Source organism: Homalodisca vitripennis, unplaced genomic scaffold, assembly GCF_021130785.1.
Source record: "Homalodisca vitripennis isolate AUS2020 unplaced genomic scaffold, UT_GWSS_2.1 ScUCBcl_5045;HRSCAF=11567, whole genome shotgun sequence".
In the NCBI taxonomy this organism is placed as follows: Eukaryota; Metazoa; Arthropoda; class Insecta; order Hemiptera; family Cicadellidae; genus Homalodisca; species Homalodisca vitripennis.
In genome coordinates, this window is record NW_025781173.1 from 1 (window position 1) to 62,132 (window position 62,132).

The following is a 62,132-nucleotide window of genomic DNA, read 5'->3' on the forward strand; positions in this document are numbered from 1 at the left end:
TAAGATTTTTTAAAACTTGCATATTATAAACATCTGTAATTAAAAAACAAAGTACAATAAGTGTCAGACAAGACTAAACGAAACAGCTTTGTGGCCAGTAGTAGAGTGCTTTTGTGTTGGGTTTTTTTGTGGTTCATATGTTATCAGAGACTTATCAGAACAGATAAGCCAAAATTACCTCACAACTACATCATGGTTTAGCCTGCCAAGCAGAGGTTTAATCTTTAGAGTGTAGTGCTTACAGAACAATGGAATCAGCTGTAGGCTTTCTGAAGCGAACACAATCATTAGCACTTTTAAGAGTTAAAAATTTATTGTGATATTTCTTGCCCTGAAGATGAAAATGAGCATATAAGCCTGGGAGTGATTTTAGTATTAAATCCATTTGTTGGGAAAATAGAATGCAATGGTTTGAGTAGTATTTATTTTTGTATAACACAATTACGTCAAATCCACCATGTACTGAATGTATACTACCTACACTAATACATAGCTATAATGCCTTTGTTAAAATTACAGCAATGATTTAATTTTAAAAACTCTACTCTCTACTCTTTGGGTGGGTGGCGGCTGTTAAATGGATTTCCCAGCTGATTTCACAACTAAATATCACATGTTTTACTCATCCACAAACGTGGGCTGCAAAATTAATTGGTACACAAGTATTAGTACTCTGACAACAAGGACGATTTACTGTTAACGCTTATCAACCTGAAAACTATTATTGATGGTTCATTAAATCTAATAACTGCTCATTAGTGTGCCAAATGTTGGGAATCAGCTATTGTGGCTAGATAACGCCACTGTGTATATTTTCCAAACAGTCCACATTCAATTCATACTCTCATTCTTAAATGAAATCAAACCTCAAAATAGTAAAAATATCAGGTTAATTTTTGTATATTTTTTCATCAAGATTTCTGTATTAAAAGTATTTTATATGCATTTTTGTACAATTTTTGTAGTATAAATAATACATACTTGTTCGAATATATATTTTTGACGATTGAAGGATTGTGAAGGTAAAACAGGATTTTTCCTGATAATTGCCATTGTTCAGTGAATACAAAAAATCAGTAACACCAAATAATATTGATCTTACAAGTGATGACATATTTGAAAATGTATTTGCTAGATTTTGTTTTCTTGCAAAATTATAACGTGTAATTATAATTATATATATATATATTCATTAAATTTGTATAAATGGCAATAGCCTTATTTAATTTTTGTAATAAACATTGAATCACAAAAAAAAGTACTTGCTCCGCCGGGACTCAAACCCGGATCTCTCACTTGCCGGGTGAATGTGCTACCATTACACAACAGAGCCTTTACTTTTTACGATTCAATTATGGACCAAACTAAAATATGGTCAGAAGACCAAATACCTGTCAAACGACTTTTTGTTTACATTCATTAAATTTGTATAAATGGCAATAGCCTTTATATATACATATATATCATTGTGAATTGATCAAAATTGTGAACATTTTATTTTTCATTTTGTATACAAATCTAGTTTGGCAATGCAATATGTAAAAATAATACAGGAGAAAATTAAAACACGTTATACGTAAAAATAGTTAATATAAAAAATATTTATATGATTACTTTAATTTTTATTTTGTTTGGAGCACGGAGGTTAAAGATTGAGAACATCACTAAGTCAATGCGTGCAGTTAAGTGGCAGGCCTTAGGGCCCACTCTCTCAAATGTCTTCTTGACTGCCCACTCGTATAACTATTAACATTTAGGATTAACATTATGAAGTGCTGTCACGTGATTATAGTGTGTCAGTACGAGTCTGTGAATCATGACTGTACTTCTTGAAAGCTTCTTCACGTTTCATATCTTCTCATATACATTTTGTTAATCGAAGTGTATTGTGTGGTAAGTGTCTGATGTCCAGAAGAATTAAATTATTTTAAACGTCATCATTGAAAATAAGTATTTTAGATAAAGATTGATGCTGTGGGAAATTTTACAAATTCCTAAAAATCACAAAATACTGAATTTACTTCACATAATATTAAGTTAGCTTAAATGTGTTGTAGTGTTTGTTGAAACATAGTCAATAATTGATTTGTGATTTCAGCCCAAAGTCTCCTCCTAACAGCCCGAATACCGAACTTGCCAATGAGGATGAAATCAAAGGAGTCTACATCAACGATACTTATAAGGTATGCCTTAGAATAATAAGTCAGTGTTATACATCCTCATTAATTTCTTTGGATTGCAAATGAAGTTTTAATATCTGTCCAGGATTTTGATGTTTTGGTAGTATCTGGAGGCTACTATTTTTTGAAGGGTTTTACTTTCCTTTTTTTGTTCTCTTTGGACAAGAAGCTTATAAATTGCACTTAGTCCTATAAGGACCTTAGCGCTACTTCTAGAGTGACAGGATATTCAGGATGGGTAAGATTAGGGGTTAGGGGCCGCCTCCTATCGAGATCCATGAGGAAGAATTATGGCACTAATCTCAAAGTCATGTACCCCGGAAGAAGGGGAGGTCAGCTAATTAACCAGCCCTCTCCAGTCAAAGCAGGCAGGGGGTGGCCTTGTTGAGGTTATCACGAACCCCACCAACTCCAACAGTCATCTCCCGCAGTAAACTAGACTTATCAAATTACCTTTGCACCCCAGAATCTTGACATTTGTGGTTAGTGATGTGCCACTCCTGGACATAAGGTTGCCCAGATTTAAGGGACACATCAGTTTTTGCTGTGCCCAGTGGTAGGTTCAACTGGAAGGTATAAACCAGCCAGAAGTGATCCCTACTGGGTTAAGGGTTTTACTTACTGGGGACCCAAAATCTTCTTTAATATAAAAAACAGACTTTATTTGAATTACTGTGAAAATTACATGTCATTGTGAGTTCTTGTTTTCTGCCTCCCAAAAGGAAGCGATGTCGGCGATAAGATGGCCACTCTATCCCTATATACTACTTGTTAGTACACGATATAAGGAGGTTTAGATTAGGTTGTCATAAATATGCCACTAGTAGTGCAAAAGTTAAAGATAACCTTTACAAGCGCTCACGTGATCTGAGCTTGAATTTGGGTACTATCTCGAGGGATGTTTTTCTATCTTCGCCAGAACCGCGCAGGGTGGTGCCAAAGGTGCCATATACACTGATGGACAGAGGCATTTCCGATTGGTACTTTCCCAACCTCAGATCACATCCCAGATCGTCCAATTTTCTGACTTGACTCTGAGATCAAGTTGGACGATCTGGCACGTGATCTGAGGTCACCAAAGTACCAAAGAACCAAAGTAATAATACCAAAGTACCAGGATTTTTACAGTGTTGTTTTTAATTAATTATTGTAATTTTATTTACTGTCTTGTTGATTTTTAACTTACCTTATTGGGTAATTTTACTGCTTGTTGGCGTAGAAGTTGTCTCACAATAGAGATTCATTATTCTCGCCTTCATTATTTTCATTTTTAGAATGTTTTGTTTTATGACTTTTTATAACCAAATAAATAATTATTTTTACTTAAAAGTTTTGGTTACAAAAGCAGATAGTAATGATTTAAATTACATTTGTGTACAAATGGGGCCCAAAAATTATTCATAATCTTGATCTTGTAAAACTTTCAAATGGATTAGGAATGGCACAATACTATTATTTAGTACGTAAAAGAAGAAATTTTGTATATTATATCACTGGCCTTTTTAATATCAACCTAGCTTTATTATTTGCTGTTGGAAAACAATTACAGGCTTGAATTCGAAGAAAGAAGTAAGTAACTAATTAAAAGAGATTTTACAAGGCTTTAAAAGTTTGGTGAACAATAAGTTTTGCATAAGATTTTTTGGTCACCTTTGTAATAAAACAGATTATATTAAAAAATAAACTTCTGTATCACGTAAATCAATTCTGAGTTATAAAGAAAATACTTGTCGACTTTGAGGGTTTCCTTTGCGTAATAACGCAGTTCTGGGGTTATTTAAAGTGTTGGTTACGTAATTGGACAAGTGAGATGAAAATATTGTGTGATTCATCTTGTTTGTTTTTAGCACTCCTTTCCCAGAATCTACTTTTCATATAGTTTTTTTTTTATTGACGATGTTGATAACTATGGACAGGACCATAGTGAATTTATGATGATGAAATAGTGAATTATTGATGATGAAAATAGTGAATTATTTCCGACTATTATGATTGTACTAAAAACTTATGAATATCACAGGACGTATTTTATATAATAATATTAATAATAATAATTAAAGTTAAATATCAGTGTGTGAGATTCATTGTCATCTAACGTGCTATAAACTTGCCATATAAATATTTGTACTAAAATAAAATTTATAAGTGTAATAGGTATTATATTGTTTTCCAGTTCAGTTAGCACTTTAAAGTGTAATCTATATTTGGTAGATTTTGTAGAAATCAGCATAATTATTTCAGTCAGACATAATTTTTAGAGGCTTTTGCATTTTCTACAATCATGGCTTCCAGAACCCAAAACCACCGTAGTTTTAAAATTATGTTCTAACAAAGACATTAATAGCCAGTAGTAATCAATTAAACGTTTTAAGATGGCGGCCATATTTTACAGGTATTATGCAATGGTAGAAACAAATAATAAGTGTTTTTTAATTCTTGTCATTTACAATGTTTGTTCTTACGTTGTGCGTTTTTAAAATGTAAGATTTCCGTAAGTGACTGTACAAAAATGTTATTATTACATTATGGAAATATTTGTGAACATGATAACTGCCCTAAATTTTAATGGATAAAGAGTAAATTTTGTACAAAGACAAATTTTGGTCATAGCTTGGGATGACTTTGTTAGCCAGTATTAACCAATAAAACGATTCAAACTTGCAGCCGTTTGTAAGTGTCCAAATGTTTTTTCTCTGGTATTTCACAACCTAAATGAAAATAAACACTTTTGATAAAAATGTCAAACAATTTAAAACAAATTTTATTTTTTACTAATTTTGATATAACTCTTAAAGATGGCTATTCCAAATTTTTAGAAGTATACAGAAACATTGAATTGTTCTAATGAGTATGTTTAAAAGATCATTTTGTGTTGATTGTAACTCTTATTAAACCTTCTGAAACTCACAAGGTTCAATAATCAAGGTCATAATTAAATCTGGTCGACGTTTTTACAGACTAAGTCTATACGCTTTATTATAACGATATTTTTCTGAAGGGTTTCTAAATATTTGAAAGTGTTGCGAGTGCATTAATAAGTCAACCTTAAGAGTTATCATCCCATCAGTGTTGTGCAAATTAATGTTTAAGCTGATAATGCATCTTAATTCTTCACTTTAGTATTTTGACATGACAGCCATATGTGAAATTTAACTTTCTTCTAACTAAGCCAAAAGGGATTATATTTTTTATTCTTGTACATTAAAATTTTTACAATTGAGTAAAACATCATATGTACCCTACATATATTATATGTAATTGTACAACAAACCTCGGAGATACATTTTCACTTTGCATTAAAGTAAAAATAATATATATTAATTTAAAATAACTGAATAGTTATGTGGGTCTGAAGATTTTCTCATTGAGTACGAAAGACCTCACAAAAATAAAAAACCTATATTATTGGAGTGTTTGTTTTAAATTAATATCTAATTTCCAATAAGAAAAGAGCTCCAAGAATGTAAAAAAATATAGTTTAATATACTTATTTTTTCTTTTGTAAACTCAACAAAAGAGCTTTCACTTGAAAGAAGAGAAATGAAAATTCTGAACTTGTATGATTCTTGCAAGAAGTGTTTTTCCAAATTTATCTTTATTAATAAACCCAATAGATAGTGGTATGAGAGCCAGTGTTGCAACAGTGTGTTTGCGTCACAGCTAGAGATAACGGAAGTGGAGCTCTGATACGTAGATCAGCGACTATTCGCAGTTCAGAGACTGGCAAGTGGCCCACTTTGAGTGACTTCCCGGTCTACAAGGCTGTTACGACGTAAACACTGCACTAAACATCAGTACATGTCAGACAGCACAACCTTGGTCGTCTAAAACCGTTTTGGTGAATCGTGGTGGAGGCGGAGGGCGTGTTGTTTATTCTGATTTGCTGTTGTCGTGACAAAAAAACAAACATGTTTATTTGTGATTCTATAATAAAACCAACACGTTTCCAAGTAATATGCAGTTATTTTTACATAATTTTTTACTATCTCAAAAAACCGAACGGTTTTTGTGAAAATATTTATACTATTTAAAAAATGTTGGGCAGCTAACTCGAACCTCATTTATGCAAGTTTTTATGGGAATTCATGTTGTTACTTCATACTAGACTGTGCTGCCTACTTTACTACTTTCTCTAAAAATATTTAACAACAATTAAATTTGTTAATGACTACATGCAATACAACTCGGAAAGGTCCTTTAAATATATATTATCATATAGTATGTTTTATTTTATTGAACGTTACTCTTTTAGTGCTATAATGTTGTGTAGCACTATTCGCTTATTTGTTCTATTAATACCGAGAGTCATGCTCCTCAACATCTCATGCACATACTTCAAGTCCTAGAGCCATACGTAGAAACTACATTTTACATAGTATAGTTCTGTTATTCTACTGGCCTGCAATTGGCCAGATGGAAAGATAAAATATAATGGTGCTATTTTTGATCCATTGTACTGATACTTAAAGAACAAAACAGATTGTCTGACTGTTTGTTGTTGTCTGTTATGGTTCTACTAGAACAGAGAGTGTATTTAAATTTTAAAACAGAATCATGTTCATCGGCAAAACATGGCCGCCTGTTAAACATAAAGAATTAGTGAGTGCAGTGAAAAAGTGAGTTTTTAAAGCTAGAAAAAGATGTCTAGGGAAACACAAAATGCTCACCTCAGATTTACATAGAGACTGTGAGTTAAACTAGCAATAAGTTATCACTATATACTCACATAAAGATCACTAAAAAACATAAATCACTGCTACACACTGAGCTGGCATTCCAACTGCCATAACCCACAAACTGTTATTAATACTTCTCTTAAAAACAATTAACAACAATTTCTCTCTTTTCTTCACACTATCTATCAAGACCATTTAAAGAAAAAAAAAAAAATTACTTCAGTGACTCAAGATATAAGACAACTAACCATTTCTCACATACAATGGTTTAATGACGTCATTAGGACAGCCAACTCACAAGAAATAGTGACGTATTAGACTTTGTAATAGCATCCAGCTGTACAGCAGAAGCACACAGTACAGAGCGAGGTCACAGACGGGAGCGGTGACCCAGCATCTGCTGACAGTGCAACCTCAGCACCTGACCACACACACAACTGCTCTGCCTCGACCACCTTGCTAGCTGTGATAATTATTCATTCTAGCAAATCCTACTCAATCCTATACACCTCAATACCAGCCAGCACTTGGTTGGTTGGAGTGTATTAATATTTTAATCTGATTGACTACTTTATTCTGACTGAAGCAATCAGCCAAAGCTCCACCAAAAAACTGTATTAACATTTTAATCTGATTGACTACTTTATTCTGACTGAAGCAATCAGCCAAAGCTCCACCAAAAAACTGTATTAATATTTTAATCTGATTGACTATTCTATTCTGACTGAAGCAACCAGCCAAAGCTTCACCAAAAAACTGTATTAATATTTTGATCTGATTGACTACTTTATTCTGACTGAAGCAATCAGCCAAAGGTCCACCAAAAAACTGTATTAATATTCTAATCTGATTGACAACTTTACCAACATAACCGGAGAAGCCAGTCAAATCTCAACAAAACACTGAAAAATATCTGACCTTGGTGCAGTAATAGACACACCAGCTGAATACACACTCACTGTCCTTAGACATAAACAACACTCTATAATGTGCACTGCATTGTTGACAGGGGAATCGTTAGCCTAATTCAACACCGAATTTAAACTGCTACAATTTTTATCATCTGGCCTCAAGAATTATTCAATGACCTCAAGAAATTTGACATAGTTATATACCAGCTTTATTATATATTTCATTTATACATTTCTATAATTTACATACCATAAAATGCCACCAACTAAATATCCTTGTGGTACATGTACTATTGGGGTCAAGTATTCTGGAATAAAGTGCACGGGCCACTGCCAAATGTGGTACCATGCAGAGTGTGTAAATATTTCTAGAAAGAACCTCACAAAAATGTCAAAGCCAGATGTCGAGCCCTGGATTTGCAGTGACTGCAAAACAGTATATACCCCAGCTAGATCTCCCAACAAAAAAATCTCATCTCCACAAAGTAAATCTTCCCAGGCCCTGAAAGCTTAGCTGTTATTCAAAAGAAAATTCAACTTTTTGATGAACAAGAGGGCTAGGACTTGGAAACCTCCCTGGCACTAGCTGCTGAGGCAGGCAGTCTTCTTGTTCAGGAAAATGAGGAACTTAAACAGGAACTGCACAATAGCAGAACCGAAAACGCTAATCTGCAAACTGAAGTATGCAGATTGAAAACTGCTTTGAAAGATGCCGAAGACCTGGAGGATGTTCTGAAAACTCTCTGAAAATACAAATGCAACTCTACAAGATAGAAATCAAGAACTCCATCTCGAAACCCAACATCTAAACAGAAAATTAAACCAAGAAATGTGTCTAAAAGAAGAAATCATTATCCAAGCGGAGAGCGACAAGCATATGTTAAACAGCACTATTAACGACTTACAGAGACAACTGAAAGAAAACTCTTTTAAGTTCGAACAAGACACTATTTTACTTAAAACTCAAATACAAAGTTCATCTTGTACAGAAGAACACTTAAAAAAGGAAATTGAAACCAAGAATGATAACCTTATGACCTTACAGACGGAGTACGACCTCTTATGCAGGAAACTGAAGGATCAAGAGGAAAAAATCAAATCCTGCATATCAACCTTCCTTACCAATGTGAAAAATAATTTTTCATCTGACATCTCACTACTTGGCATCAGTTCTACAAATGAAAAAACAGGCAGTAGGTGTAAAACAAAAAGGTTATGCTGAAATCATGACCCAAGAAACTACAAGGGAAGTCAGCCAAACTCCTTTCAAAACACAGAACCCGGACATGACCAGGAGAGACAGCCAAACTCCTTCTGAAAAACTGAACCAGGATATGACCAGGAGAGACAGCCAAACTCCTTCTAAAAAACTGAACCAGGAAATGACCAGGAGAGACAGCCAAACTCCTTTTAAAAAACTGAACCAGGATATGACCAGGAGTGACAACAATAGATTAGAACCTGACACGGCCACAAATAAGCAGTCCGCACTTAGGAAAATCACAACACACCATCCCCCCCTAAATGCAAGACTACGATCACACAATGAAACAATAGAGGAGTTCTTCAACAAAAACATAGACCACTACAGGCAAATCATTAATAGTTACCCAAGCAGAGCGACAACCATGGTTCTGGAGAACAGTACACAACCTCGAAGTGATCAAAAGGAATCATCTTTTTTAGACTTGAGCACTTCAAAGCAAGGCAGACAAAAATCTCAAAAAAAGGAAGACTTGCCATCCTGCATCAAAACATAAGAGGACTACAAAGCAAATCCCATCGCCTCCTTCACTTAGCGGAGGTGGAAAAACTCAATGTCATCATCTTAACAGAGCATGGACTCCGACAAAAACCAGATAGAGTCCATTAAATGGTTACCTGGCTTTGAACTAATAGCCCACTACAGCCGCACCCATCACAGACTTGGAGGTGTAGCTATCTTTGTAGAAGATGCTCTACAAGCTTATGTTGAGGAGGTTGATGTGTCACAATATTGCCAAGAACTTTCATGTGAGGTCGCAATGATCAAGATAATTTTTAAGAAAGACATTACTTACATCATAGGCACATATAGATCACCTGATAGTAACTTAGAAGATACAATAGCCACATTAACTCGTATAATAGATTACACTCATGTCGAAAATAAACATCTCATTATCATGGGAGATATAAATGTTGATATACTGGAGCCAGACAGAAACACAGCAAAATTAAACGAAATGCTCGCTTACCATAATATTCAAAGAGTTGATCTGCCAGCCACAAGAATTACTCCTATATCAAAATCATCTATAGACTGGATTGCTTCCAATATGATCACTGAAGCACTTGACATATCAGTCTTTAACACTGGACTCTCTGATCACACAGCCCAGAAGTGCACTATCACCAACTTAGAGGAAATAAAAACACCTAAATCAGTGCACAGAGCAATTGGAGGAAGAAACTTGGATGAGCTGAAATGGTTGTTAATAAATGAAAGGTGGGAAAAAGTGTATACATCTTTAAACTCAGAGGAAGCTTACAACAACTACAGAACCACGGTAACAATAGCTCTGGACACTGCTTGCCCTCTTAAAACTGCCAGGACTAAAAAGACCAAACCTAAACACTTTGCAGATGCAGAAGCATTAATTCTGAAGAATGATTACCTAGCTTACCTCAACCAGTTTGAAACCACAGGAAATCTTGCTGACAGAATCAAAGCGACAGACTTAAAAAAAAAGTATGACCAAAGACTGAAGACCCTAAGAAGTCAAAGAATCGCAGATCAAATTACCAACTCCCAAAATAAGTCAAAAACAATCTGGGAAACGATTAATAGTGTCCGATCAAAAAAACAAGACACCTTACCTCAGCTCAAACTGACCATCAATGGACAACTTATTGAAGACACATATGCTGTAGCTGAACAGTTCAATGATTATTTTGCCAACATTGCAAAATACACCATTGATCGTAATAATGGCACTGCCAGGAGACCAGTTGAACTCCCTGGAGGGACTCACGCCAGTGAACTCAGATCATTAAGACCCGCAACCCAAGAGGAGTTAAGATCAATTATTAAAAGCTTAAAATCCAAAAACTCAGCAGGAATTGACGACATATCCACAAAAGTACTAAAGCACTGTGCAGAAGAACTAATTTGCCCCCTCACTGACATCTTCAATAAATCTTTCAATGAAGGCCACGTTCCCTCCGCTTTAAAAATATCCAAAATATATCCAAAATTTAAGACTGGTAGTAGAACAGAATTAAGCAACTATAGGCCCATATCCTTACTCCCAACGGTCGCAAAACTCTGTGAAAAAGTAGTACTCACCAGGCTTCTAGAACACTGTACACTCAACAACCTGATAACAAGCTCTCAGCATGGGTTTGTCAAAGGTAAATCAACTACCACAGCAATGATTGAATTACTAGAATCAGTAATTGACAGCTTAGAAAATGGGAACCTAACTACAGCGATCTTCCTCGATTTCAGCAAAGCGTTCGACTGCTTAGGACACGACCTCATACTGAAGAAACTGAATGCACTGGGTGTAACAGCAACGGCCCTAAAATGGTTTGAGAGTTACCTCAAAGACCGTAGTCAAGTAGTTGAAATTAAGTCTACAGTAAAAGGAACCACCAAGGCATTTCGGTCGCAACCTCTGCCAATCCAAAGAGGTGTGCCCCAAGGATCTGTGCTGGGCCCAGTGCTGTTCATTCTTTTTACTAATGACCTCCCAGAATACTTAAGTGAATACACTAAAACTTTGATGTACGCAGACGACACAACTTTAATCCTCGACAACCATTCTCCTGAAAATCTGTGCCTGAATGCTTATATTGCTGTCAATATGGCATATCAATATTGTGATGGAAACGACTTAGTGGTGAACCCCTCCAAAACTAGCCAATTAGGATTTGGAAGAAGATCAGGGCAAATAAACTCCTTACCAGAAGTGAACTTAGTTGACCAAACCAAATTCCTTGGGGTTTTAGTTGACTCTAACTTATCTTGGACCCCTCATATTGACCAGCTATGTAACAGACTGAACTCAAGCTTGTATGCCCTCAAGCAGATCAAAGCTATCGGAGATCTGACTACTGCACGTACTGCCTACTTCGCTCTGTTTGAGACACACATAAGATATGGACTGGCTGTATGGGGAGGAACCTCAAAAACCAACATGAACAGAATTCTAATCCTCCAAAAAAAGGCAATTAGAATCCTTGCAAACCTTCATCCCCTGGAAAGCTGCAGAGAGGCCTTTCCAACCCTAAATATCTTGACTGTGACAGCTCTCTATATCCAAGAACTCGTGATGTACGTGGACGGAGAAAACCTTACAAGGCTTGAAGACATTCACTACTACAACACACGCAACTCAACAATGTACCAACTTCCCACTCACCACTTAACGCAGTATGAGAAGAAACCGACCTACATGGGAAGAAAGCTGAGCAACTGCCTACCAACAGAAATACGGACGAAGAAGGGAAAAGAACTGAAGACTGCACTCTGGAAACTACTCTCTCAACGGGCCATCTATACACTTCAAGAATTCTATCTGGATGTCTCAAACTATCAGACAAATCATGAATTTTGATGCTATCGATTATTATAATCACATAAATGTAATAACTTACTTTTTGACACTATCTCTGTACTTGATGTATATGAATAAAGAAACTTTTGACTTTGACTTTGACTTTAAGATATTAGTATTATTCTTAAATTTGTGACTACCCCACAGCAATCTAAAGTTTTGTGGAGAGCATTATTATTTTAATAAATATAACTCTAAAATGTGTTTAATATAGCTAATTAATAATTAAATAAGTGAAATAGTAGTTATATTGGATATATTGAGTTTATAACAAATCAATAAACGTGTAAATGTGAAAGTAAGTATTATTGTCAATAACTAAGCTCAAATTTGGTTTCAGTAATTCTCATTTTTTATCAAAGTAATATTAATGTATAAAATATTAATAAGGAAAATTAAATTATAAATGGTAAACGTTTAAGAGCCCTTTATATTCTTCTTTGAATGGAAATATTTTTGGATTCTGTAATCATTAGGTGATTATGATTAGAATAAGGAATAATTAAAGTTAGTTGGCTTATGTTTTGTTCACTTAACAGAACATTAATCATGTTTTGTTTACGTCTGCTACATGTTATCAATGCATATATAACCCCGTGGATCATAACAATTTGTTGCATTTTCATTATGAAACCTAATGAATACAAAACGTACAAATTGAATGTATGTGCGTGTGTAGGATGGAGACTTTGTTGCTGTGGACCGTAACACTGATTGGATCTGGGATTGGAGCAGCCGGCCTGACCAGACGCCACCCAAGTGAGTCCTAGTTGTTTATTGCACACGTGTGCAAGTCAGAGCAGGCCGGCTGCTTATTGTGGGTTAAATATTTGAAGTGAAGGAATCAGAACATGAAAATTAAATTTAATGGTATGTTAAAGAAATATCGAAACTGTTTACCATGTTTACCTGTCTACGATCTTTTGGCATGTATACCACAAGTCGGTTTTGGGGCTCATAGGTCTTTTTCTACGGTTTCCCAATGCAAAGTACTGCTTGCAGTCATGAAGTGAGGTGGTAAATTATACTTTGATACTGCAATATTGCAAATATTCCATTGGAGTTTTTTTCAATATTATTGATTGGGTTATTTATTTGCTGTGAAGGAATCAGAACAGGAAATAAATGTAATGGTATGTTGAAGAAATACCAAAACTTAACTCATTGTTTTGGCATACCACAAGAGTCAGTTTTGGGCCTAAAGATCTTTCTACTGTTTCTCCAATGCAAAGTACTGGTTTGTAGTGATGACGTGAGGTGATAAATTATACTTTGATACTACAATATATCAAATATTCCATTGGAGTTTTTTTCAATATTATTGAGTGGGTTATATAATTGCTGTGAAGGAATCAGAACAGGAACATTAAATTTAATGGCATGGTGAAGAAATACCAAAACTTAAACTCATTGTTTTGGCATACCACAAGAGTCAGTTTTGGGCCCAAAGATCTTTCTATGGTTTTCCCACTGCAAGGGACTTGTAGTCATGATGTGAGATGATAAATTATACTTGATACTGTAACATTGCAAATATTCTGTTGGTTTTTTTCAATATACATTGTTTATTATTGAATTAATCAAGGTCAACTCAGGAATATCTGACATCTCAACCAAGTATTAGAATTGAGTAAGCATTGTTAGTGAGTAAAATTAGATCAGTACATAAGAGGTAAATCAATCTTATGATAAATTATGTATGAGTTTGTGGTTGCCTAAGAGCAAGCTATTACTAGTTTTTAGATATTTGCAGGTTGTTTCATGACTATCATCGCCTAATGATATTTTTTGTTCATACAGAGTAAAATCCTTGTAAAACATAATTCAATATTTCATGAATTTACTTTTACATCGTATTATGTTGTTCCTATTCTAAATTTATTTGCCGATTTCTTTATAAATTTTATTCTTGAGTTTTGGTTTAACCCATTGCAGACATTTACGAAATATCTCGTCATGCAGAATGAACTATATGCTTTCAATTTTACCTCCTAATAGTGCTAATAATATCTTGTAGACTGTGTGAACAGCACTACTAGTCTACTGAATTTGTATAACATGGTCTTTTTTTTGTTTTCCCAAACATGTTGCAAATATTGTATAGATCACAGTTGCATGTAGAAGTTTAAGCATCAGCACTCTTCTCTTTATAGCGTCACTTGATCTGTTGTTTTCTGAAGCTGTTTCTACAATCAGAAACTAGTTTAGTATTTTACAGAATCAGTTGTGTGTCTCGTGTGTTGTTAAAAATGGAAAATGAAGAATTGCCTGAATTAGATCGGTATTTATTAGAGAGTGCTAGTTCATGAAATAATATAATATATATCTTTTTTAAATATATAAGCGAAAATATTGTATAAGAATTCAGTTGGACGTACTTACTATTCTGCTGCTGACATGATATATACATACACTGCTGAATGGGATATATGTATATCTTGCAAACATCACAGAAAGGAAAATTATTAGTTATGCACACAAAACTGTTAAACCCCTATAAGAGCACAAAAATATAACAAGAAACACCTAAAAAACTAAATCACTCCTAAACCCACTAACGGTAAATCGATTAGGCTACCAATTCTTGTTGAAAGTAATTTGAGGTCTAAGGGTTAATAGCAGTCTTTTTTACATTGCCTGAATGGTGGAAAGTTTTACGTGATGTAAAATGTTTTTAGCTTTATTATAGTCTTGGACAATGGATAATTGATTATCACTTCATATTTTAAGTGCTTTTCATGCATATTTCTTATTTAAACTCATTTTACACACAAACAATATCAGTATACCGACAAGGTTATCTAACACATAACCCTCTACGTAAGAGACTGTTACGGTATGTAACCTGTGTAAATAGTAATCTTTTATTCTAGTCTTCAAAACTCTTAACATTGCCATAGAGTAGTTTAATGTATAATACTACATTATAAATTTTAAATGTAATTTCTATTTTGGATCCACTATGTAATTTATTGTTTAACATAATTTTAATTCTACTTGTCATTTTAAATAGTTTTATAATGACTATATTTTTTTTATTTGTGCTTAGAAAAATGGAATATAGGACTTTTAAGTCCTAAATTCACCTCTATGATAAAGACATTTTTAATTTCATTTTAGTATCTAGTTGTGTTATCAATATGTTTAAGCCTAATTTGATTTGATAGCAATTTAAGCATGAGTACGTCATTGTTAGAAAAGGCTTTTGTTATCTTCCGACGTAATAGCCTGAAGTGAAATTAGATCATTTCAATATTTGACAAAATATCTGTCAGTAATATTTGCAAGGCCATAAATAATTAACATTAAAATTGTATATGCAAAAGTATAAAATGCTTGACAAAGTATTTCACAATTATAAAAGTAGACGCATTTATGTAAATAAGGTAATCCACAAAATATAGCAAAATGTTCTAAACTTATCTTTGGATTGATAGCAAACAAAATAAACATACCACAAGTATTGACATTATAAAAAAGCAGTCCTTCGAACTCAGTCGGAAGAAGATGGTAGATTTTGTGACAAAAAAGTATTAATAATTTATTTCTTATGGATTTACATAAATATCAGTTTTATAACCGTTCGAGATACAAAAAAATTGTTTATTTCAAAAAGTGTAGAAAATGTCATTAGCATTACTCGACATTTTTATTTTTTTATCTAAGTCGTTAAATTGAGTTGTAAAAAAGTAAATTAATGGCCGGCCAATGAATGCACCAAGATGTATAAGATCAATTTTTTATACCAAGTTTGGACACGTTTCAGCATTTCTTTCACTACTTCTTGGTGATTGAGAGAAGTATATACAGGGTGTTCAGTAAAAGTGTTCCAATACTTTGGGATTTTGTTCTACACATAAAAATGAGTAAAAAAGTTCGTAGGAAGGTATGTCCTAAAACCTTGAGTTTTCCATCTATCTGTCTGTATGTGTGTTTATGAACAAAAATTATATCTTTTGAACCAGTTAAGATAAAGTTATGAAACTTGAGAATTGTATTAACCATTGGTAGACCTTTTAGAAAGTAAAGTATTAACAAAATCCTTTTACCTGTTTCAAAATGGCGTCTGTATAAAAATTTTAAAAGTCAGATAACAAAAAAACCTGGCATAGTTATAAAAAATGCATACATGCACCAACTATTAAGTCATTTTTATACCAATTCCAACGGTATATTTTTTGAAAAAATGATGTATAACAGTCTACAATTAGAGCAAATCTTGTACATGTGGCGATTAAAAAAGTAAATAACCATGTAAAGTGCTGAAAATGGGGGGAAAATTTAAATATTTAATATTGTACAGATCCAGGGTTAGACGAATAAAAATCTAGATTCAACACTTTTTCACCCATTATTTACATATATTTACTCATACTCATTTGTGAATACCAGTTTTACTAGTTTCTTACGATATGAAAAACCTTGGAGCAAAAAGAACCGCGCAAAAACCTACATTGCAATCACTACACTTGTAACACGACTCTTGGTGCATGTTATGCTATAAGCAAACTATATTATTCAATGTAAACCAATCAGCATGCCCACACAAAACAATGGACTACGTACTGTTATTTATTTCCCACAAGTCTAATCGCCACCCGTCGTAGATAAAAAAAAAAAAAAAAAAAAGGTAATCATTGTTGCACATAGGATTAACTCTTCAGCGGTCCTTTTCCTGTCATAAGTTAGCTACGAATTAACTCAGCAAAAGCTGTTAAGGGGTTAAAATATGTGACATTGTTAAATATAATCAAGTGAAAATTATATATGAATTAAATTAATTGATATTTTAGGGCTATATCATTACACTTTGTGCGAATTCGTGTTAGTTGTTTAAAACTAGAAGTCTCGAAAAGCTGTTAACTCTTTTTCATGTCGAACTATTAGTTTTAGAATAAGGGTAATTACTTGTTCTGAGCTTGGTATCACTGCTAGATTGTATGAGTACACTGTTTGCAGGGACTGGAAGTTCAAGCATCCCAAGAGGAGAACCTACAGTATTCGTACAACTAAAGTTGGCAACAATAGTTTATTTTCAAAAGAGGTTCTGTACACGTTGCTGTTGACAAACGTACTGTCGCTTATTCTTGGAACAGGATTTGGGTAAGTTTTGTTTTTAAGTATTGTTACAAAAACATAACATAATGTATAGAGGTATCAAGTTTGATTTTTTTTTAGATAGTTATTGTACTAACCAAATTATAGTTTTTTTAAGTATTCATTAAATGTCAGAAAACACTATTTGAAAATGTGTGTAAAGTCCGTATTAGTGAGGCTATACCTCATTCACATCCTCTGTTTATATTCAACCACTTTGGATCCCATTGTTACATTTTTAAATTGAGGTGCATTTGAGCACGTCCCTAACTTCCCTTTTTTAGAATGTGGTGTTAATTTGTGTGTGATTCAAATTTAATATTCTTAGGATGTTCATATTCTTACAAATATCATATACAATCTCAATCTTTATTACTTGAACAAAAGGATAGCGCAACCTCTTTGGAGGCAAATTTATAGTTACTTTCCACTCACAAGATGATCCAGCCTATAGTTTCATCTTTAGTTTTACATAATACCATTTTTTTCATTCATAGATTAAATTATGTTATTAAAATCCCAAATAAGGTTTTAGATATTTTTGTCATTTTATTGAGGTATTCCAGCATTGTCTATGTAGTATTTTGGACAGAAGAAGTACACAATACAAACTTTTCAAAACCCAAACACAATAATTTTATTCGCAAATGACATTTCCAATTCATTATTTTATACCTAAGTTACTCTTAAAAAATTTGTTTTTCTTCACAATGAGGTTAATGTTTAAAATAGTTTTGTTTCATTGAGCACTGGATCCAACTGCTCTGGATATAAAAACAAAATTTATATAAGCGTTGGAAGTTTGAAAGGATAACAGGATTTCAGACATTTACCGTCGTTATAGGTTATAAAAGGTATAACTCATCGTTTCGAGGATTGGAATCGATCCTCTTCGTCAAGTGGGGGAGTTATTAATACAATCCTTGAAACGTTGTGTGTTGTGCCTTTTATAACCTACTTTATAACGATGGCAAATGTTTGAAATCCTGTTATTCTTTCAAACCTTCCATCGTGATTAACAAACTTGAAAAAAAGAGTTGTAAGTTTGTTCTTTTTACAAATATAGATTTAGTTTTCGTATTAGTCAAGAATAGCTGATATATGTAGATTTAAAAAAAGTGAGGTTAACTAAAACAAATTTCATTTGGTATATAATATCTCTTAATTCGATTTCACATTCAAATACATTAAAATATTTTACTTTATTTACATAGGAAGAAATTGAAAGCAATAAATTATAAAATCTATACGGCATTATTGCGATGTCACATCACTTTTTGGCATTTTGAAAATTAGCGTTTTCACTAATGTAATTCAGAGTGTAATTAGCTGTGTACATAATGAGACGTCATTTGTGACAGGATGTGGCTGAGTCGGCGAGGACTCAACCTGACTCCCATCAGACTGGACTGAGACAACCAGCATTTCTATCACTTAACATATGCATTATAATAATCGTTTTAGTTTCTTACGTGTTTATTTTGATAATGATTTGTTCGTTTGTATAACTGGAATATGAATAGTAGTTTATTTTGAAGAGGAAACATCGGTCTTGAAAAGGTTTTAGTTTTTAATCCAATCTTTTTTTGAAAAATTATTTGTGTGCAACATCCAGATAAAAAGTTTAGTCACAAAAAGAAGACTGGTTATTTTAAGTTTATACAGTGGTTATGTTATTTTTATAAACGTGTCCAATAATGTTCGTAAAAACACATTTATTTTTAATATAATTTCCGTGTTTTTGGAAATTTTTGTGAGTACTTATTCTGTAATTTACATAATTGATTTTACGTAAAACACAAAAGGCCGTATTTTATGTACCACTCTGTCAAAGTGTGGTATACGTTTAATAAACTTTAATTTTGATAAGATTCACTGTACTGGATACCCTTCTACATTGGTTCTACTATTTTAGAAAAAAATTGCATGGAAGTGATTTGTAAAGATGGTGTAGAGTTTTGGACTTTTTTCTTAAAAAAAATGTCAGTAAAGGACAAGAATGTGTCTCAGAAAAAATACAGTTCAGGAAATATTTTTAATTATTTACAAAAATGTAAATAAACATCTGGAGGTGGCACACACACCACACCTTGTTAACCATACGAGTCAGATATAGCATGAATTCTTTTTATTTATATTTTAGTATTTTATATGCATGTCATTATGAATTAGTTTTAAAATTTGGTTAATTATTATTAAAATATTCAGTTGAGAATTACTCCAGTTTCTGCTTTTTTTGTTAAAAACTATTGAAGTATATTTACATCTTTCAATTAACAACATTGTAACATTTTTTCTTCATAATTAATAATGAAATACTTACATTTATCGCTTGGCTCCTAAAAATTATAACATTTATATCCCCCAATAAATACAATTTTATTCAATACTACAATTTAATTGGATGATAAAATAGATCTTTAAATACTTTCTCCAGATAGATGAAAAAAATAATAACAAAATTGGTTGCTCTATGAATGTTCCTGTAAATTTACCCAATAATTCAACTGTCAGTCATTATTATTAGTGATTACCGGAGTGGATTTAAAAATGTGATATTTTGAGACTTGTATCTATATTTTGTCGAGTAAACACCTTTTTTACAACATAAAATAAAGAACTATGTTCTGCTCAGTGTTATTAAAAATACTATTTTATGTATTTAAATCTTTTTGAAACAAATTATATTTAAATTAATTTTTTAAGATTATTCAATTAAGTGAAAGTATTCACTGGGGTGATTTGTATTGCTTTATAAGTAGAAATTACTTTCAGGAAACTTCTAATTTTGTAAGCTGTGGCTAAGTTGTATTGTTTTGGAAATGTAATGTTTGTCTGTGATTCAAAATTACAGTACATGATACATTAATTCTGTTTTGTTTTTATTTTTTATTAAATTTTTAAGATTTATTTGTTACTTGTTAAAAGAAATTCTTTGAATTCCGTTTCACTTGTTTGAGATACCTTTTCACGAGATACGTACTGTAAGGGGAAGTTATTGTGATATGTAGCGCTGTAATGTACGATCGTCCTATCTTGAATCAATATAATCATCTTAGTCTTTTATTACAGTTAACATTTTCATAGCTTGGCGAATTCACTCAACATTTCCAATGTTTGTAATCAACACTAGCACTATTATAGACTTAGATCATGTTTAGGTAGTCGTCTCCTCGTATAAGTTATTTGTGTACTTTCTTATAATCTCTTTATATAGAAAATTTATATTCTTGTACTTTAGGAAACTGTCTATTAAGACTGAACTGTCACTTTGATCCTCATAGTAATTTTTTGGCACAAAAGCTGTGTATTAGCCCACAATAAATCATCATACTGAAGTTGTCGGTGAGTGACTAATATATACTATATAATATATATTACTATATATAATATTAGTATGTATAATATATGAAGAGTTGATTATCGGCTAATAGAATTAAGATGGTTTGATTTAGAAGACTTAATTCATTTATATTGTACAGTTTGTATACCAAAATAAATTATTTGTATATGGATCAAACAAGAAGTTTTATTTTTCCCAACACCAGATAATTATGTGTTAGGTTAGTTATTTACCTGAAGAAGAGATCAGATTGCAGATCTTGAACGTAGTGTTACTGATCATTTGTTTCACTGAATGATGGCAAATGTCCGGAAAAATCCGGTTTCCTTCACAATCCTTCCATTGTCAATAATAAACTTTAAACCAAGAATTTCCGTTTTGTTTCCTAAATTGTCCTAGTTAAGAATGATGCCAAACAATTAAGTCGTCTCTTTCTAACAATACAGATGTCTGCTGTGTTTTTCAAAAAAATCTATTTTCCTAGAGCACCTCCACAACATGGTTTTTTAAACTCTGAAATAGCCTATCTTGATCTTCATTTAATTTTTCTCAAACTGCTCAAGTGTTGGAAGTTTATTGCTGGTAAAAAAGATTAATTATTTTTTTAATACAGCCAAAAACAACCCCATCATTTTCTACTGGTTTTGTATTCTATTTTACATGGTTATTTTTGTTGGCGTAAAAATATTCCCAATGGTTCCTTCTTTTTGAAATTTATAAACTGAGCGCACACTGGTTAAAGTTCTGACTCACTAGTTCTTTTTTTAACCAAAACGACACACTTTCTTCAGGAAAAGATTTTTGAAAGTATTTAAAAATATTCTGTTTTACGTCACCACTTTTTATAGGTTCTTGCAGTTTCCTAACACCATAACATACAATCTACAGTTATGTAAGAAACATATCAAATTGACACTGAGAAGAAAAAGTATAAAAATATTTTACACTATGTAATTAGGTCATAAACTTAAAAATATTCCACTGATTAATGTACACAAGCTTATGCCTTTAAAAAGTACGTCAAAAAAGGTCTGTCACTTCCATTAAACCACAGACAATGGATACGTTTCTATACAGACAGTTAGCGACCGTGCGCAAAATTTAGTTAGTGGATGACAGCATCAGAGAGCACTAGTGTCGCGCTAGGCCTCACTCCGTTGCCAATAGCAACAGCAGTAAACACACGCGCTGGCACTGGCGCGGCGCGGCAGATACACTTCCTCGTCACCTCACCGCTGCTCTTTGCTCAGTGCTCGCTCAGTAGTCTTGCTGCCTCGTACAGTACACACTCCTGTCTTTGCCTGAGTGTTTTCATTACCTCAAAATATAATTCTGCGGTCAGGAAAATCTCGTTCAATTCCCATCTTTCCTCTAATGCAAATTAAGTTAAACAACATAAAGGTATTAAAAGTAATTCTTTAAAAATGTTGTTCCCGTTACTAAACACAGAAATAAATATTTCTTTTATTTTGTAACTAATAAAATTATATATATTGAATCGTTGAATTGAAACTATGCATTGAATCATGTTTTGTCTATAGACTATACAGTACCTACGTCTTAATCCCAATACTGTACGCAATGTAAACTTGTATTTTTGAAATTGAGAAATCTTATACAACGTTAAGCTTGTTAATTAGGTTATATTCCAATAATATAGGATATTAACAACAACAACAACAACAACAAAAACACCAATCAAATAAGCTTCATTGTATAAAAAGCCTTATACGTGCATCTTATGAAATCCTAACCATGATACTACATGAATCAATCAGCCTAACTTTTTGCTCAGTTAATAAAAATCATAGAAATATTAAATGTAACTAGAATGCTAAAATCGAATGTCTGTATTTTAAAAATCAGGTTAATCAGATGACGTTAAGTTCTAATCATGACAATAAATTCAACTAGAGCAAAAAAGAAAAACAAATATTGTGGAAATAAAATGAAAAGTTTTTATTTAGAACAAATCTTCTAAAATAATTTTCAGCTGAACAATAATAAGTAACAGTAACATTAAAATATATTGATGAAAATATTATTCTAAGAATTAAACAAAAGATAAGTATCAGCACTGAAATACGAAAACAATTAAAAAGCAGAATTTATCATTTATGTGGCACACAATGTTAAAAATACTAGATTAAATTAAATATTCTTCAGTAAAGCCCCTGCAGGACTTACATTCACATGAGATCTGATGAATCACTCAAATATTAAGTGAAAATGATCAGCAAAAATCCCTTATTTATCTTAAGTACAAATGTTTTACTTTGAGAAAATACAAAGTTTATATTTCTAAATACACGCAGACCAAGTTCGTAATTAATATTTATAAAATACATAAACCATAAATTGTAGTGTAGAGCAATCTGACATACAATACACAATGGAATAAACCCTGAGTTACAAAAGCTGATACAAGTTATTACTACACTGTATTTACATCGATACAAATTTCATTCTATAAATAAACAATTTTTTTGAAACAAAAATAATATTTTACAACATGTAAAAAACAGAACGTATCTTAATTGCAATTAAGCTGTCCGAGCAAGAGCAGGTTTAGTCGGATATCACAGTGCACAATATTCTTGTTAAATTAATAACATATATTAATTAATTATTACGTAACACTAAATTGCACTTTTTAAGCAAGGAAGGGACAAGAAAAGGCATAGGTGTTCATAGTGTGTCTTAAAACACTGAAACCTTTTTATCTACCAGTATTTAATCACATTTCACCCATACATAATTTTTACTCGTGTCCGAGGATTTTAATTTTTCCTTCAGTAGTTTTTTTCATTTGACTTGAAATCCATTTACACTGTTTTATGCAGCAAAACTTTGAACAAATGTTTAAGCACAAATGTTGAGTTTTCTTTACACTGTACGCATGAAATGGGCATCGCATGAGATGACTTTGTCAGTTGCTTTCATGAGTCTTTTCACACATTTGCTTTATGAGCCACTTTTCTTAAATAACTTTTTGTAGGTTTTGATGGCAATCTCAACACAACATACATTAAGTTGACTGAGGGAGCTAAAAGTCCACTTGAGTCAGTCACTTTCACGTTTGAAAAAGTTCTGTTCAGAATTAGAAGTTCTTTGTGACTTGACAGCTTAGATTGTTTTGTCGCACATTTTGCTTAAACACTGTTCACATTTAAACTTTCTATGATATGTGTGGGCCAAATAACCTGCAAAATATACTGTAGAAACATTCTTCTAAGGTAACAATACTGAAATCGTCCGAATTGAGGATCATTTGACTTTGGAAATCATTTGCTGATGCTTCGTCTTCTTCAGACGAATTTTGATGAATCTGAAAGCGGTGTTGCTTCCTTACTCTGGACTGTGACGTCTTCCCACCTGTTGCATAGGTCTAGAAGTGCATCATAGTCAGGATTATATGATGTGGTTTTGGGTGGTTCTAGGAATTGCTGAATAGTGAGTATACGCATTGTACCTCTAAGTACTCGGACACTTGGATTTCGATTCCACCCACCCCTTTGTCTGATTGAAGAAAATAAATTTTCAAGTGGGTCTTGGTTTTAGTCTTGATGTTAAGTATGTATTTACAGCCTTCTGATGATAAAAAGTTCAGTGTATGCGCGGATTGTTAGTATGAAGCCATCGAAACAGGGTGGTCTTGAAACTTTGGGACTTTAATTTCTTAAGGTTGGTAAACAGGTCCAAGGCGTTGGCAAAAAGGGCATTTATATGGCTGTTACTTGAGCTTAATGCACAAGAGTCTGGATTTTTAGAATGTGTGTTCTGCTGTTCATTGCATCAAATAAAGAATTTTATTTGATTCAGAAAAGAGGACGTATCCAAAGCCGTATCGCTTTTTAGCTGGCCAATTTCGGTAACAGTTTTTAATGCCGCTGCTGTCGTGTGGCTGAATATCTGAGTTGCAAGAGAAACAGAGAGTTTTTGAAAGGGGTTTGGCCAGATATGTGCTGGTGTTAGTTGAGGAGCTGCTCTTGTACTTTCACTTTTGCTATCAATATCAAATAATTGTCTTATATCGGAAAATGAAATGGTCCGACCATCATAGACAAAGTCGTGGGTCAACAGATTGTTCCTAAGGGACTTCAAAAGATGAGGTGGATCAAAAAGTGCAACAACTTTTTGTTCACGACTTGTATAAAAAATATGGTTTGTCAACAAATACACCTAAAGTCTTGTAGGCTTTGACATTTGTTGTTGACTGGTCACATACCATAGCTTTAACATTGAGGCCTGCATCTGTTATGTTATTGATGCATTCTTCGATTATAAACCTTGTCTGACTACCCATCAGGCCTTTATCGGAAACAAAGTAACCAATTGGGAGTTTCCATTGATAAAACAATCCCCTAACCATAAAAAACCAGTTGCTTCCTTTGCAAATCCTTTTGTGTCGACCAAGACTACCTATGTCTTCATAGCCTTCAATTAGGTCGTATTGTGGTGAATATATCTAAACATTTCTTTATAGACATTTCGTCGAACATCAAAAACACATGCTTTTCCAAAGTATTCATACTGTTTGATTTTAATTTAATTTGTTCCATTAGTGCTCTATTAAAATCCTGTCATGAAGCATTTTTTTGTCGATATCCATATCCTTATTGTTGATTTCTGCTGGCAAAATCAAACACTTTCGTAAATAGGTATACGTAGATGGAGATTTCAGGAACAAAGCGGTAGCAAATTTTTTTTCGTCGGAACTCCAATGCATGTTCTTTTTATGAATTTGCATTCTAAACAATATTTTCGGCTTCTTTGGATTTGAATTTCAAACCTCCAAGCCTGCTGAACTTTAATAATATAATTGGCATTTTAATCTTGAAATCTTGGCTCTTTTAGATGCCAAGTTTTTAGTTTGTGAGTTTATTTTAGACAGAAGCTTGTTTTTTAGTTGGTGACTGAAATAAGGCTCTCTTAATCTTAGAAAGACATTGTCTTGCAGGTGATTGCACTTTCTATCCATCCATGAACAGACGGCGAAACAGTTTCAACACTGAAGCTGGCTGAAGAGGTGCTCACGGTCGGAGATGGATGTTCTGTTAGAGACCTTCCGAGATATCTTCTAGGTGACTCTGCAGTACGTTTCACACGAGGAGAAGGAGAAGTTTGATGTGAAGGACCTGGAGTTGGCTCTTTTTCCTCTGAAGAATACTGTATAGGTACAGCATTATATGGACGAGTCGACCACTAGGTAGAATGTCACCTTGTCGGAAATGCCTCTCACATAGCAGCTTCTTCTTCATCGATAACGGCGACAGTCCAATAAGATCTGGAATTTCCTAGAATAAATTAATTTTTTAATATAAATCTTATAATTTGATGTTAGGTCAAGGAATTCCAGTGTTCATTTCATCTGTGAATAAAAGCCGGCGCTTAATGGAAAAAATTAAACTTCTGAACATCACACGTGTTCACACAAATATAGTGTAAGCATATATTATAAATGAACTAATATCCTGTTATAACAATTTAATTCTTACCTGTTTTCTGAATCCATATATCCACTATTTTCTCGTGGAAACCTAAACATCTTTAACCCTTTCACTTTAAACCTACTGTTAGAACAGTTTTTGTACGAACACCTAGTACCCGACATTTTCAACTTAACAAATACAACGCAGTAGCAGAACTTGAGTCCAGTGGGAGGGTATCAGTACAGAGCGGGTGAGAGGTGGGGAAGTGAAGTGAGCCGCGCCAGCAGTAGAACGTGATCAGTAGGAGTGTGTCTGGTTCACAGCGGGTGAGTGGAGGGGATGCGAGCCGCGCCGCGCCGTTGAATTAGCAACAGTGGGACAAGAGAACTCGTGGCGGTACACCTAGCGCTCCACACGGCGCTCGCTGAAACTAAAGTCCAAATGTCTGTATAGAACAAACGTATCCATTGTCTGTGATTAAACTCATGAATACTTTGACTTTGAACTTTGTTTATAAGCCAGTCTTATCTTATCCGTCTGCAGTCATCTGTTATTGTTGTGTTTAGGCTGAGGAATTCTAATAACATATATATAAACCATGCTGGTCTCAGATAAGATAACACATTCTTTCCTGTCCTGCCTTTACCCTGTTCAGAACCATGACATCTTACAATGTAAGTTTAAAAATACTCAAGAGTGAATCAGCTAATAAACTGTAATATAAATTAAAATACATCATATTTGTACCTATATTTGCACGTGCAAAAGCTAGAATTTTTTTACTGTCCCTGAAATAAAAATTATCTGTTAAACACTATCATAATGAAATCATACTATTTAATGTTTCAGTATTTAATTTAAACGCCAGTTCGGTGTGAATTAATTTATATATTTTCATAATAAATTATAAGTTCCTTTTGCACCTACGAGTTTTATAGTGATACGAACATCACAGATAAATAAAAACACATATGAACATGAGCTAAGGTTCAAAAGGTATGGTACAATAAAATCGATTTAAGCGTTTTTGTGTTGGTCATGAGGATGGTTGATGCAACCTGCATGACACTAGGCATGATATTCCCAGTAAAGGTAGTAAAAGGAGTATGTCCCATTAGACCTGTACTGCACGGTGAACGTGGAACCGATTGTACTAATGTTTAGGCTTGCAACATCCTTCAACAATGTGCAGTTAGCGATATGCTGCTGCTCCTGGATATCCATAGGGTTACCTAGATTTTAGTGACACATCGGATTTTGCTGTACCAAGTCTACTTCAAGCAAACCTCCACAAGCAAGCAGCAGAAGAATTCAGTAAGTGTAGGGAAAAGTGAGACATCCTGAAGCTAATAAAAATATAGCATTCCCTTAGAAACTTGCTAGACAGTTCACATGTCATGTGAGTACTGAAGCATACATTATTTGGTTTTAGCTGAGCTTAGCAAAGCTTCTTGGGAGGTTGAAAAAATTTCATATCTGTCTGTCTGCTCGATATCTCAAAAACAAAATGACCTACAGACTTGAAATTTTACTTGAAGATTTATTATTATGAGGAACACAGAGTTTAATGATGGTGCATGTCACTCCATGAGATTTGGCTGAGCGTTCGTGAATATTTTTACATTGGTCTCTTGGGTAACCGTGATAGCAAAGAGAAAATAACAGAATAAAACTTTTTTTTAACAAATTCTATACAATCGTATGTGATTTGAACATGTGACATGTTTATCTATACAGTAAAACAAAAAAATAATAGAGTGGAAAGTCAATGTTGGTTTCAGCGCAATCTTGCGTTGTACCCTTTCTATCTTACCGTAACTTTTATTATTTGAAAATTGCTATGAAACATAATTTAACAAACAAAAATTTGAATGTATCATGCGGCAAGATATCTCAAGAAAGATTTTATCCGACAACATTAAATTTTCCATGAAACTTTGATACATAGACAAGAATGTGTTCTATGATGGTGCATGCCCAACCATGGAATTGTTTTGGGTGAGTGTAATTTTTTGTCAGTTTTTTTTCTGTACGGTTGTATGTCTGTCTCTCTGCCCACAGGACATCTCGAGAATTGAGTGAGTTTATAGATTAGAAATTTTACATGCAACCTCAGCGAACACATGTCTGGCATACCCTACTTTGTTTAATTATTAAATCATAAGTGTTTTAAATTCGTACAGACTTTGTTCTTGTACATTATTCCCACTTGCTCAATTATTGTTCATTGTGCATTGTTTTTAATTGAAAACCTATTTAAAATCTTGAACCAGAATTTATTTGTAATATTACAAAAAGATTAAAATGCTTGTTAGAGACATAAATTATTTATTCTATAAATTGTTCTTGTTATACGATTGCTCTGAGCTCTATAAGTGTGTGTACTAAACACTCCCAAATATATAACTGGCACTCAGATGACAGTGTAACAATTGTGAAATAAAGTGATTGGTATTTTATTATTAGTACTATTAAATTTTGTTCTGCTTCACAAAGCAGTCATCTACAATGTATAATATTCTATAAATATTCTGCAAATGTTTTATTTGACAATAAAACGGTTTTATAAAATAAAAACTGTTAGTACTAATCTAAACTTATGATTAAAGTAAGTAAATTTGTCTGTTAAACAAATTTTAATTTAAAATTAGACATCAAATTCATAATAATTTCCACTGCCTGCATAAAAAGTCTTCATACTCTGTTAGTCCAAGCTCCTTCACTTCTAGCTTTATTTACATCTAAACTTCGGGCTCGGCAAATTATAAATTAGTTCAGTCAATCATAACTAATTTGTGCAACAATTAATATCTACAGATAAATTTCACCGACTCATTTATGTAACTATTCCTGATTTTTTAAGTTTTATTTTTTTATGACACATTCAAATATATAACTGTTAATAGTTTTCCAGATACTCTGTTTCTTTTTAAATTTATTCTTTCTTATTAATTTTTTATCATTTCCTTGTGGAACATTAGTATCGTTGTTTGTTCCTACAAAGGTCAGTATTTTGCTATTGTTATCTTTATAAAATCTATGAACGTGGTCCAAGCTTTTGGATCTTAAAACTATACATTGTTTTGTTACATTTGAAATTTCACAAGTAGAATTCACTCTTTTCAGTTTAACGTTTTTGCTTGTACGTTTTAACCTAGTTACTCTGTGTGTATGAGGCTTGATGATCCTCTCAGAATTGTGAAAAAATTTAACCTCCAAGTTAAACAAATCTTTATATATTTCATCTTTGGAGAAGACATTTGCTCTTTGATTCAGAATATTTGGTTCAACAGAAAACTTGTTTCTATCTCCATGAAGAAAGTTAAAAACATTTGATTTTTTAATGTCTTCATGGGAAGTCTTGAACTCATTTAACTCCTGTACAAAATACCTGCTGGGCAACGATTTGCTTCTTTTTATTACTTTGTCAGTGTATTGTTCATTTTCACTTACTACGTTTTGACAGGAAAAGTTGTGTCTGTAAAAATATTTTTGACGTCTGCTGCTACTAATATTAACAGTTTTATAATAACCTGAGCTTAAACATTTTTTGACATTAGCTCTTCTATTTAAACCAGTGACTGACAAGTTTCTGGAACCTGCCTCAGGATTTCCATTCATAAAATCACCAGTTGAATAATTTCTTTGTTGGATAACATCAGCAACCAGAAATGAAAAAGTATCCTTCTTCTTCAAGATTGGCGACTTTTCAATGTTATCCACAAGTCCAATAGTTTTAAATGTGCTTTCATGTTCAGTCATTATTTTACAATTGATATCATTAATTGTATTTGGCTCAATTTGTGATTTCGTATTGTGAGGTTTATTGTTTCGTATTTTTAAATAATTGCACATAAATATTCTATTGCATTCTAAAAAGTCAACTTTCTCAATTTTTCCTTTGAAAACTTTAGATTTTTGATTTATTTTCTTCATTTTCTTCTTGATACTGTGTTTTTTGGCTACATTTATGGTTGGATTGTCATCTTCGAGTGGTTCTGAGGATTTTATCTTTTTCAAAACTTTGCCTTGTTCGAGAAATATATCAGTCGGCTCCAATGTTGCTGCATATACTTTAACATCCTCTTCTCTATCTGGTGGTGACATTGTTATACCTTCCTTCTTCTCTGGCGGTGGTGGTGTTATATCATCCTTCTCAGATGGTGGATTTGTTATATTCTCATTTTCCTCAGGTTGTTTGACAATCTTGTCTTCCTGTTCTGTTTTGGTTGGGACTTTACTCTCATTCCTGACTTTGCTCTGAGCTAAATTACCTCGCTGAGCACCTTTCTTCTTTTTAAGAATAACTTCAACATCAAGAACAAATGACATGTAAGTCGCGCCTTTTGAGTTCTTCAAAACTGCATCTTCCATTTCACCCATTTTGATTGGTTGTGGAGTTTTAGAAGCTACTTAAAGTGGATCTACACAATCCCTCTTGATTATTATGTTCATTTTACTGTAAAAGAACAACAATTTATGATTATTGAAATACTTATTATTAAAGGCCTCAGTAAAATCATATTGTTCACTGCATATGTTTATGAGCTAAATTTTAAAGCATACAATACACAGGTGATATTTTAAAATATCATTAATAGTGAGTAACATTACAAACTCATTAATTATTTTGATGGGTTGTCAAATTTAATTGAGTAAAGAAAATTTTCTGGTCTTGAAAGAATCAATCCAAATTTATTATTGTAATGTCTTATTCGAGTTCACTTTATAATAAAAATTACTGTGTATAATTTTACAGATAATCTTTTAAAACCTTATTTTAGTTGACTTTAAATGATTAGTTTCATGTAGTCATCCAAACAATTATATAGAATTTAAAATATTTTGATATTAAGCCTTCTAATAAAACAAGTTTTAAGTTTGATCCATAGATATTTTATGTAAAGAAACATAACAAAACAATACTTTGAGGCTATTTTGTGTTCCTATATAGAAACATGGGTAAGTAGTCATTTTAAAGATCTCTACTCGCAAAATACAGTTTGGTGAGGTTACAACTAATTTAATTCTTTGTTTAAATTTGCTGCCCAATAATGTAAAAACATGTTTTGAATTACATGTTAATGTTGAAAACATCCACAATAATGTGAATTTGTGTTTATAGAGAACTATAAAGCTGTGCGCTAATTCAATATTATTAAATAACTAAGTTGATATTGTACATAAAATTTAACAAATGCAGAAACAATCTTAGTTATCAAACTTTTTTCTATACAAAATTTCTGGGGAAACATTTTGTTTTTCTATCTTATTTCCAATTTTAACTGAAAATCAGATGTTTCATAAGTCTTAGGAAGATATGTTTAATTTTATTCAATATCTGAGGCTACGAAGTATGTAAATATATATATATATATATATATATATATATATATATATATATATATTCAAAATAAGTAAAATTCAATATAATGATTTAAATAATAATTTATTATTTTGTATTTCATTTCAAAATCTTTCATAATGTTAACATGGTAATGTTTACTGCCTATTTATTGTAAATTATTTTAAGAAGGTTTGGCAATTTATGCGGTTGATATCCTTTACTATATATTTAAACATTGCAGTAAATCACAATTTATAGTTATTAGTTTTATACACATCGGTTTTAATATTGCCTATTTGCTCGAGAGCACTCTGCTCCACTTCAGGATTGACAAGAAATAAACTTTATTCAAACTATTTTTTATTTACTGGTTTTTATTCAGAGTAATTATACAAAAACAATATCCATTTTAACAGTTTTTCTTGAATAAAAAATTGTTTCCTCTAACTCATTGGCAATTTGTTTCTGTATAAAACACTTTTGTCTTCACTATTGCCATGCAGTTATTACCAGACCAAAATCATGCACCAGAAATATAAGAGAGTTAATTGTGTTCTGGTTAGCAGTTGTGTAGCAGCATTGTGTTTTTCGCTTATTGGACTTTTTAAGTAATTCTCCATTTATATGTTTATCTATTTCATATTTGACCATTATCTAGATTGAAGTTGGAGTAATCTAAGGAAATGATCACAGAAACGGCGTTATCTAAATAGCTAATCCAACGCCTCAAGTTGTATCTCATAAAGGCTGGAAATTTGTCGGTCAACAATTGTCACTTTGCTAGGGTCAAGAAACAATTCGCTGGTTGTAGTCTTTAATTTAACGACTTAAGAAACCTTTATATTTCAAGAGGTTTTCTTTTATTTTTTTAACTGTGGTTGATAATGAAGTTTGTGATTTCATGTCTTCGTCTTCTTTTCTGGCTCTTAACCTATTCATGAAATATTCAGTTGGACTATACATTGCATAATAACATAGGAAGGCTTTATTAACTCTTACAAAATTATTGTTATTTACTCTAAATTTAGTTTTGTTTCTCTTAAGCTTTGATTTATTTGATTCTTTTGTGTTAATTCCATTGTTGCTTTTAAACAGGGATTCTTTTGTGTTAATTCCATTGTTGCTTTTAGACAGGGATTCTTTTGTGTCAATTCCATTGTTGCTTTTAAACAAGTCAGACTCTTTTACTTGTTGTATTTCCTTGTTTTTACTTGATGACTTCTTTGTTAGCAAAAATTGTTTTATAAAGTTGTTCAGGGAACTGGGTGATTTATGTTGGAACTTTGTTTTTATTTCCTTATTTTTTGCTTTCAAACTAAGTTTTTCATCAATTTGAGTTGCCTTATCAGAATATGTTGGTTTCTGAATAGCTTCCATATTAACATTTTCTTGAAAATTATTCAAGTTGCTACTATTGCCATCACTGTTGAGATTATAAGTATTTTCTTCTTGGCTCGTATTTTCTATTGGCATTAAAATCAAGCTAGTTTGTAAAGCAATTGAGGTCTTTGTTTTCTTTGTTATTAGAGAAGCTTCATCTGCGTTTTCCTCTTGCACTTTTATATTGAAAAGAATGTGTGAAAAGGAACCGAAGCTGTAAGTTGAAGATGAAGAAAATAGTTTTTTTAAATCCTGATCATAAGTTTCTCTATTGAGTTCACTCTCTAGATCTACAAAATAATCATCTTTATTTTTACAATAACTTTCTACTATGTCCCTAATATTTAATTGATTATTTCTTGAAGTTAATGATACTAGTGGCTCATAATTTAATCTCAGACCTGTAGTAGATGTTGCATGAGATTTGTCATAGCCGTTCATTAATTTATTTTCAGTAGGAGAAATCGAATTATGTTTCTCATTATTTGTCGGAAAATAAAATGTGTGATCAGGTTTGTTACTTTCTTTAACAAGTATCTGTGGGATTGAAGATTTATTTTTAGGTAAGGTTGGATACTTTTTTCCCTGGATTATAAACTATTTGTGGCTCAAAACTTTTTATTTTACCTGGCATTTTTGATAATTCAGTAAGTGGTTGCATATTTTCTGTAATAAGGTCTGTTTTTTCTTAGTGATTCTTTTTTGTGCAAACTCTGCTGGAAGATTTTATCTGAGCAATGTTTGTTTTTATTAACAAATTTAAACAATGACATTTGTGATGATTGAACTTTATATGTTTCATAAGGAATATGACCGATTCTAACATAAGAGCCTTGTTGAGGTGAAGTAGAACAAGTTTCAGCTTGTTTTAAGGCACTGTGTCCGTGTTTGCTTCTGTAAGAGTTCGTGTGTGAAAAGTTTAATTTGTTTGCATTATACGAGAGAGTGGGTTTCATAGCAGTTAATAATTCTTTTCCTTCCTCTAAAGTGTAATTTTTTGCATTACCATTTTTATTTATGTTTTCGTGATTCAAATATGCAGCTGAAGAAGTGTTATCTAATTGTGAAGTCCAAATTGAATCTGTACAACTCTGTACTGTACATTCATTTGACTCATTGTTCCCTTTTGTGAATTCTTTACAAAAATTGCAACAAAACACTTTGCTGTAGGATCTTTCTTGAAGCTCTACATGGAATGGTTGTAAGTCCAAGCCAAATTTTAATGTTTTATACAGAGGTGGTTGTTTAAGACTCTCTAGAAACTCATCCTGTCTAACCTGACTAATTGGAAATCTCTGACAACCCATATTAGAATTATCATCTATCAAAAATGTTTTTTCAAAAAACTGGACTGGCTCGGATAGTATTGGTTTTATTGTATTTCTCTCTTCCAGTTCCAAAGGTGCCTGTGATCCTTCTTGGTTTGTTTTTAATGTTTGAATGTTCCAATCTAGTGTTTGTAATGGCTCGGTCTGCACAGCAACGTCTACTGATGTTTTAGAATACGAGATCATTGGTGGGCTGACCTCTGGTAACAAATTAACATTTTTGAGACTAGAATCTTGCAATCTAGAACTAAGTAATTCTTCTGGAAAAGCCAGTTGTCGATTGTTAAGTTTTTCATCGAGTTGAACAACTTTAGTGATTTTTTGTTTATTGTATTGACTTTTTAGTGACAGAACATCACTTCTACCTTTGTTTGTTTGTTTTAAATTGTTACAACCAGTCAGATTACTTTTGTAAGAGAAATTGTCAATTTCAAACTCATCAAGAGTGCTTTGATGAGATTCAAACTGTATTCTGTTATTGAAAACTGCTGAATTATTTATACCACTGTGGGCAGAGTAGAAAATTCTATCATTTCTCAAATCGTCATTGTTACATTTTGTGTAATTATTTGGGGCCTTGTGTTTACACCAGCATGTTTTATATTTTGAAGTAAAACTATTGTGTATTGAGTTTTGTAAATATTTTTCCATGTAATTAACTATGGTTAGGCTTTTAGATTTTTTGGACGAGTAGTATGGCTGTAATAGTGAATAGTCTTTGTTATGAATCTCACTAAAATTATCCGTTTGTTTTATACATCCCTTACCCACTATTGAAGATGAACTGTGAGATCTAATTGCATTGTAAGTTCTATTTTTGTTGGGAATTTTACAATTATTAATCAGTTCTTTAGGTTCAATTAAATCATTATCATTAATTGTTGAAGTCTTTTCACTTTTTCTTAGCTCATTAAGTATTGTGTTGATATTGTTAATAGTAGACATGTATGAAAGTTCAGTTTGTCTAATATTATTTTTGTTTAGTTTCTGAAACGTTCCTCTTCTCAACCTGGCTTTAATTGCAATTATTTTATTTTCAGTGTTTTCTTCTTCCGATATAATGTTTGCAAAATCTAGATTATGCCCGGAATGTGCTTTTTTGTTTTTATTCACTTTTCCAGAGTTACAATGTTGGAAATTGGACTGATGATTATGATTGGACAAACTCACACCATCATTATGAGTTAAATTCTGTAATATTTCACCTTTGCCATGTTCACGATTAGACAGTTCATTAGAAATGTCACATTGGAGAAAGTTTGATATTTTGCGAAACTGACTGTGGGATGCATTTAGGATAACCACTTTGTTCGCCATGATACGATTTGAAGATTTTAGTTTACGTTTATGTCTGAAATAGTTCTCATCTTCTGTCTGAAGAGAGCGTTGGTTTCTAAGATCCTCCCTGTTACTGCTTAGTTTATTGTCTAGGTTTGCTGTAAGAGAGCATTTTAAAGTTTGGTCAGATTTAATTTCATCATCTTTTATAAGAAGAAGTGACCATCCTTTTTCTGTTTTACCAGCAGACATTTGTCTCTTAGTAATTTTATTGTCTCTATGTGAGTGTTTTCTACTGGCTTTATGCTCAAATGAAGTTTGTTTGTTATCTATCGGTTCTTCATTAGTTTCGTCTTTTATCTTATGTTTTTGAATTTTGTTTCTTACTTGCCTTTTCTTAACTAATGTATCATTTGATTTTATTCTTACTTGAGACAAATCTGTTTTCTTGTCACTGAACTTAACCTGAAGCAAATCTTTGCTCAGAGCCTTAGAGTTTTTGGAAGTATTTAACTTCTTTTTATGTGGTGTTTGTTCGTACTTAAATGCAGTTTTCTGAAGATCTTGCAAGCTATCACCGGCAATATGTAACTTCATCTGGTTTGATCTTGTAGAGTTACTACAATCTTTTTTTACTTTGAAATTTTCCAGCCTCAACTTATCTGAAACATCTTTTAAATCCTTCATGAACATTTACGATCATAGGACAGCGACTCTGTTTTATGGACAGCTCTAAATATTTCATATCTAGTGGCACCTCTTTTTCTTCTAAACCTTTTTTCTTCTGCGCAAAATTGGCATTGTGAATTAAACTTTGTTGGTTGTTACTGTATACAGTTTGTTGACTTTCTGGATTTATTTTCATCTTTGTACTTTTTGGACTAGTTACACAGTAACTCACTGCTACATCACTCTTAAGTGAATCGTAATCAGTTTTGCCCTCTGCTTTTTTACCTGTCTTTTCTGTTTTATTACCTGCCTTTTCTGTTTTATTCCTCTGGGGATTTGATTGTTTCTTATCATAAAGCTTTGTTTTGGATTTATCTGAATACAATTTCACATTATTATCACACTTAACATTTGATTTAATATTTTTTAAATATCTTACCACTATTTTTAATTCTATTACATTCCTCACAATTCTTGTCGATGTACGTGTTTGCCATTGGAATTATAAATATATTTATTTTTAAATGCAAGTATCAAAAAGCTGTATTAATATAAATAATTACAATATAAAATGTCTTTAATTATAAATAAATCTATATTACCGATAATTATGTAATTTGATTCATGCAAAGTTAATTATTTAATAAAAATAAATTGAAATAGTTTTACTTACAATTTAAGGAATGACAGATAATTTTTCTTTAACCTTAGTTAAAATTTATTTACATTTTTAAATTGTGACATTTCAAACCTCCAGCTGTTTAATATTATTTATTCACAGCATACATTTCCTTAAACATATTTGTTTTTTTTTTACTTCAGTTTTATGCTATGGTGGTTTTGTAATGAATCAGTTACCTATATTTTATTTTTAACAAAGAGACTACCAAAGTGTCTAATACTACATTGAGTTTCTGGCTATCTATCAGTGATGTAAAATAATGTAAACATTAATATACAATCATCAATTTGAGCCAATGTTACACATTCTTTCAAAGTCATACATAGCAAAATATTATGGCTCTGCAATATGAAGAATAGCATGTGCAACATTGAATCCCATGTTCTTCTGGCACACTGACTTCATTCAGTGTTGTACAGTACCTATGAGGACAGCAAAGGTCATGTTTTAGTCCAGAGGCTGAGAGTATTATAATACAGGGTGTCCTGTAACTCTCTGGACAAATGTATACCACGTTATTGCTCTGGTCAAGACAAACATATGTTACCATATGAATATGGGTCTCCAATGCTTAGTTTCCCATCTGTCTGCCTGTATGTTTTTTATTAAAAAATTTATATCTTAAAAACTAATAAATTATACCAATTTTGGCTAAAATGTTTATGATAACAAGGTCAGTTACCGAAAAAAAATATTATGAAATTATCATTCGCTTTTTCAAGATGGCGGCCATTAAAACTTTGAATATCTTAAGAACCTGCAATTTTTTCTCAAGAATTACAAACACAACAGTTTTTAGAGGATTTTATCACAAATCTAATGACACCAAAATTATTTAAATTGAATAATAAATAGTTAAATTAGAGCAGATTTACTGTGAGAAGACATGGCCCACATTGAGGTTCTCAGTGAATAGATAGGTAACAATACAAATACAGAGCCAAATTTTGTATAATTTAATTTATTAGTTTTTAAGATATTTTTTTTATAAAAAACATATGGACAGACAGATGGGAAACTAAGCGTCGAAGACCCATGTTCAAAAAATATGTCCATCTTAATCTGAGCAATAACATGGTATACCTTTGTCCATAGAGTTACATGACACCCTGTATAAGCACACAACTTAGTTTTCAGTAAACCCAACATTCACATTGAATCAATCTTTCCCACCATAGCCACGTTATGTGACTTAGTTTTTCTTAAAGTCGATGAATTTCTTCTGAGAAATAAACCGATTTTCAACAACACTAATTTTAGTTGAGATTGAAATGGGAGGGTAACAAAAGGCTTAAAATTATAAAACGATAATTTTTTCTCAGATTATATTTCTCTTAGCTTATCACATTTAAAATCAAATGCCTGGCAAATAGATCTTAGTCAGTGTCAGCCATACACCATAATAAAGACTCTAAAATAAAGACTCAGAAAGTGATGGTAACTCTCAGCCCCTTTATCTAGTTGTCTGACGGTGATATAAATATTATTTATATGTCTGACGATCGGTTATACCAGGAACAATAATCTGATCTAAGAAAACATTCTTGTGGTATGTTTGAAACCTTTTGAAACCCTTCCATTTCTTAGCATGGTGCAATTCATTTATTTCTCAGGAAATTCCTCTATCGACTTTAGAAAAACTAAGTTTTGTATACAGTGAAAAATGGCTTGTGGCTCCAGGACTAATATCAAGGTTTCTCAGACTTTTTAACACCAATTGGCACAACTTCCAGCCAACCATAAAGAATGTTAACAGATTTCAAATTATTCAGGTATGGGTATAGTAATAAAATCAACAGAATATAATTCAACTTTATGTCAAATACACAGATCGTCAATCAAAATTAATTAAATTAACCGTTATTGTTCACATCACTTTAATGCGGGTCCAAGCTTCTGCAAAATGTCTTTCTTTTAAGTATAAATGTACTACCATGGTTTTGCTGAGGTTCAGAGGTATATGCAAGATTTCACTCGACCCTACAGCACAATCAGTGGCTGAGTGTAGAAATAGATCTGTCACTTCTATAATCAGTAGAGATATCATCAACCTAAAGCTGGACATCATAGTTTATTCTGCATACAAAAACATATCGATGGAGAACATTTGCAGAGCTTAGACAATACAGGATCATTAGTCCTTGAGTTTATTCTCAATCTAAAAAGGCAAGATCATGATAGTGCCAATCTAGACAATAGACAGTTTCTTTATTCATGTACATAGAGTTACAGAATTGGCGTCAAGTAGGTAAAGGTAAAAATTTAGAATATTAGTCAGCAATGTAGAAAACAGTGGATAAACCATTTTAAGCACTATGATTAATGGTTCCTCCAGTTTATAAATTCTTCAAGGGAGTAAAATGTCCTCTGTAGAAACCATTCTTGGAGTTTCTTCTTGAAGCATTTCTGTCCACTGTTTATTTCTAGATGGTCTGGAAGAATATTGAAGAGTTTAGGTCCTGCACAGCTTGGCTTCCTCTTGTACAAAGCAAGGCGATGAATTGGCAGAGCATAGGTCATGGGGTTCCGGGTGTTGTAATGGTGCATTTCTCCCAGCCTTGTAATGTTCTGTGAGACAGCATAGCAGATCACTTCTGTCACAAACAGAGATATCACAGTCAAAATTTTAAGATTTTGAAAAGCTTGCCGGCAATTAGCCTTTGGGTCTAGTCCTGCCAATGTTCTCACAGCTTTCTTTTGAAGTATTAGTACCCGTTGGAGATTCCCGATGGAAGAGTATCCCCATACCACTAATCCATATCTTAGATGTGCTTCAAAGAGTGAGAAATAAGCAGTTTTTGCTGTGTCCAGATTGCTCATTTTTGTTATTCTTTTTAATACATATAGACTACTGCTGAGCTTTCTGCAGAGTTGGTCTACATGTGGAGTCCAGGTTAGATTGTTGTCAATGATGATTCCTAGGTAGTTAGCTTCATTTTTCAATTCAATATCTGGCAAGCCATGTATTACTGCACTTGCTCTTCCTAAGTTCAGTTGTTGGGTTTTGCATTCATTTAATATAAGATTGTTTTTGTGACAATAATTCTTTTCCATGTCCAGGGCTACAAAGGAAGATATTTCAAGTTCTGGTATTTGTTTCTCGGCCACCAGCAAGGCTGTGTCATCAGCATACATCATGACTTGGCAGAACTCTTGTAGATATTTTGGGAGGTCATTGGTTAACAGAATAAAAAGCATTGGTCCAAGAACTGAGCCTTGGGGAACACCTCTGTCAATTAAAAGTGGTGGCGATCTAGTTTTATAAATTGTATTGTTTAATATATATGCTATCTCTACTGTTTGTGATCTGCCTTTTAGATAACTTGACATCCACTTTCCAGAGATCCCTCTTATCCCCATGTTCTTCATCTTTTCTAATATAAGATCATGCTCCAAGCAATCGAACGCCCTACTGAAATCCAGGAAAAATGCACTGATGGCAGTTCCTTCCTATATTTCATTCAGCACAAGCTCAGTGAAATTTATTATGGCAGAAGTTGTTGATCTGCCTTTGAGGAACCCATGTTGCTGGCTTGTGATGATGTTGTTTACTGCCAGGTGGTTCAAGAGTCTGACAAGGACAATTTTCTCAATTACTTTGGACATTGTTGATAGGAGGGATATGGGGCGGTAGTTATCGATTGAGGTGCTCGGATTCTTTTTGAGTTTAGGAAAGACTTTTGCTAGTTTTAATGCTTTGGGAAAAATTCCTTGGGTGAAAGATAGGTTTATGATGAATGTAAGTGGAGGTGCAATTTCTTCCTTACAGTGTTTTAGTAGTATGGAGGACACTTTATCAATTCCAGAGGACGGTTTGGATTTAAGAGAAGATAATTATGGTGTTTGTTACATCGATGACTGATACTGGTAAAAAAGTCAAGTCAGGAACATAGTCAGTTTCTAGCTCATTTGGTTGTGGCCTTTGTTGTATCTGGCCAGCAGCAGTAAGAGTTTTCTCTACCACTGATACAAAGTGTTGATTGAAGTGCTGAGCAATTTCAAGCGGCTCCTCAATCAGTTCATTTTTGACTAGTAGTTGAAGGTTGGTGGAATATTTTGTATTTTTACACCTTTCATAGTTGATCACCTCCCAAAGGGTTGTTTGTTTTCACAGTTTTGAATGTAGTTCGATGTGATTTCTTTTCGCTTTTCCTTCAGTTTTAAGTCGTATTTCCTTTTTCTAGCAGCTGTTTCTGTTTTATTTTCTTCTGAACCATGAAGTAGCATTCTGTCCAGTGCTTGTAAGTACAGTAGTTGTGTTTTAGTGTTTGTGTATCCTCATCAATCACTACACCAAATTTTCTTTTTTTCTTTCACCTTAAAGTTTTGGTAGGACATGCTGTATTCAAGGCTAAAATCAAAGTATTATTAAAGCTGTCATAGGCCTGATCAACTTCTATTTTGTTGTAAACGTCACACCAGGTTACGTTTGACAGTATAATTTTTAGTTGATTGACGTTTTCCTGATTATACTGTCGACGTGTTGAGGATGGGAGTTTCAAGTTCTGGGGTTGGACGTTGATTGTGCTGTTTGCGCTTTGTGATCCGACAGTCCTGTAATGATGACTTCTACGTTGATGTCTTTAGAGTTTAAGTTAGAGCATACCATGTCAATAAATGTGGCTGAGGTTGAGGTGACTCTAGTTTGGGGGTAGCTCTAGTATTTCGATGTTATGACTGCTCAATATATTTTCTAGTTTGTTTCTGTTTTGGTTTTTTGTAAGCATGTATATATTTATGTCTCCCATGATGATGGTAGGACATTTCCATGTAGGTATCTTGTCTAAGGTACTTGAGATTATATTCAGGGCATCTTCAAGGTTCGGACTTGGAGGTCTGTAGACGCCAAGAAGGTATACAATTTTCTTCTTCACTTTAATATTGACTGCATATTGTTCACAAATCAGTTCTTCAGAGCTTGTGTCTTTACTTTCTACTACATTTCCAAGTGATTCATGAGCATATACGGCCACTCCTCCTTTTCTCGAAAGCTTTCTGGAAAACCGCCCAATTAATATGTAGTCTCTTAGTTTGGTATGTAGAAGTTGGTAATCTTTTAGACTATGTTCTGTCAAGACTACAATATGAGGTTTTGTGGTGTCAAGTAAGTGGTCAAGCTGGTTTGTCTTGTTCATTAATAAGTCAATCTTTTGGTGGAGTATTTTTAGCTTTTTTAGAGGGTTTATACTTTTAGTTTCAGCTGGGAGTTTATGAAGATTCTTGTAAAGGTTTTTGGTTTCTGCGGATGTTTCAGTTTTGTTTCCAGTGTGTTGTCTCTAAAAAATTGTGTTTTTTGTTATGATCTGCCATGATGTTATAGTTTACAGCCATATGTTCTTTATAAAATGCAATATTACTGCTAAAGAAGTCATCTAGAGTTTGGTCCTCTGCTAATGTTTTTTGAGTTTAGGGGTGGATTGCAGTTGAGAGCAGATGAAGTTTTCAGACAGTCAGTTAGTCTGCTAGTTTTAAAAGTGGAGTTGGGTTTTGGGTGGTGAACATCTGCCTCCAGTACAATTATGTTGAAGTCCTCGTCATCACTTGGAGTGAAGTCCAAACTGTTAACCTGGGATCCTGTTACCTGTAGGGTTGTCATTTGGCTGGATACCTCTGTCAATGTTGGTGTAGACAGTTTTTTAGTTGGGGTTTGACTGGTTCCCCCCGTTAATCCTGTTTCAAGTAGAGTTGTCAATTGGCTGGATACCTCTGTCAATGTTGGTGTAGACAGTTTTTTAGTTGGGGTTTGACCGGTTCCCTCCGTTAATCCTGTTGCCTGTAGAGTTGTCGAGAGTCTAGGTTCAGTTGCCGTAGGGTTGTCAATTGGCTGGATTGCAAATGGTTCAGATAATTGATTATTTTTTAGACTTTTTGCATAAATTTTCACAATTATCTAAGGCTTAATCAATATTCATAGTCTTTAGTGGTTGTTATGGTACATGTAACCTATTGATTGCCTTGTATTTTCAATACAATTTTGAAACCTTCATCCAGTATTCCAATTAATACTTAATGGGAGAATCTAACTTTTTTTGTCGTACAAAAATTCTTTGAGTATCACTGAATGTTAACAGATTGCAACGTTGTAGAATCTATGACATTCCGTAAATCTTTTGTAGGTTAATCTACAGACAGCCGACATACTGCATTATCACAAATCAGCTGTTCAGTGTTCATATTTAATCTCTTGTTCATTCCGATTTTTGAGTTGATGTAATCCTCTTAAAAATGTGCTCATTTTGGATATAATATAAAATTATACAAAGATAAATTAATTTTTCTAAATTTTCGATTGTTTTTAGTTAAAGTCATAATAAAAGTCAACTGAATTTGATTTTTCTGAGTGATCTATTATTTTACGACTGGAAGAGCCGATCGGATTTTTGACTTTTTTGATTTTATAGTAAAAGAAGAGCGCGGTACTACCAATGAGTACTTCACGAATTTGCTACAGAGCTGGACGCTTTATTTTCGGAAACTCAAGAAATTTAGATGGAAGAATAAGGTATTTAAATATAAAACAATAATACACTAAATTAGATAAATTGTAGGCCTATAGTAATTTAGTATAGGTTACAAAGGTTGAGGTTATCTTTGGTTAGGATATTCTTGAAGAAAAGCTAATTTTTAAGATAAATACCGGTATTTATTTACAATACCGTGACCATGAAAAAATGGACTTTTTTTCATGGATTGGGCATTTATAGCCAAGTATTATTATCACAGGTGCATATAAACTGGGGGGAAAGTATATCATTGTATTATATTGATGCCTTTCGGGCATTATTGCATTAAAGATGGAAAATAACCGACAAAATTTTGTCGAACAACACTTAGAGGGTTAAGGGTCAGGGGCATCACGTGATCTGGGATTCGAATTTTGCAAGCTCGAGTTAATTTTTTTTTCTAAAAGAGCAAGCAGTGCGCAGCACTGTGCAGCGGGCAGGCATCGTTGACAGGATTAACGTCATAATTTCAGTAAAATTGCCAGAGGTACTATCAAAAACAGAGTTTTCAGAGGATTTCAAAAAATCGTAACTCCTTTAATTTTCATTGCCGACGAATTTTTTCTTCACTATTGTTTTCAGGAAAACTTGTAGTTTTCAGGAAAAAAAATGAACATACCTTTCCATGGTCACGATATTGTAAATTGATACCTAAATACCTTTTAAACTTTTAGGATTGATAGCCTAATATAATACAGTGATATAGGCCCACAACTTACAAGCCTTACTTATGGTTAATAAACAAATCCTTATGGTAATTTCTTTTCTTAGGGACTTTTTGTTGTAAGCTAGGTAGAGCCTTTATCTTACAGGCAGCAGGGGTAGACTTTAATAAGCGGCCTAAACTCGTTACTCGGTTGTTGTTATTGAACGTTTTGATGTTTTTATCTGAAGAAATAATTTGAAATTACGATTTTTTAACTTAGCATAGGGAACTTAGTTACTATAGTAATTTTAATGTAAACAATAAACAGTAAGAAGTAACTAATATTTTTAGACTTTGAAAATGGCGATGAATGAGGAAAATGTGTGAGATATTTGTCACAAGTGATGAAATTTGTATAAGTGGCTTCAACATGTGGGTTTGGCTCCTAATAACCTATGGGGAGAATTCTTTCCTCCTTCTCACAATAGCGGTTACTCATTGATATATAGCTGGGCAAGTTATTAATATTATAAGGTTTCTTTTATATCTAAGGGTACTTTGGGATTATACCGACCACACTAGTATGAAGAACACAAAAATAGAAATTTATAGAAACAAACATGATAGAACGAAAAAACAACTCTTCAATTACAAACTTACAAGCATTTCCAGGTATTGTGATCGGTATTGTTGTTGCTGTTATCTTATCTTTCTCGAGAATCCTGATTACGGCAGGCCGCGCGGCATCACGTGATTTGCACGGTACATAATTGCCTTTCCATTACAATTCAATTTATATTTCTGATTAGCCCCTCTAGAATTTGATATTTTACTGATAGGTACTATCTCGAGGGATGTTTTTCTTTCGTCGACATCAGCGCGGGGCAGCACCGAAGGTGCTGCCAAAGCCCGCGCTGATGGCCGGAGGCACTCGCATTTTGGGTGGCGGAATGTGATCAAGAATAAAAACAAGTTTTTAGTGTTTTTTTAATAAAGAGTTTAGTTTGGTAAATGATTGTTTTTGTTGAATTTTTGTGTTTGGAGAAATGTAGAGGTAAAACACGGAAGTACAACAAAGCGATGCACCAGCTGAACGGGCGGCGAGACTGCAATCACGTTATCTACTAGACGCTCGACTTTGACCTCTGTCTGAGGATGGGGAGGGGTTTGCGATAAGACAATTCCTGTTTTATATTGACGAAATATTGTTCTACGCTAATCTAGTAATCAGTAGAAACGAAATGTGAAATAACGATTCATGTCTGGGTGTGGTCGGTATAATCCCAAAGTACCTATCTAAGTCTAGGCCATAATTGGTTTCATTATTTTGAAACGTTAGTTGAGTTTTTTTTTAAATTATAATGTACGATATTCTTCTTTCTGTATTTTATTAAAACTTAGGGTAGGGTACCATAAGCGGACCCGGTTTTTTATATCGAAATTGGCAAACTCAATCATAACCATCAATATAATCAATTGATACTAATTAATTATTTTAAACAATTAACTTACTGTAAATAATCTATATTAACAGCTGTAAACACTTTCAAATAATACACGTGAGGTAATATTTCAATTTTACATAAGTAACATTTGATTATTAAGAATGGCAGTCAATTTTAGAAAACTACACAACATTGCTTTGAAAGATAATGACATGTTTTTCATGGCTTCAACATGTAGGCACTCGTACCGAAAAACCCATTATTTGAAATTTGTGGGAAAGAAAAAAATGTAACTGTGAAAGGAGCAAATATTGTCGTCTTCAGTTTTCCTAATTTTGGTTATAATAATAATTTGTTTGATCACTGTTAGTATTAAATTCATATTTTTAATTTAAAACATACGGTATGTTTGTTGTTGCGGACTACAGATACTTTTATATCGATTGATAGTCTAGGATTTGAGATGCGAATGTTAGGTATCGATGATTACATTCTTCGATATAAAAAACCGGGTCCGCTTATCGTACCCCTAGCTACCCAAAACTTATTGTGTACGAATTGTACATATCGAAGTAGAATAATATATGAATTGTACAATAAAAACAACTGAATAACGAATGTAGGCCGTTTATTAAAGTCTACCCAGCAGCAGTATAATAAGCATCCAATACTCAAGTGATCCATAATATCGGATCATTAATCAAAATAATTTAAATGCTATAAGATAAATTTGTTTACCCTGTTTAATAATTATAAGTACCATAACTTAGTTTAAAGAAAGTTTTATTATTTTATATAATCTAAAATGCATATATAAAACTATAGCTGTACAATAATACTATCTTAAAAGTCTATAACATAATTCAGTTCGACATGATTGAACCAAAGTAATTTAAACAAAGTTAAACGACATGTGTGGTATTTTCATAATGGGCGTTAGAGACGGGATATACTAACTTTTAGCTGTATTTTAGCTTTTTGGCTGTATTTTAATTTGTGTTTAAAGTTTGAGGTGTTGGTTTATCTAATTGCCAAATGTAAACAAAATCTAAATTTGAGGATTCATTTAACTGTTAATCATAATAGAATTCTATTATTTGCAGCTTTTTCTTGACACCTGGTGGAAGAAAAACATTAACTACAGCCACGGAAGAAAAAACTACATCAGAAAACACACCTAAAACTGACGCTTCCGATTCAGGTCCCAATATTGAGGAACTCTCCAAGCAGATACAGAGTTTGACTGAAGAAAAAACATCACTTGAGGTTTCGTATTCGATTTAATTGTGTATTTGGTTGTTAAATATTAACTGAGTCATTTGGTTTTAAAACCAGATAGATGAAATTTGTTTGATTCTGGTTACAATATTTTCTGCTTTTTGGCATTATAATGTACGTGTTTAAAGACTTACATTTAAAATCCAGTATATTTCATTCATTTAAATGGTGTGAAAACTAGGTTGGTTGCAAACCCAGTTAGATGCAGAAATCGGTTTCAAAAGCAGACAGATCGTGGTAGTGTTATTTCCACAAGGCTGTTGACTATGTACTATCACCATAAGTGGCTATAATTTACTTGGAACCATAATTTCATTATCAGAAAAAGAACTACAATTGGAGAAATCTTTGAAAGCACTCTTAGTTCTACTGGACAGTGGCATTTCAAATTCAACGCTAGCAAATGATTCAAATTCAAAAGATGCTAAAAATATGATGTTATGATAAGATAAATTTTTATTGTGTAATGGATTGTTAAACTAGATTACTTCATAATTTGAATCAATTGTATAATTGTTTGAATTGTTACTTTACTAAATACTATGATTTACTTGGAAAAGTTTTTTTTACTGTATTAGTTTTTAGTTCCTTGTAATAAATTACTAACATAGTATTTTGTCTAACATAGCCTATACAAAAAACTTCTTTTCTAACATATGAAAAACAAAATAGATTTGAAAGAGATTTATAAGACTTTATTGAAAAATCACTTGTGTGAAACTGAATGAATTCTACCAAGAAATTTACTTAGGCTTCCTCCCCCTTACTTCATAGCCAGTTCCCACTACTTACCAAAGCGAGAGAAGAAAATGGCGGACAACAGTCATTGAAACCTTTACTAAATACAACGTTCTACGGGTTGGCACATTACATAACTTAATATAAATTTAATGTTTATAATTACACTGTCAGTGGCTGGAACAAAAATTATCCATAATCATCACAACATCATAGTAGGATATTTTTGGCGGTAGATTTGAAAATCATAACAATGAATTATAGATTTACACGTAGACTGTCCAAACTGAACTTTTTCATCAAAAATACAAAACGGCTCCAGCAAGACACATATACTAGGTGAAAGTACACAATATACACTACAAAATGACATAATACATCTGGTTTTTTGTGCTGGGAAATGTTTTATTGAGCTACCAATGAGTTTGTAATTGTATAATTTGCACGTAGACAGTCCAGACTTTCTGTTTTTCACAAAAATAAAAAATGGCTCCAGCATGACAACATATACCATGTGATCATACCAGGTGCCGGACTGGTTCCAATCCTCTGTGCTCGTGAATGTGGAGGTTTTTTTGTGCGAGACTACTGTCTGGCCCTTTAGCCACAAGCTCTATTTACTAATACTGAAAGTAGAGTAAGGTGCATTGAATAGGGTTAATACTCCTTCTGCAACACAAGCATGAGTGACATTCCAGCTGCCTTATTTTTTTCAAATGATATAAATAGTACACATTGAGTGATGTTCAGTAAATTCAGCCAAACTAACCTTTGGTTCAGAAGTCTCTGAAAGTGGGTTTAAAACAATGAAATGCAATGTCTTGTATGTTAATGGAAAGCTATGTGCCACATTTACACTATTTATTGATTTATATGATGTTTTTATGTACATCAGTTTTGTTCAAAATTGTCCAGCTAAAGAAGAAAATTGTATAATATTTTTATTAAGACTAAATAACTGATATAAGACTAAATATTGCTATTCTTTTTTTATATAGGACAAGTACAAAAGGGCTTTGGCAGAAGCAGAGAATGTACGGAGGATAAAAACTGCTGAAGTTGAAAAAGCCAAAAACTTTGCAATTCAAGGTTTTTGCAAGGATTTAATTGAGGTTTGTAATATGTTTTTACATTTAAATCAGGAATTTGTGGTAATGTTTTACTTTATTATTAGGCTGTTTTGTAGCTTTTAAAATTAACTATGATTCAAAACGAGGAACAGTCCCTAATATAATGTTAGAGGCTATTTTTTGTCAAGAATCTAACAAAGAATACTATTTGCAATTGAAGTAGGCCATACAAACATTTTAAAACTAATTTTATGTTGTGAAATTTTAAAGTTTTTTTTAAATGAAAATTTGTTGAAAACATTAACATTTGAGGGGAGAGACTTACCAAACTTCAACATACAATATAGGTTCTTTGTATTCCATATGTGATTTGTTTTACTACCTCTAGAAGACAAATCTTAATTGATTGCAAGTAATTTAAAGGTCATTTAATGTTTTTGAAATTAATAAAACTAAACTTAAAGTGTGTCTACTGATGCATACAACTTTTAATAAGTAGATAGGGAATGCTCCAAGGATCAATATTGAGACTAATTTTTAAAGAAAAGTTTAGTTGAATTTAGAAATAAGGCAGTACAAGGAGTACATGTAAATATATTTATACTCAGTACTCTGATTTTGTAGTAAAAAAATCTATATTTGCTGTATACCTTGCATAAATTACTCAGAACAATTTCAGGAAATTCCTGAATCACAACACTATTAAAATTAAAAAAAAAAAAAAAAAAAAAAAAAAAAACTGCTGGCACTGATTTCCCAAAAGGAGGCCTTTGTACATTAGACCAGTAAAACCTACAAATCTGCATGCTAGGAAGTATGAAGTGAGCGAATCAGATATTTTGTACCTTTTAGCTCCCTCAGTCAAGAACACTTCTCTAACTTTTATTGTGACTTGCAATATTTTACAGGGAATTCAAAAGTGCTTGCTACAATTATGTTGTGTTTGTTACAGGTTGCAGATACTCTCAACAAAGCTACGGAGTGTGTTCCACAAGAAGAAATTTCAGAAAACAGAAATCCTCATTTAAAGAATCTATATGATGGGCTAGTATTGACAGAAAATATCTTGCAAAAGGTAATGTTCTTAAAAAAATAAAATGTTGAACACTTTTTTAATATACAGTTACTGAGAGAGATGGTGGTTGCACACTCAATACAAATTGCTGTTTAAAATTTCTGCACTCTGGACGTATTCAGTTAAAAATGTCAAAATTTAAGGATTTTACAAATTTATTTTGTATGTGATATTAATGTTTGATGTATTTTTTAGATAATAAAACAGACTATTAGTACAATAGCTCATATTTAAGCTCTCAAAATAGTAAAAAATTAATTTTATATATGTAAGCAATTTTGGGTTTAAAATAAACTTTGAAAATAATCTTAAAACAATAAGTACGAGGCATATGCGCAAAGTAAGTGTACTGAGGCTCTCATGGCTGGAGGGATTTTATTTTCAACATGTTGCCTCCTACACTGCTGATATCCCTCATATAGTTTGAACTTGTATAAGGGATTAAAAAATAGTACATTTTAAAACTATGCATTTCACAAAGTTAAGTTTGTTAGCAACATGTATAGAAAATGTTATGATCTTATATTCAGACCGTTGTCCGAAGTTTTCTTCAAAAAGTGTCATCCTGATTTTTGGTCTAATACCAAGGAATAAGAACTTCATATATTAATAATAGCTGTTATATTGCATTTTAGATTATGCATTCATACTAACTTTACTCTAAAGCTGACAGACATTCACACAAAATACTAAACACTATACATTTACATTAAACTATTTACATTTCAATTTTATAAAATTGTGAATGTGCAGGATGCTTCGTGAAGCTTAAACTTTGTACACAAGACATAGACAAACACATAGAAAAATCCAAAGATGTATAAACTTGTTTTTACAATTTCAACGAGGTTTAAAAAGATTATCTTATAAAGCTGTTATTGGTCTCTTTAGTTTAATGCAGTTTCTTGGCAATTAAATGCAAATAACATATTTTAAATAATTTCATAGCCAAATATATCAGACAGAAGCATTGAAAAGGTTAAATTGTAGGAATAGGAGTATGTGTCTAATATGTAGCATGAACTCAATCTAATGAGTGTGAACAACTCAGATCGTCTAAATAAGATTAGGATGACAGATTGGTCTTGAATTTCACGTTGATGTTATATTTTCAAGATTATTCCTCCTTAACCCTCTCCCGCTTGCAAAGCATGAATCGGCATGGCCACCACATAGCCACTGCAGCTTAAAGGCACAGATCGGCACGCACTGCTTTACCCACTAGAGCCGATAAGTGCTGCTCTTGAGTAGCAATATTTTGTACTACTACGGGTTGTTTGCTATCAGGAGACCATTTACTTTACTTTTACAGTAGATTTATTCCATTATTGGAATTCCAAACAATGGCGGGTTGTAGTCGTACACTTCGTGACAGTGAAATCGATCTCGTTATTAGTAGTGATTGCGACGATTCAAGTGAGTGTAGTGATGTATCAGAGCCTTGTGAAGTTGTTGGTGCATTGAGGATGTAGTTCGGAGTGATCACAGTGGTAGTGGTAGTGACGGCGAGCCAGACAATGACCTTCACCAAGTAACTGCGCAACAAACAGCTCCGCGCCACCGGCGCCCAGCTGTCTGTATGCTTATAATAATTAATTATATAAATATAATATTATTAATTATATATATAATTATAGTTAATTACAATGACAGAACGTGTGTAAGTTGAGGCATCGCGTATTTTGACCGAGCGCGACCGGCAGAGCAAATTAATTGAGGTTAGAAGCACCGTGAGCACCTGGAAACAATGCAAGCGGGAGAGGGTTAAATTAGATCTAAAGTTAACAACGATCTAAGAAAACATATTTTATGATGCAGGCCAGTGTTATAAGGGTTGCTATTTACATTTCTGGCTGAGTACCGAGTTTTAAACAGTGTTGTTAATAGACTACTACTGGGTTTATTTGCTGTTCTCAGAACTGCTCAATGACCTGCACACATATACTGTGTCTCTCGCCTACCATGATCAACTTCAGTAACATCGTCATTTTCCTAACTTCAGTCAGAATCTCCTGGTTTGTCACATTAGGTTGTTGTTTGAAATATTGGTCCGCATTCTGATCTGCAAAAATTACACTGCTGAATGCTCACAACGCATCTAGACAAATAAATAATGATAAACGTCAAATAAAACAAAAACATCTTTATCGTTATTAATTCCTTCGTTACTAATTCCTGCCATACCGACTAAACCACAATCAAAATAGAAAATAAAAATAAACTTGCTGTTGCAACTTTAAAAACGCCATTGATGAAACTAGAAAACAATAATGTTTTGTTTCCAACGTCCAAGTAAAACATCACCATGTGCTTTCATCATAGTTCCTTGGATTTGGCCGTCAGAGCATATTAGCAATTAAACAGCACTACTGTGGATTTTTAGTAGTTCACTACTAGAGGCCAATCAATATAGAGGTGGTGGTGGTGATGTATGTACTAGAGGTCATTTTAGAGCTGTCAGGCGTCGTGTAGTGAAGCAGCTGTTTGGAACATGATAGCACGGGTGTAGCAGTTGAACGAAAAAGTAAGATCACCTGTGAACACGGGCATGACAGTCAAGGGATTAACCCAGACCCCATGAACCAGCCTTGTTTTTTTAATAATGAAAATTGTGTACAGAAAATGGAAAAGGCATAGATTTTTTTATGGTCTGAGGGCATGAGTTTATTAAGGAAACTATTGTAAATGTGCTTCAGTGAGAAACAGTCTACACACAAGCATTGCGCAGCGCAGCTAAGCCATCTCTGACCATAATGTCTAGTCACACTATGATGATAGTTGTTCGTTCAATCTGTATTAGAAGCTATAAAGTCATTTTTCTTTAGTCTCTCAAGCTAGTATTTAAAGACAGCAATGTTGTAATTGTCATAATTGTAATTAAAACAAACTAGTCATGAAATATTATGTCTGTTGTAATAGTGGGTTTCGGATTGTTCCTGAAGGTCCTCTTACAATCCGTTTCCAGTTTCTTTATTCAATTCACAGCCTGTAATCCACAATGTTTTGTTGAACTGTTTAACCGATGTTTATGCAATTTCTGTTGTAGGTTTTCAAAAAACATGGTCTAGCACAATGTAATCCAATTGATGAAACGTTCGATCCTAATTTCCACGAGGCTCTCTTTCAACAGGTACATTAAATTGTTTTAATTTCTGTAAGAGTTACAAAATAAGAGTTTGATTTGTAATTATTAATTCAATAGTTTTTTATGGTATCTTTTATTTCTTTCATTAATGTTTCAGATACATGGTAGCTAACAATCCTTGACGAAAGAACTTAATTGCATTGTATAAGAGCACAACCTAGTTTTTCATGAAATCAATCTCGTAAGAAATGAGTTGATTGAAAAGATTGCTAGTATTGTTGAGGATAGAAATAGAAAGGATGACATATTTATAAATACCAATACTTTTTCATAGATCAGGATATTAAATGTGACCTGTAATAGATTTAACATGTAATATTTTTAACCTTTTTGCTACTCATTTTAACTTAACAAAACCTAGCACAGCTGATGATCAATTTTTTCAGAGGTAATTTTCTCAACCGATTTAATGGAAAATTGTGTTCTTATACAATACAAATTGGTTTTCATCCTCCAGAATAAAGACTTGTAGTTAACTAATAATTTGTCTGCTATTATTTAGTGAAAATGTTAGCATTAACTGCATGTGTATATTTAATTAATATTCTAATATAATAAATATTCTCATAACATTGAACATAAAATTATTGTACTTCTTCTCATACCAAAACAAGTATTCATTGAAAGATTTTGTTTGTTTAAAGTTGTAGATTGTAAAGGAGCATTTTGTTTGAGTTGCAAATTTCCGGTTTGCTTTAACAGTTGTTCTTATTCAGGGATGCTACAGGTCAGGGAAAAAAAACAGGACTGGAAATCAGGGAAAAGTCAGGGAATCCGGTCTCAAGTCAGGGAATTTCGACGTTGGTCAGGGAAAAATATAAAATCCCTTTACACAAATAAACTCTGTAATTTCTATGTGCTACTAATTACTTATGGTGCAGTGTTCTAAAGTATTTTACTTCTGTGTTGTAAAAGATCATTTAAGTCTTTTTGTACGTATTAAACTGTGTTCACTTTATTTTTGTTATATTTGCCAACCTGTTAGCCTCAACACCGCTTTTTTCCACCCATTAATTGCCAAAAACCCTGGGGATTGCGTCGAAAAAAGTCAGGGAAAAATGAAAAGTTTGGTCTGGAAATCAGGGAAAAGTCAGGGAATTTCATTATTGGACTCCTGTAGCAACCCTGTTATTCTTCAACGTAAGTGTATACACAGACAATGCTCATAGATGGTAACTCTAAAGGTAAAATAATCAGTGATGAGCGTAAAGGTATAATAATCGTGTTTGTTGCAGGAAGTGGAGGGGAGACCTCCGAATGTTGTGGTTGTCGTCTCGAAGATTGGCTATACACTGAATGGACGTTGCATCAGACCAGCTCTAGTCGCTGTATCCAAGCAGAAAAGCACATAGTTGAACTGAAATTAATTACATTCTCATGTATTTATATTATATTTACTAATTGCCGGTACTTGTAAAATAAAGGTAGTTAATCATTCCTTTGTTACAAAAACATTTTATTACATTTATTAAATGTTTCCCACAATACAAAAGTCCTATCCATCCATTCGTGTATAACATTTTTAGTATGGCCTATGTTTAAAAAGTCACATTGAAACTTGAGAAGGTGGATTAGATTTTAGGATACTGGTGATGTTTCCAACACAACTTTATTACAAGGGTTGTATATGTATACTTCGAGAGATTCCATACGGGCCCTGAGAAGCGCGACAGGGGAGTGGTGTGGTACGGAGTGGGAGAAGCCGTCAAAAGAGGGGAGGGATTAATCCCGCCGCGCCACAAAGCTTGCCACTGTCACTTGTCAGTGAGCTGGATCTGCGTGCTGCGTACGATTATTTAAACACATGTTAGACAAATTTTACATTGGCAGTATAGCATACTTCTAATAGTAACAATTAAAATCCTCCAGTACTTTACATCCCTCATTACAACTGTCGTCAGTCCAGGCTTTAGGGGTTGCATGAGTCGTATGGATATAACTGTCATCCATATAAATAATGGGTCTGTTCTCAGATCTGTACTGAGTAATTTAAAGAAAAAATTCCTCTTTTCTCTCGAATGTTAATTTTTTCTACCAATACTTTTCTGTCATTAGTCTAGTCTTCTTCCATCTAAAATAAATTTTCTTTAAAATGCTTCGAAGAGAGAAAGAACTACCTTTAAAATTAATTATACTTTTCAGAACAGATAGCAGAGATTTTATTGTTGGTATTTCGCCATGAATTCTGTGAAATTTATTTATAGAAATCAGAATCAGAATCAGAATCAGAAACATCTTTATTCATATTAATACACATGGTGTACATAAGAATGGTGTCAATCCAATATAATAATAACATTATTAACATTAACATCATTGTTAACAATAGTAACAGGTCACAATTCATTATATAATACAATAGTTTCATACTAAAATTATTAAAATTACAAATGAAAATTTAAAAATTAAAGTTAAAGAAACAAAAATGTAATAAAACTGTTTTTATCCATGTTTTCCACTATGGATTTCAAAAAATTCAGAAAACGAATACAGGGGAAGGTTAGTTAAATATATTTTTAGTTTAACATTGAATAAATTATTATTTTCCAGTAATTTTATGTAGTTTGGCAACAAGTTGAAGAATTTAGCTCCCATGTATTTTGGTTTTTTACAAAAAAATTCCAAATTATGTCGGATGACTGCCATATTATTTCTATTTCTTGTATTATATGAGTGGTTTTTACCACATTTTTCAATATCATTTATTCGATTTTTTACTGACATTATAGTGTCATATATGTATGCACTATAGACAGTCATGATTTCTAATTGAGGAAAGTGGTTTTTTACGGATTCATTCCATTGTAAGCCGAGCATAATACGAATTGCCTTTTTTTGTACAGTTAGGATTGAATTTAAATTTCTAATTGAAGTTGATCCATATAGGGCAATACCAAAAACAATATGTGAATGAATATGAGAAAAGTATACTGACTTCAAAGTATTGTTTGTACATAATTTTGATATTCTTCGAAGAGCATAAAGACCAGAACCCATTTTTGAAAGTACACTGTCTATGTGTTTATTCCATGACAATGAGCTATCCATTGTTAATCCCAGAAATTTTACCTCCTCGACTTTTGCTATAGAAATTTGATCCATTCGTATACTAGGATTACTTTTGTTTCTACACCGGTTAGTATTAAATTCAATATAGTTTGTTTTGGTTGGATTTAGAATTAAATTATTTTCTTGGAAAAAATTGATTTAAATTGGATAGACTAAGAAACGCATCCATTTCAATGTCATACTTAGTTGGTGCGCTTATTCGCAGAGTGGCATCATCAGCATACAAACATAATTTTTCCAATTCAGGAAGACCTTTTAGGTAGCAGAGAAATAGCAGAGGTCCCAATATGGAACCTTGAGGAACCCCAAAAATGGTTTGTTTTAAATTTGATTTGTAGTTGATACTAAAATTATTTTTAGTGTTTTGGTGAGCTATTTCTACAAATTGTTGCCTATTTTGTAAGTATGATTTAAACCAATTGTATTCATTTTCTTTAATACCTAGTAATGCTAATTTAGACAGTAATGTGGTGTGACAAACACTATCAAAAGCCTTATGTAAGTCCATGAACACTCCTATCACTTTATCTCCTCTATCAATAGAATCAATCACGCCTTCTAGAAACTCAGTGGCAGCTGTGACAACAGATTTCCTTTTTCTGAAGCCGTGTTGTATGTTATCAATTAAATCATTTTCTTCTAGATAACTGATCAACTGATCAGCCATTGCCCGCTCAAATATTTTTGATATAACTGGTAGCAAAGCAAGTGGCCGATAATTTGCAGCATCCATCTGATCGCCTTTTTTGAAAAGAGGTTTAATTTTTGTTATTTTAAGTTTTTCTGGAAAAATTCCAGATAATAAGGAAGAATTAACTATATGAAGCAAGGGATCAATTAGAAATTCCATTACACTTTTAATTACATGTACTGGTATGTCATCATATCCAGTGCTATAACTGTTATTTAAACTGCTAATAATTTTTACTATATCTTTTCTATCAAGTAATCTACATTTGAACTGATTTGTATATTCTTGTATATTAAAGCTTGAAGTGGTTAAATTAATGTTTAAATTTACTTTGTCCCTAATTATGTTAATATAATACTCATTAAAAACTTCACAAACTTTTTTAGGATGTGTTATTGTAATATTGTTGTGCCTTAGTTGTATGTTTTTTATGTTTAATTTAGGCTGACCAATTTCGGAATTAATAATTTTCCAGGTATCCCTTTGACAATTTTTGGATTTTTTAATTTTTTGTATCATAGTAACTTTGTTTTTCTTGTATAATTTTCTTTTTAAAAAGGTTGTATTTATGTTTGATGAGCTCAATATTTCTTTGTGATTTATTTGTTCTGGCCAGATTACTTTCATGGATTAAATTCCTTTTTTCTATTTTTAAATCTTCAGTAAACCAGGGTTTTTTATCTAAGTGTTTACGAACTTTTACTATTGGAAAAAAAGTATTAAAATATTGTAAAAATATACAAATAAATATGTCATATTTAAAATTATCATTAGCTGTATATAGTTGTAACCATTTCTCTAAGCTTAATGCTTGTTTAAAATTTGTCATATTTTCATCAGAGAAAATCCTGGAGTATTTGAATTCATAGTTTGGTGGCTTTTTTATACTAAAGGTATGATCGTATACCCTAATGAGCTGACCATCGTGATCCGACAACAACGTATTCAAGCACTCGACTTGTATCTGTGATTGTTTAAAATTTGTTAATACATTGTCAATAGCTGATTGTGTATTTCTGGTGATCCTGGTGGGAAAGTCAACCAAGTATTTCATATCATACTGTTTTAGAATTTGCTCCAATTTTTTCCGAGAATTATTTTTTTCTAAGGTATTGATATTAATGTCTCCAGATATTATTATGTATTTATACTTATTAATTAGGATGCTTAAGAGGTAGTTCAACTTTCCCATAAATATATCTATGTTTTCACTGATTGGAGACCTATAAATTCCCCCCAACAATATTTTTATTTTTCCAAACTGAATTTCAACCAGACACAATTCAAAGATTTGATCATTTAAAAGGGATTTAATAGCCGGAAACATAATTTTTTTTACCTTCATAATGTTTTTTGCTAAAATAATTACACCTCCTCCCGTCATACTATCTCTAGAATAGTGAGCATAAATGTTATAGTTAAGGACATTAAGTCTGTTAATTTCATCTATTTTCATTTTGTGTTCTGTAATAACTAATATGTCTGGTTTTATTTCGTCAATTGTAATTTCTAATGAATCAATTTTGGGAATTAAAGAATTTATGTTTTGGTGAAATATTGTTATACCAATAGGAGTGTTCTCAACATTATTCATTACCCTAGTAACATCCATACTATTGAAATTATCATTAAATGAAGCATTGTGCACAATGCTTTCACAGATTTCTACATATGGATCCTCCATACATATGGGTCCACCATTACTAGAACTAATTTTTAAGCTAACAGTTTTGACATGGTCTTGAAAGTTAACTTCATTGTTTACATGGCTTAATGGTGTTCCTCTAAAAAAAGATTTTGGCTGGAGGGTGAAGGATGTGCTTGAGTCCGTTTGTTTGCATCCACAGCTGGACTTTTCTGATTTTTTGTGGCTTCAGCATAGCTGTCCTCCCCTGGCATTGTTTTGGCTTGTGTTTGGCCGCAAAGATCACTAGCCGATTTTCTATGTTCCTCTGATTCCAGAGATGGGTCCTTTTTACTAGATATTAACTCTTTTAGCTTGATGTTGAACTCATCATGACTTAAACCGTTCCTTAATACCCTATAAGATTTTTGAAAGTAGGATGAAATGATTATTTGAGCTCCAGTTTGCTTTCGGAACTCAAGAAGGTTCTTTGCAAAGTGTTCTAGCTGAATCCTGTCCCTCACACATCCTATTGGGGAGCAAATGAGTTTTTTCAAATTGTTGGCCAAAAAGTATTTTGTCATAAGTTGAAAAGCCTTGTTATAGTTGGTGACCGTAGGTTTATCGAAGAAGTGGTCCTTTGTAATCAAACTGAAGATTGTAGCTCCATCGGTTGCTTTCTGCTGAGCGAGATGGTCTTCCACACAATGAACCGTTGCAGGTCTCCCAAAGTGTCTTCTGAAAAACCACCGCTACGCCAGCACTCATCTGTCTAGGGTCTTCAAAATCTGACGAAATGCTGTGCGCAAATCCAACTCTCTGGTCCTTGTAGTGTTCTTCAATTAGACACTCCATATTTGTTTCCACAACTTCGATTGGAGGGCTCTCAACTGTTCGTTTTGGGCTAGAGTCCTGGTATACTTTAAGTTTACCATGCCAGATACAAATTTTACGAATGATGAGATGTGCCAACTTCACTTTTCCTTGTTGGTTGAGGTGGAGACCTTGTCTTGTGAAATGGATTCTCTTGAAGTCATCCAGACATAACAAATGTGCATTCTCTACTCTGTAAGCTAGTTCAGCAATGTAGTTGTTTACTTCTCTCAGTCGAATGTTTACTGGGTGCTTAAGAGGGTAGTCGTATCTTGTTGGGATTGTCGTTATAAAGGCAGGCCTAGATTTACTAAGTTGACTGAGTTTAGACTCCAAATCCTTGTATATCTCGGAACAGTTACCCTGAAGACTGTTATTACTTCCACCAATGATTACAACTGGATATTTTTCTTGAGTCATTGCCGAATCAACCACTTGACCAAGAGTTGTATTAGCTCTTACATAGCCGAAAACATTAAACTTACCTCCAGTTATACTTTCAATTTCATTAGCAAGGCCCTTCCCTTGGCTGTCTGAGCAAATAGTTAAATTTGTTTTGGGGTACATTACCACACATTTTCTTGAAAATACTTTTTTTTTATGATTTTGAGTCTTTGTTATGCAATTTTTACCATTAAATACTTTTTTTGAAGTCCTGGGCTTTTGGAAATTTTTGAAGTTGGCTGTATCTGATTCTTTTTGTGCACTGAGGTTACTTTCAGATTTAGATGGTCTTAGTAAATCGTAACGATTGCTTGTGGGTAACTGAAATTTGGCTGGGCCTCGCTGCTTTTGTCCATAATGCCGTGAGGATGCCACTTTGAACCATTGACTGTCGCCTCCCTGCCTTCTTTCTCCCCTCTCTAACACATTGGTTGTGTATTGTCCCTCTTCATGACGTTTTCCAGGCTTTTTGATCATTAAATCATATAGTTCTTCTTTTGTAATTTGTAAAGAGCTGTATAATACATACGCAATTAATGATCTTTTGGTTATTACTTCTTTTGCACTAATAGTGGCATTTTGCAAAAAGCCAAAGTTCAAAGCTGAATCCATGGTGATGTCTTGAACTAGGGATTCCACATTCCAACATACAAAGACCCCGCAGTCAAAGCCATTCGACTGCTGAGGGCTCTTAAGTGACACAAACTCGGAGGTTTCCATGTCAAGACCCAAGTGACTTGCTAGTTTTTGTGCTACAATTTTTGCTGCCGGTAGGTTAAGGTTGTTCACTGAATCCAGGTAGAAAAACTTGTTAGCTGCACGATCATAAACTAATGTGCTCCAATGCGTCCCATGGCCAACTGTGTACAGATCCTCTGAATCATTTACTGGCATAATAATCACGTTCTTGGATTTCAAGTCGTGATGTTCCGTTAAGAAGGAAGAATCTGTCAGATTTTTTAAGCCGTGTACAATCAATGGGTTGAGAATAATACAGGATTTTTTTTTGAAGAAACCTGTTATTCAAAATTTCTAGGTACGGTTGTATTGTAAGATCAGTGAGGTATTTTTTACTTAATAGCTCTTTTGTACGATCAAGGTTATTTTTCTCCGTTGTACCACCCCTATCAGTCAGGAGTTCTGTTTGTTAGATCACGCGCAGCCTCCTCTGCATCACTTTGGTTTGATTGGGATTCTTGTGGAGTTATGCAGGAATCTGTTACACTTTCAGTTCCATCTAAACTCTCAATTGGAGTGGTGATTGACGTTTCACTGTTAGGGCTTTGACTTGTAGAGCTTTCAGCAGATGACATGGTGCGACCCTTCTTTTTCGCACCAGCTGAAAAATTAAAAGCGTTAACATCCAGTTTTCAGACCCTTTTTCCTTATATACTTCTCTAGATCACCTTTGCTGCGTACAGTTTTTCCTCCTGGTGATATGTACGAGACGTCAATTCTCCCTGCTGTTAACCCAGATGGGCGCTTCTTTTCCACCCGTTTCCCAGCCTGGTGGTACATTACATGACAAGCTGTTTGAGGGAGAAGCCATTTTACAATTTTTGTTTTCTTTTTAATTTCATTAATAACTAAAATCAAAATAAAATATATTTTAAAAATAATACAATGAAATTAAAATACAACTTCACTCAAGACACAAGAAAAAATATTTTGTCAAAAGATAACTAAAAAATGGCTTATATTTAAGGGAAAAAAATATTCTAACTAAGTTTCAGAGTAAAATTAGTTTACAGTTTTAAGTTTATTAATACTAAGTATCAAATTGTAATATTTTATCAACAGTTTTAAACTATGAAACTATATTTACAAATTATATTTTACAGTAATTTTTTATTACATAGTTAAAACAACTTTTTATTCCAAAAACATTTGATCTAAATCAACCAAATCTTTTTATCTAAAATTTAATTACTATTTACAGTTTTATACGTTTATAATATATGTTTATATTATAAAGTTTTAGAAATAATTAAAAAGCAAATTGAAATATTCTTTAATATAAATATTCTACTTAGTTTATGCCAAGTCAAACATTTAAATTAGTGACAAATTGACTGTGATTTAAATAAATAGAGTACAACTACCAGCTAGTAATCTACAAAGAACAACAATGATTTGGAGAAAGAGTCTGTCAAAGCTATTAGAGATAAGCTGCAAACTGGTGAACAATGTTGTAGATAAGAAGCCTGCAGGTGTCTGGAACAGGTTGTCTGTATGACGTCACAAGGCTGATAGTCAGTTTGAATCCGGCAGTGCCACTGGTTTATAATAAAATATGTTTTAATTTAAGTTTTGAGATTTAAAAAATAGTTTTTAAGTAGCTTTTGTGATCAAAAGACTTTTTTTAATGTAATGTTCTCTGTGTGACTATGTTTTAATGCCAATTTAAAGTGAATTAAGCACTTCTCTTCCACATCATGTTTTAGGCCTTTCCTTTGAGTGAGTAAACTTTAAATAGATAATTCCTAATTAATAACTGTTCAGTCAATGAAATTTACTACTTACATATGTAGTTACATGTTAGTTTCACTTATTTAAATAACACTTCCACTTTGAATACCACTGATTTACAAGTAAATTTAAGTTTAA

General features: G+C 32.8%; 2 protein-coding genes across 2 annotated transcripts; both read left to right on the plus strand.

Moving 5' to 3' along the window:
* Positions 1-2,081: 2,081 nt before the first annotated feature.
* On the plus strand, positions 2,082-20,985 carry LOC124373205 (BCL2/adenovirus E1B 19 kDa protein-interacting protein 3-like; the record flags this gene model as incomplete). Its single annotated transcript, XM_046831605.1, has 4 exons — positions 2,082-2,183; positions 13,048-13,127; positions 17,328-17,471; positions 18,827-20,985. Coding segments are annotated over 4 exons (378 nt in total), but the record flags the coding sequence as incomplete, so codon positions are not given.
* A 22,126-nt stretch (positions 20,986-43,111) lies between these two features.
* LOC124373204 (grpE protein homolog 1, mitochondrial-like) lies at positions 43,112-54,276 on the plus strand. Its single transcript, XM_046831604.1, has 6 exons — positions 43,112-43,426; positions 46,622-46,784; positions 48,533-48,646; positions 49,557-49,679; positions 52,726-52,809; positions 54,060-54,276. Exons 1-6 carry the CDS (start codon positions 43,350-43,352, stop codon positions 54,174-54,176), a joined length of 678 nt encoding a protein of 225 aa, XP_046687560.1. The 5' UTR covers positions 43,112-43,349; the 3' UTR covers positions 54,177-54,276.
* The last annotated feature ends 7,856 nt before the right edge of the window (positions 54,277-62,132 follow it).

Coding starts and splice junctions, on each gene's coding strand:
- LOC124373204 (XM_046831604.1), top strand. CDS start 43,350: ATGAGTACTTCACGAATTTGCTACAGAGCTGGACGCTTTATTTTCGGA. Junction 46,785..48,532: donor AAGAAAAAACATCACTTGAG/GTTTCGTATTCG, acceptor TTTTTTATATAG/GACAAGTACAAAAGGGCTTT. Junction 52,810..54,059: donor ACGAGGCTCTCTTTCAACAG/GTACATTAAATT, acceptor TGTTTGTTGCAG/GAAGTGGAGGGGAGACCTCC.